The 72,089-nt window shown below is 36.7% G+C and overlaps 2 protein-coding genes and 2 long non-coding RNA genes across 4 annotated transcripts; 3 read left to right on the forward strand and 1 right to left on the reverse strand.

Annotated features, from left to right (window-relative positions):
• Nucleotides 1-11,353: 11,353 nt before the first annotated feature.
• LOC145797797 (uncharacterized) lies at nucleotides 11,354-18,574 on the reverse strand. Its single transcript, XM_082885217.1, has 4 exons — nucleotides 18,289-18,574; nucleotides 17,634-17,896; nucleotides 12,095-12,216; nucleotides 11,354-12,002 (listed from the first exon to the last, which is right to left on the reverse strand). Exons 1-4 carry the CDS (start codon nucleotides 18,572-18,574, stop codon nucleotides 11,354-11,356), a joined length of 1,320 nt encoding a protein of 439 aa, XP_082741343.1.
• A 9,231-nt stretch (nucleotides 18,575-27,805) lies between these two features.
• LOC114306709 (uncharacterized) lies at nucleotides 27,806-29,069 on the forward strand. Its single transcript, XR_014337036.1, has 4 exons — nucleotides 27,806-28,098; nucleotides 28,479-28,558; nucleotides 28,747-28,806; nucleotides 28,991-29,069. It is a non-coding gene; the product is annotated as an uncharacterized LOC114306709 (long non-coding RNA).
• A 1,263-nt stretch (nucleotides 29,070-30,332) lies between these two features.
• On the forward strand, nucleotides 30,333-34,051 carry LOC145796559 (uncharacterized). Its single transcript, XR_014337037.1, has 7 exons — nucleotides 30,333-30,449; nucleotides 30,529-30,576; nucleotides 30,662-31,190; nucleotides 31,562-31,604; nucleotides 31,711-31,794; nucleotides 32,338-32,416; nucleotides 33,849-34,051. It is a non-coding gene; the product is annotated as an uncharacterized LOC145796559 (long non-coding RNA).
• A 2,376-nt stretch (nucleotides 34,052-36,427) lies between these two features.
• Nucleotides 36,428-38,658, forward strand: LOC114299099 (CASP-like protein 4C2). The gene is made up of 3 exons (XM_028243778.2): nucleotides 36,428-37,167; nucleotides 37,426-37,561; nucleotides 38,036-38,658. The coding sequence occupies exons 1-3, from the start codon at nucleotides 36,752-36,754 to the stop codon at nucleotides 38,255-38,257; spliced, it is 774 nt and encodes a 257-aa protein (XP_028099579.2). The 5' UTR covers nucleotides 36,428-36,751; the 3' UTR covers nucleotides 38,258-38,658.
• The last annotated feature ends 33,431 nt before the right edge of the window (nucleotides 38,659-72,089 follow it).

Genomic DNA, 72,089 nt, shown 5'->3' on the forward strand with positions numbered 1-72,089 from the left:
TGTCAAATTCAAATTATAATTTATTTCTTAATTTGTCCAAATTTAGATTTAATCCATTTTCTTCATATCAAACCCAATCTCAAATTCATAAATTCTAAAACATGAATTAAACATTCAAAATATAATTCCAAAACTTGGGTTCATATATGGCTTGTCTAAAAACACACAAACTCTTAAATAATCAAGAAAGCATGATCAATCTTAAACCATTTACATCAAAGCTCCTTTAATTTCAAGATTAAGCTCAAAATGTTCATAAATTCATAATTTTTCAAAACTTTGCTCTTTTCATTTCAAAACATAAAATCAATCTTTCAAATCTTTTAGAAATCCATGATGCATGTGCAATTGAAACTCAAAATTTGTAGGATTTATTCATGCATTTAAAAATGAAACTCAACTTCCTGTAAGACTTACAAAAATCAAATCCAAAATAATTAATTTCCAAATTTAATTTATAAACTTAACTCAATTTTCTTCGTCTTCTTACTAATTTCTTTTTAATTATATAAAATTGAACCTAATTACTTCTTGATTTTAGTTGTTAGGTGATTAATCTATAAGAATTAAACTTGAATTCCTTACCTAGAGTTGTTGAATAGTTCAATTCTTGAGCCTTCAAACTTTCAAGCAAGTTCTTCTGCAACAAAGAAATTGAGCTCTCTCTCTATTTCGGTCCTTATTTTTCTGAGGGCTTATAATTTCCTCCAAGACATTACATAATTGAGTTCATTTCATCTCCCCAAGTTCTAGAACTCTCTCCAACTTTCATCTCATCATTTTTTTTTAATTAATTGATTAGGATTAGTTTGGCACACTATTACACATTAGCTTAATTAATCATTACTTAGTCCTAATTAATTATGATTACCACACAACTTTGTTAATTCAATTAATCTCAATTAAGGCTTAATTTAATCATTCCAAATTTTATTAATCTGAATCAACTTTTTAATTGAACTCGCATATGATTCTACACATTAAACTGAATCAATTAAGTTCGTCACTTATAATTTCTTAAATCATTTAGGTTTTTAATTTCTAATTCAAATTAAAACCCCCTATTAAACGAATCACTACATAAATTCTAATCAATTAATCATGTCTAGCTCTATTCATTTAGAATTAATTCTTGATTTCCATTATTAAATTAATCTCAATTAAACTACTTTAATCTTATTTAATTTTGATAATCTTAATCAGTTTTTCAACAAAATATTTAAAATGTTCTTCATGTCAAATCCATGCTATTAGGCTTCTCAATTAATATTTTTAAAGCGTATAAATGTTTCAATTTCAAGTCCAAAGTTATTCCTTAGCTTAATTGATCCATCCAAATTTATACAAAGGCTTTAAAATTGATCTAATTTTCCCGAGTCATAATTTTTGACATATGTATTTCCTTCTCATTCATAACCAATTGTATTCATTTCCAATTAATTTCTATTCATTAATTTACATTTCTATTCCTTGATAATTTAAGGGACTTAAATTCAATTAAATAAATTTTATATATGTTAATGATTAGTTTGACAAAGGAATTCATGTGTACACAACTTATTCACCATATTCTTTTCAAGTATTAGTTTAATTATTCTATATAATTAAATGGCTTGATTTTGATTTAAGGCACTTAAAGGTGATTAATTATTAATTATCGTAAATCACATTATTCGGGGTGTTACAAAGGTCATGAATTGAGTATCCTCGCTCACCCGATCAAAGATCGACCTCTACTAGCTCTTGATATAAGAATTATTAACACAATAAGATCATATAACCCAATTATTAAGGTGATCTTTACTATGTGGAGCAAACAAATATAGACCAAATTACTTATCGAAAAAAATATAAACCAAATCACCTACTTTTAAATACTCTAATCTCTCACAATTTGAAAAGAGGTTGAAAGTAGAAATCTCATAGAAAAATGAGATAATTAATGTGTGAAGAGATAAGAATCATTCTAAATTAGGCAATCAGGCCTTCACGCAATGAGCAATCATAGAGGTATAACACATAAGCACATAGTCTTATGATAGCATTCTAAACATGATGAAAAGCAAACACACACAAGATGCAAGAGAAAGGAGAAATGCTCACCAAGTACTCCTCAGCACCATGCCATGAGTGTAAAGGATCATAAATCTATGTATGATCTTAGATGTAAGACTAAATGATATGCAAAGAAAATAAAAAGAAACCTCACCAGGTACTCCAACCAAGTACAACAAGAGAGAGCTAATTAGAAATATGCATAATCCTAGATGCAATAATCTACAAAATGCAAACACACATAAAATGAATCCTAAGAGGCTAATTGCTTCTAAGGATGGCATATGGATTATCAAATAATGATATCTAGGAAGACATAATAATTTGGGCTCAAATGCATGACCCTAATCTAATCATATGAATGTCTTTATGACAACTCAATAATTCAAGCAAGGTAAATAAGCTTAAAATGAGAGAGAGTAAAGGTAATGAGAAAAGAAACTCACTCTGATGCACACAACAAGCATAACAACAATTATAACCAAAACAAGTACTCTTACGAGAATAAGGAGGCCCTATCCTTCATACGCATGGAAAAAAATATAGACTACCCAAATCCATGGAAGAGTATTTTAAGAAGGTAGGTCCAACTTATCCTCGTGGAGGAAACCATGCCTCCGTTTCTACATCATCAATAATCATCAAAGCAACAAAATAAAGAAGGCTCCAACGAGGACAGAGAGATTCACACCCTTAAACACATGAAAGGGATATAAGCTACCCAAATTCATAAAATAGTGACGAAAGGGGAGATTCAGTTTATTCTTGTGGAGGAAACCCTGCCTGAGCTTTTTTATCAACAAAAATCAACAAAATAACGAAATAAGAAGGCTCCAATGATAATAGAGTGATTCTCACCCTGAAACACATAAAGAGGGGTATAAGTTACCCAAATTCATGAAATAATGACAAGAGAGGAGATTTGGTCTATTCTTGTGGAGGAAACCCTGCATGGGCTTCTATATCAACAAAAATCAACAAAACAACTAAATAGGGAAACTCTAATGATAATGATGAGATTTTCACCCTCTAGTACATGAATAAAGATATAAACTATCCAAATTCATGAAAATAGAGTAGGGAGAGGAAAGAATCTAACCATTCCCATAGAGGAGGAATCCATGTCTAGACTTTAAACCCATAATAAAGCAAGAAAAAGCAAGTCAGACTTGGCCAAAGTCACTATATAGGCCTCCAATTACTACAGAAAGAGATTAGAGAAAAGTGAATCAAACTAAGCTATCAACAATAACCCAATAATGATCTCAAGATCTCAAGAAGATTGCAAGAAGAAACAAAAAGAGATAGAAGATGCAAGAAACTTAAAATGGAAGTAGGGATTGTTGGGCATACCTCCTTAGTGCAGTTTGGAACCCAATTGGTTTGTTAAAAGAATTCTAATTTGGTTTAGTTTGGGTATAATATATTTTAATATATTATATCTAATTTTTAGAGACCCAATTCAATTTGGATACAACTAGGGTTTGATAAATAACCCAAGACTCAACCATATATATATATATATATATGGCTTTGTTTTCCCAATGCAGAAGGGTAGCAGCTAATTGATTTCGGTGAAATAGGACTTGGAAGATTTGTGTGACTGCTACAAATTTAATTTATAGTTCTCCAAAAAGTGTTGCGGCTGCTACATGGGATTAGTGTTCAATCTCGATGGGTGTCGTTTGGCTACAGAAGCTTGGAAGGTTGGTTTAGGTGCATATTTGATTGCTTGAGTGGAGATTGATTTGGGTCTATTATTTTTGGGTTTCCTGCTACTCTGGTTTTGAAGATTTTTGTTCATCTATTTGGTGAGGTTTTTCCTCTTGTTTATTTGTGATTATTTGGAATTCACCTAAAGGTGATTTTGTGAGATCAATCGTGTCTCATTTGTAATCGTTTGGAAACTCTTTGGTTGATAGTGGAATCGGATTTCGATCCCGTGGACGTACCTCACATTAAGGGAACCACGTAAAAATTCTTGTGTTGCTTTTGATTTAATTTTTCCGCATTAGTTTTTATTCTCATTTATTGATTTACTTGTGGAGAATCATATATTTTCCCTACTAACTGGTATCAGAGCTTACGGTTTATTTGGGTTTATTTATTTGTGTAAATCAATGGAGAGGAATGTGGGTCGTACGTCTAGCTTCAATGGAAGCAATTCGGTAACCTGGAAAACTAAAATGGAGGACCTATTATTTTGTAAAGATTTGTATGGATCAATTGAGGGTGATAGTGGCAAACCTGATGATATGAAAGATAATGAATGGAATAGGTTTAATCGAAAAGCCGTTGGTGTTATCCGTCAATGGATTGATGACATTGTGTTTCATCATGTTGCTACTGAAACTTCAGCACATGATTTATGAAAAAAAAAAATTAGAAGGCCTTTATGATAGGAAATCAGCCACAAATAAAGCTTTTTTGTTTCGTAAGTTGGTTAATTTAAAATATAAAGAGGGCAGCCCTATTCCAGAACATCTGAATGAAATAAAGAGTATTGTTAACCAACTTGCTTGTATGAAAATTATTTTTGATGATGAATTGCAGGCTTTGATGCTACTTAGTTCTTTACCTGAAAGTTGGGAGACTTTGGTTATGACAGTTAGTAATTCGGCACCCGATGGAGTTGTCACAATGGGCCAAGTCATTAGTAGCTTGTTGAATGAAGAAACTAGAAGAAAATCAGTGGGTTCCTCTCATTCAGAAGCATTTGTTGTGAGAGGATGAAGCGAAACAAGAGGGAGGAGTAAGACTCCTCATGGTCGTGATAAAAGCCGTGACAAATCAAAAGATGTTCTTTTTCAAAGAAAGACATTGAGTGCTATTATTGCCATGAGAAATGGCACATGAAGCGAGAATGCCGAAAGCTCAAGAACAAGGAGAAAAGACGTGACAAAAGTGTGGATAGGAAGCAAGAAGACACAACAGCAGTTACTACCAATGGTGATCTCATGGTCGTTTGTGAAAATAATTGTATCAATTTTGTGGGCCAAGAGAGCAATTAGGTGATTGATTTTGGTGCTTCTTTTCATGTGACTTCTCGAGTTGATTTCTTCACTATCTACACCAAAGAAGATTATGGTTCTGTTCGAATGGGTAATGAAGGTTTGTACAAGATTATTGGCATGGGTGATGTTTGCTTGGAAACAAATTTAGGCCGCAAGTTGTTGCTTAAAGATATGAGACATGTTCTCAGCATTCACCTCAATTTGATCTCTACTAGGAAGCTAGATAATGACGGCTTCAACAACAAATTTGGTGATGAAATATGGAAGCTCACAAAGGGTTCTTTGGTGGTGGCTAAGTGCAAGAAGACTCGTACACTTTATTCGATGCAAGAAAAAATTTGTAAAGATATTGTCAATGCACTTGAAGATGATACTTCTACCGAATTGTGGCACAAGCGACTTGGCCATATGAGTGAAAAGGGACTACAAGTTTTGTTCAAGAAAGAGCTTCCACTCGGTTTGAAAGGTACACATCTCAAAACTTGTGTTCATTGTTTGGCGGGTAAACAACATAGAGTTTCTTTTCTAAAAAAGAAAGTGTTTTGGAGTTAATTCATTCAGATGTTTGTGGTCCTTTAAAAGTTAGAACACATAGTGGTGCACTTTATTTTGTTACTTTCATTGATGATTATTCAAGGAAAGTTTGGGTTTTTCTACTAAAAACTAAAGATCAAGTTCTAGAAGTATTTAAGCATTTTTAGGCCATGGTTGAAAGAGAAACATGGCAGAAATTGAAATGCATCCGATCAGACAATGGTGGTGAATACATTGGGCAATTTGATGAATATTGTCACAGCTAAGGTATTCGGCACCAAAAGATAGTTAAGAAGACTCCTCAACAAAATGGCGTTGCTAAGAGGATGAACCGCACCAATGTGGAAAGAACAAGGTGTTTGTTTTCACAAGCTAAATTGCCAAGATCCTTTTGGGGTGAGGCAATGAGGACAGCGGTTGACGTGATCAATTTGTCTCCTTCCTATATCCTTTGAATGGTGATGTTCCAGAAAGAGTTTCAACCGGTAAAGATATATCTTATGAGTACTTGAGAGTGTTTAATTGCCAAGCTTTTGTTCACATTCCAAAGGATGAGAGATCCAAACTTGATAGTAAGTCAAGACAATGTATTTTTCTTGGCTATGGGCGTGATGAATTTGGGTATAGATTGTGGGATTCAGTCGACAAGAAAGTCATTCGAAGCTGTAATGTTGTGTTTCTTGAAGACCAAACAATTGAAGACTTTGGCAAAGGTGATCAACCGAAGCCAAAAACTAGTGATCTCATTAACATGGATCCATCTCCTTCATCTTTAGTTGATGATGAAAATGGGGGAGATGTGCAGCCACCTATTGAAGATGTGGAGGATGATGCTAATCCTAATGAAGTTGAGCTTGAAATTGAGGAAGAGCATCCAACTCAAGAACCACTACCACAACTTGAGTTGAGGAAATCTACAACGGACCAACAACCCTCAAGAAAGTATCCTCCCAATGAATTTGTGTTGATTTCCGATCAAGGGGAGCCTGAGAGCTACCAAGAAGCAATTGAGCATACAAAGAAAGATGATTGGAAGAAGGCAATGGAAGAGGAGATGAATTCCTTACTTGAAAATCACATTTATGATTTAGTGAAGTTGCCTAAAAGGAGGAAAATTCTAAAAAATAAGTGGGTTTTCAAATTGAAGAATGATAGCAAGAATCTGAGATACAAAGCACGTCTTGTCGTGAAAGGCTTTGGGCAAAAGAAAGGTATTGACTTTGATGAGATTTTCTCACCGATTGTGAAGATGTCTTCTATTCGGGTTGTACTTGGCATGGCTGCAAGTATGAACCTTGAAGTTGAGCAACTTAAAATGAATACCGCATTTCTTCATGGTGATCTTGAAGAAGAAATTTACATGGAGCAACCGGAAGGTTTTGTGGAAAAAGGGAAAGAGAAATTTGTTTGCAAATTGAAGAAAAGTTTATATGGTCTCAAGCAAGCTCCACGGCGATGGTACAAAAAATTTGACTCTTTCATGATGAATAATAGTTTTTCTAAAACCACTTCGGACCATTGTGTACTTGTGAAAAATTTTCCGCATGGAAAATTTATTATTCTTTTGCTTTATGTTGATGACATATTAATTGTAGGTCAAGATTCTACCATGATTAACAGGTCGAAATTGGTGTTGAGCAAGCCTTTTGCTATGAAAGATTTGAGACCGGCAAAGCAAATACTTGGTATGAAAATTGTTCGTGATTGCAAAGAGGGGCTGATTTAGTTGTCTCAAGAAAGCTACATTGAGAAACTTCTTGAGAGGTTCAACATGAATAAAGCAAAGCCGATTGGTTGTCCACTTGCGGGTCACTTCAAACTTAATTCGAATCAATGTCCTACAAACGAGAAAGACAAAGAAAAGATGTTGAAAATTCCTTGTGCTTCAACAGTTGGTTCTTTGATGTACACCATGGTTTGTACAAGGCCAGATATTGCTCACGCCGTTGGTGTGGTGAGTCGTTTTCTCTCTAATCCGGGTAAAGAACATTAGACAGCGGTAAAATGGATTCTAAGATATCTTCGAGGGACTTCGAAGGTGTGTTTGTGTTTTGGGGATGGTAAATTGATGCTTGATGGATTCACGGATTCTGACATGGCCGGTGATGTTGATTCTAGAAAATTTACTTCGGGGTATTTGATGACTTTTGCAGGGGGAGTTGTGGCATGGCAATTTAAATTACAAAAATGTGTTGCTCTCTCAACTACCGAAACTGAATTTATTGCCATTACGGAAGCTTGTAAAGAAGAGTTATGGTTAAAGAAATTTTTGCAAAAGTTGGGTTTGAAGCAAGAAAATTATGTGCTTTATTGTGAAGGTCAAAGTGCTATTCACTTGAGTGAAAATTCTACTTTTCATTCGAGATCGAAACACATTGATGTGAGATACTATTGGATTCGTGATGTGTTAGATTCGAAATTGTTGCAACTCGAAAAGGTTCACACGGATGATAATATTTCGGATATGTTGACAAAGACTTTGTCGCGGGACAAACATTTGAAGTGTCAAACTTTTGCGGGTATGGTTGATATCTCCACCTAAGTTGGTAGGGAGAGAATTGTTAGGTATACCTCCTTAGTAGAGTTTAGAACCCAATTGGTTTGTTAAAAGAATTCTAATTTGGTTTGGTTTGGATATAATATATTTTAATATATTATATCTAATTTTTAGAGACCCAATACAATTTGGATACAACTAGGGTTTGATAAATAACCCAAGACTCAACCATATATATATATATATGGCTTTGTTTTCCCGATGCACAAGGGTAGCAGCTAATTGATTTCGGTGAAATAGGACTTGGAAGATTTGTGTGGCTGCTACAAATTTAATTTATAGTTCTCCAAAAAGTGTTGCAACTACTACATGGGATTAGTGTTCAATCTCGATGGGTGCCGTTTGGCTACAGAAGCTTGGAAGGTTGGTTTGGGTGCATATTTGATTGCTTGAGTGGAGATTGATTTGGGTCTATTATTTTTGGGCCTCCTTCAACTCTGGTTTTGAAGATTTTTGTTCATCTATTTGGTGAGATTTTTTCTCTTGTTTATTTGTGATTATTTGGAATTCACCTAAAGGTGTGACGCCCCGAATCTACACTATAGGTTGCAGTCAAGGGAGAGTCACTAATGAGTCCTATGGTCAATAACCAAGTAAGATCCTAGATCGCCAGAGGAGTCAAGTTAGCCTCCCTTCTAAGTCCGGCTTTCTTAGACAGCGCACTACCCTTTTGACAAATCTTACCAGGTATTGACACAAGGTCTCATAAGCAACGATAAGGTGTATGCATATATATAAAGAGAGAGAGCATAAGTACATAACAACCACAAATATCCTTAATTTCAAAAGCTTGTTCCATTACATTACATCCCAAAAAGAAATTTTAAATCTTCATATGAGTCTTACAAAATATCAAAAGGAAATTTCTAACTTTCCTAAGATAGCCAAAAGTCTTCAAAGGTTTCAGGTTCGTCGTCTCCAGCTATAAGTTCCTCTTCGGTACCTAGCATGATACGCCTTGAGCTTTGAATGCCCAGTAAATACACACACACACCCCCGCCCCTTTTTCCCAGTCCAATACGCAATCACAATTATAACATCAACTAGTAAAGCATGATACTAAATAAATAAAGGGTTACAAGTTAGATGTTAGTAAATTAGAAATCCCCCAAAGAGATTTCGTCCTCCCAACCACAAGAATCGGACGCGGATTATTCGGTATGCCCCCTCTTTTGCTGCTTTGTTACAGAACTAACCTCGGATGCCTACCAACGGTTATATACCACGTAGCGCCAACCGCAGGGCCTCAAAAGAAACGGTAAAATAGGGCCTTGCCCGAATCCCTGCTCACACCAAACCACCTAGGGTCCGAATACAACCGCTCCGTTCAAGGGTTCCGAAAACCACTTGCGCAAGACTTTAGCTTCCAAATAGGGAACACATCCCAACAATCCATACATCACATATTTTCATCTTTTCATTACTCAAGTGATCGAAAACCCAATACCATCCCAATTAAGTTTTCCGTTGAGTTAAATGTTTTAAATCAAGGTTAGACAACTTAACACGATAATAGTATCCACACAAGCATGCATCAATAAGATGAAGAAGAAAAAGAACATAACCATAACACATACAATATCATGCCAAGATATGATCATAAGCTAATAAACATTTTCATGAACACAAGGGCATAAGACATCCATGCATAACGAAATTTCCAGATTTAATATCGCATAAAGATTAAAATGAAAGGACTATTCTAGATCTTTCACCGGACTCGGCCTTCCTATGGTTCGTAGAGAATTTGATCTAGTTTCTAGAACATATTTCGGAAATGGGATTGCTTTTCTAGATTTCAAGTTATTTAGAAAACATTCCAGCGTTGTCCAGATTCTGTCCAGGTCTGTCGACCGTTACGAAAATTTAATTTTCTTGCAAACCGCTTAATGTTTTCTATGAAACCAATTTTAGTTGAAAGATAACTCCTTAAGGAAGATTTTGACATAAAATAGGGGTCCAGAATAATTTTATACATTTTTCTAGAATTTTCGAAAGTGGGCTGCGAAAACAGATTCTAGGGTTCAATGCCCAAAACAAGAAGATTTATGAGAAAAGGGTTCCACCAAGGGAAAGTTTTCGTTTCTTTTGTAAAGAAAACATGCTAACTAACATATATTTAACTTAGAAAATTTTCTTGAAAGAGTGTCCTTGGAAAGTTAAGAGATTGGTATAAAAAAAGATGGTATTGTGCCAAAATGGGGAAAATACAAGAGAGATGGAATCAATACTCAACCCTTAGCATTTTTAACATAAGAACTCATTACTAACAGATCTGAAAACATTATTTAGGACCCTTAGAAACATGTATTGAAAAAAAGGAAAATGAAAGAGAAGGTTGTGTTTGTGGCTTACCTACTAAGCTTTGCACAAGAAGGCTCTCTTCTTCCTCCCTCTTCTTCTCTAGACTTCTCTCTCTTGCTCACCTCCCTCTCTCTAGCCGAAAGTGTGTGTGAATGTGTTATTTGTTCTTGCTAAGCTAGGGGGGTGCTGGTATATATAGACAATGTTTGATGTAAAAAGTCCTAAAAACCCATTAGTTGGAAATGGATGGAAAGGTTAGGATTTGTTTGAAGTTTTAAAGGAATAAAGATGATTTGGGAGGCTTACTCATAGGTTTAAGCAACATTTAGTTGTAATAAAACTGGTTTTGGAATTAGCATCCTAGGTCTAGGGTACTAGGTTGGTGAGTTTCTAGATTTTCATGATGATAGACTTCGAAAATTGTATCCTCACTTCCTCCTAGAATGGCCGGCCCTAGGGAAGGGTGAAGGGCTATTTTTTTTTTTATCAATTTTAGGCTCTAGGACACACTCCTCAAGGTGTATACATATATATATATATATATATATATATATATATCTTGATTGATGGTACTCATGGTACAAAGGTACAAGTACTAGTCTTTGGGGTAAATTTTGAATTTAAATAAAGAGTGAGGGCTTGGAGTTAAATACATGTGTTGGAACCTTACTCATGTAGAATTAAATTAAATTAGGTTAGGGAACCTAATCTGGCTAGAAAAATTCCTGTTTTGCTATAAAAAAAAATGCTAACCGACAAGATCTGAAATAATTCAAGTAACCGAGGGGCTTTAAGAAAATAATTCAAACATTAGGGTCTTTAAAGTGAATACATTTTTCAGGGGCTTCACAACCTATCCCCTTTAAACAAATTTCGTCCCGAAATTCAGCTACATATTGCCTTCGAAAAGCTCAGGGCAGTTTGCGTTCACCCAATCCTGGCATTCCGAAGTAGATTCCTCAATTCCCCGATGACGCCATAGCACTTTTACCAAATGAACCGTTTTGCCTCTAAGGTTCTTCTCTCGACTATCCTGTATTGCTACCGATCCTTCTTTAAATGTAACATCTTTGTCAAGACTGATCTCTTTCCATTTGAGGACGTGTGACGAGTCAACGATGTATTTTCTCAACATAAATACATGGAAGACGCTGTGTATCACTGCTAACTGCGGGGTTAGAGCTAGTCTGTATGCTACTTCGCCCACTCTTTCCAATATTTCAAGAGGCCCAATATATCGTGGTGACAGCTTCCCCTTTCTGCCAAAACGCACGACTCCACGCCTAGGTTGCACCTTTAGGAACAGGTGGCTACCTACTTCAAACATTAATGGCCTTCTCCTCCTATCTGAATAATTCTTTTGACGGTCTTGAGCAGCCTTCAACCGTTGTTGGATCAATTTGACCTTCTCAGTAGTTTCTAGAACAAGTTCATGTCCGATCAGATTTGCATCACCCACTTCAGTCCAACAAATCGGCGATCTACAAGGTCGTCCATATAATGCTTCAAAATGCGCCATACCAATGCTAGCTTGAAAACTGTTGTTATAGGCGAATTCAATTAAAGGTAGGTGTCATTCCCAACCTCCTTGAAAATCCATTGCGCAAGCTCTCAACATATCCTCGAGTGCCTGGATGGTGCGTTCAGATTATCCATCTGTTTGCAGGTGAAAGGCGGTGCTAAAACATAACTCAGTACCAAGAGCTTCCTGCAGGCTTCCCCAAAATCGAGAGGTGAACCGTGGATCACGATCTGACACAATAGATACCAGAATTCTATGTAGTCGAATGATTTCCCTAATCTTTAGGGTAAGAAATGTGTTGACTTGGTGAGGCGATCCACTACTACCCATATAGCATCGCGCCCTCTAGGTGTCTTAGGCAACCCTGCAACAAAGTCCATGGTCACGTACTCCCACTTCCATTTGGCTATTGGTAGGGGTTGCAACATTCCTCCTGGTTTTTGATGTTCTGCCTTCACTTATTGGCATGTTAGACATTTTGCTACAAATTTAGCCACCTCTTTCTTCATTCCATTCCACCAATACTGCCTCTTCAAATCTTGGTACATTTTAGTCCCTCCTGGATGTACTGCAAATGCAGAATGATGGCATTCCTTAAGTACCTTTTCTCTAAGCAACTCGTCACTTGGTACAAATAATCTACCTTGATATCTTAAACTCCCATCGGGGTGAATTTACCAATCGAGCATTGGTTCTCCTGATTCCAGACGTCCCATGACATAGGCTACTTCTTGATCGTGCTTCTGGGCCTCCACGATCTCACTCATCAACTTAGTGTAGACACCCCATTTTTGACCGACCTTAAGACTCAGACGTCACCGATTGAGCGCTCGGTGATAGTGCATGTCGTGCTCGTTTCGAGATTTCAGAGTTTTTGGCTGCGAGCCTCGCCTCCGGGCCTCTGAACTCTTCGTGCTTTGACTCGGTCCGCAGACTAAGTTTTGTTTTCTCTTCCTGCAGGGAGGGAGAGGTCTTGTAGACCATCTCTCAGTGGTCGTAGGCTAGTTTTCATGGTCGTAGGCCACTGTTCCCGTTCGGAGACTAGTTTCTGATTTTTGAAGCCGTCGACCGTACGCCTCGGTTCGGGACCACTTAACATTCTCCGTTTGGCACGATTTTTGGAACACACCTTGTTTCCTCTGTCTAGAGGGGCACTGTGGTCCGGGAGACCACTTGTGTGGCCGCATGCCACTTTCAATGCTCAACAGCCAGTTTTCGAGGCACCCGGCCGTGCACTTTGCCCCCTGAACTCTCGTTTTGCATCCGTCTTGGTTCATTTTTGGCATGGACCTTGTTTTCCTTGTTTGGGAAGTGGTACAAGGGTGGGAGACCACTTTTTCTCCTTGGAGACTACTTTTCCCCCGCCAGCCGATTTTCTTGTCAGGAAACTAGTCTCCCTAATCTTTGGGCCACAATTACTAGTCTCCCACCACACCACTAGCTTACTTTCAAAGTGGAGACCACCGAATGGAGCCACCGACCAGTTTTTATGTGGGAGACCACTTGCCCTGGTCGGCCGACCACCTTAACTGGTCGGCCAGCTTTCTCATGTTTTGTCTGACTGAGTGGATGTCAGCTATGCCAGCTAGAAGGCACAGATTGTATCCTCCATACACGTGTATGGAGGATTTGCACATTTGCTTTAGCTTCTTGAGAAAGCTTGAACCTTTGCTCAATCTTCTTGAGGAAGCTTGAACCCTTGTTCTAGTTTCTTGAGGAAGCTTGAACCCTTGCTCTAGCTTCTTGAGGAAGCTTAAACCTTGGCTCCTCTATAAGAGAGGGCCTCCCTCTCCTTATACCAGGTTCCAAAAATTTTGCTAAGCCAAGATATATATATCTCTCTCCATATCTCTTCATTTTGGGTTCAAAAAGGGCATTGTTCTTGACCTATTGCACACAACCTAATAGCCTAACACCTCCACCATTGTTACTGAGTTCTTGGAGGGTCTTGAGAGGTCTCAAAGGTTGAGTTTTTGGTCCAGAAGTTGGCTGGTTTTGCTGAGCTTCAAGGGTAATCACTTTTCCCTCTTTTAAGCATTGTTTTGATCCTTCTCTTAGCCTCATTTGCATGCTTATTTAAGCTTTGTTGTCAACTGAAAAAAGCTTCATATTTAAGTGTTTTTCATGTTTGTTTAAGGCTCTTTTGTTGTTGAGGGTCATCTACCCTCTTACATGCTCTATTTATCATTGTTTTGTGCCATGCCATAAGGCATTCGAACTAGTCTTTGCTTGGCCTTCCTACCACTGAAATCTAGGGGATTTTTAGTGGTGAGAATGTGGTTTTGAGGGCCAAAATCAGAGAGGGGTGACCCTCTCTCTTGTTGTCTTATTTACTAGCATTTTTGGCCTTTCAAAGGAGCCCATATTTCCATACTTCCTAGCCTTGGTTCAAGCCCTTTTTGGTGACTTCTAGGACCTGTCTAGGATCTGACCATGGCTAGTTTGATCCCTTTTTGCTTGCTCCTTGCATGTGTAGAGTAATCCCTTTCATGGCTTATCAAAGGAGCATGTCATTCTTGCATGTATTGGTCTTGTTTCAGTGGATTTTTGGCCATCATTTGGCATGCCATGATTCTATTTTTGGCTGGTTTGGTAGCCTCTCATATGCTTCATATGCTTGTAGTGTAAATCATGATTTACTAGCTTGAAATGCATGATGTTTTGGCCCTCTACTCTAGCATATTTTGGCCATGATCCAAACTAATTTTGTTCATATTTTGGGCTGCCTTGGCTTTGTTTTGAGGCCTCTTGGTCGAATGATACTTGCCATGCATGCTTGTAGTGTAATAGCCTTGCCTAGCTTTGAGTTTTAAGGTCCCTTGCATGTTTAACTTGAGCTATTTACAAGGTTTGGCATCATTGAGCATGATATTTCAGAGCTTATAGGGGTGCTACACTTCCATATTTTCCATGCTTTAAGTGCTCTTTAGAGTTGTGCATTTATGCTCTATTTAAGAGCCATTGCGTAAGCTTCACTTTTGTGCCTTTCAAGCCATCACCCCAATCCATTTTGCTACTGTTTTGGGCCTGCATAGGGTCTGTTTGGGGTTGGTTTCATCATTTGAGCATCGCTTTGCATGCCTATAGTGTAATGCACTTCACTAGTTTCAATACTTGAGCCATTCAACATGCGTTGTGTGAGTTGTTTGCATGATTCAGAATCATTTTGGAGTCATGTTATATGCCATTTTAGAGCTGGAATATATGCCATTGTACTCCATGTTTATTCCTTTCATTGCATGTGCAAAGTCGTGTTTTTGTGCCTTAGGCTTGGGCCATTGTATTTTGTATGTTTGCATGTGTTTTGGTGCCTTGATTTCATCATCATTGGCCACTGATTTGAGTGTGGCTGAGGCCCACTCATTTTGGTTTAAGTCCATTTTGCATTTAGTATGCCATTGTAGTTCACAACATTGCGCATGCCATGTAGTTCGTCGCATTGAGTATGCTATTTGATATTCACATCGTGTATGCTAGTCGCATCTTGCCATATTGTTGCATAGGTTGTCTTGCATTGAGTATGTGAGCATTAGCATTGTGCATTGTGCATGCCATTAGCCTTGTTAGGTTGTCCATGTTGCATTTCATATTGGCATTGTGCATGCTGTCATGTCATCCTTTGCATGCTTGCATCACTTAGTTGCATAGCATTTAGGTTGCATGCTTAGAGTCGCATTGTGCATACCATTGTTTGTTGCATTGTGTTCGGAATAGGAGTTAGTCCGAACACGGGAAACGAGGGACATTTCGTACTCAAAGTGACGAAACGTGCCTCGATTCCCGGTCGCCGACACTCTTGATTACCCATGACGGAGTTGTTGGCTTTAGGTGCTTGTATGTGCATTCATTTCACATTGAGTCATGCAATTCGACTCCTCGGCCATCATGCATCGGGATGGGTGATTGGTGGCCCGAGGATCGAGGACTACACTCCCTAGAGCTTATGCAATGATGGGGACAGTGGTCGTGCACACATATGTTGAAAATACTTTGTTGTGCCCTTCCCTTTCCCTTTGTTGCAGAAAACAGAAACCAGGAGAAGGAACTGGTCGGCCGACCAGGTTTTCTGCCTGACCGACCACCCTGTGAGCAAAAACTGGTCAGTGGCCCTCCTAGTTGGTCTCCCATGCCTATAAGCTGGTCGGCAGCCTTCCAACAGTTTCCCGGGGTGGAGTTCCATCTCTCTGGAGCTTTGTACAAGTTTCTGAGATCAATTGCAAACAAAGGTAAGTTGGGGCATCGCGATGGATTTCCCGACAAGGCGACTCGAGCATGCATGCATCCTTTATCATTCAAGGCAAAGTTGAGGCAGTCCACATTCATGTAGTTTGCATGCTAGTTTAATTGTTTACTTAGTTAGTTTGTTAATTAATTAGAGTTGTGTAATAATTAGCTGTAATTTGTTATTCATTGTGGTTATGTAATAACTAGTTTAATTAGATTACCTTAGATTAGCTAGTTGATTTTTGTATTATTTGTTCGGACCCTCCGTCGAGAGGGCCAACTACTGTAATAAACGTGCGTGTGTGTGATGCATGTCTTCCAAGCCCACGTTTTTCTCCCTTTTATTTACTAGCTTATGATGGTTAGTTTTAGGGCATGTTTCAATTAGCATCCTTATGCTTTGCATGTTTGCATCCATTCATCTGTCTTGCATGCACCGGGCTCGGCGCATCATACTAACTACATTGTATTTCAATTTCAAGTTGAATACATGTTATCTATAGCATCTCATATGTCATCTTAGAATAGCCGAGCCTATCTTAGTTGCATTATTGCATGTGTTGCATTAGCCATCTTAACATAAACTAGGATCATGCATTGATTAGTAACTAGTTTCTGTTTTGGCTCAGAGTACTCGGTTTCTGTTTATGCTTTAGCAATCCTTGCATGTGTGTGAGTGACTGCCATGATAGCATGCTTGCCATGAGACTAACTGCTTATGTGATATACCTGCCTGAATGCCTGTGGGTGAAGGTTGGATTATTTAAATTGGAACAATTCATCGATTGCGAGTTTTAAGCCCACTTGAGAGTGGCAAATCACCCTGTGTTTCTAAGCCCACTTGAGGGTGGCAAAATCTGCGTTTTAGCCTATTGGCGAGTAGCAAACCGCTATCAAAAACAAACATGAGATGTTTTGTTCCAACTTAGACGATCCAGTCTATACTTGTATGTTGTGCGCATCACGTAGCAATTCTAGGCTAATAAACAGGAATAAGAACACATATGTTTTCAAAAACAAGATATCATATTTAGTAGTGGCGGATCTTCGATCGGGAGAGCGGGAGTGCTCATTGCATGACCTTCCCCAATCGTACCCAAGTTCCCGAGCCGAGGCAACTTTGGTGATGACAGACATGTGGCCTTAGGCACGAGTCAGGGTTTCCTAAATTCCCCCAAAAAAAAATATTTATGTGGCAACTCTGTATCTGGCAAAGCAGTCCATGTTTGACACTTCTTTCTAAAAATTAGTTTTTCAAAAACGATTTGCCAGATTTGGACTCTTTGGTGATTTATCAATCTCGTATTGCACTTTGCGAGATCAAATTAAGAACCATGACATTTGAGTCCGAGCTGTAGTGAGCCCAATGAATAAAACGGGATTTTCCTGGGACGTTCGGGGCGCGTCTACACTTAGGCATCACCTTCTGTACACTAAGATATGCTTTTGTATCTTGAGATTCTACTTGGATCCTAAATTCATTGAGTGTCTTAACCATATCCCATTCTTTGACGGAGATCTTAGCCATCATCCCTCTGCTCTTGCGACTTAGAGCATCCGCTACTACATTGGCTTTACCGGGATGATATGAGAGAGTGAACTGGAAATCCTCAAGATACTCCATCCATCGCCTCTGTCTCAAGTTAAGGTCCTTCTGTGTAAATAGGTACTTCAAACTCTTGTGATCTGTGAAAATCTCAAATTGTTCCCCATATAGGTAATGTCGCCATTGCTTTAGGGCAAAAACTATGGCTGCTAACTCCAAGTCATGTGTGGGGTAGTTGCGCTCATGAGGTTTCCATTGCCTGGATCCATACGCGACTACCTTTCCATTTTACATGAGCACGCAACCTAACCCTTCTTTAGACACATTGCAATACACAGTGTACCCCTTTTCTCGTTCTGGGATGGTCAAAATTGGCGCACTAGTTAACCTCTTCTTTAGCTCTTGGAAGGATTTTTCGCAAGCTTCATCCCACTCATACTTTACTCCTTTTGCGTCAAACGAGGCATTGGTTTAGCTAGTTTGGAGAAATCTTGGATGAACCTCCGGTAATAACCGGCCAATCCTAAGAAACTGTGGATTTCTGACACGATTTTTGGTTGTCTCCAATCTAATACTGCCTCCACCTTGGTTGGATCCACCGCAATTCCATTCTCTGATACTACATGCCCTAAGAATTTTACTTCATTCAACCAGAACTCACATTTACTCGCCTTGGCATATAACCGATTATCCCTAAGAACTTGAAGGACAGTCCTTAAATGTTGCTCATGCTCTTCTTCATACCTTGAATAAACCAAGATGTCATCAATGAACACTACTACAAATTGGTCAAGGCATGGTCTAAAGATCTTATTCATTAGGCTCATGAATACTGCCGATGCATTGGTTAGTCCGAAGGGCATTACTACAAACTCATAGTGGCCATATCTAGTACGAAAGGCAGTTTTTGGTATATCCTCCTCCTTGACTCGTAGTTGATGGTAACCTGACCTGAGATCGATCTTTGAATAGCACCTTGAGCCTCTAAGTTGGTCAAAAGGTCATCAATCCTTAGGAGTGGGTATCGGGTTTTTTTTTTTTTTTTGTGACTCGATTGAGTTGACAATAATCGATGCATAGCCTCAACGACCCATCCTTCTTTTTGGCAAAAAACATGGGTGCTCCCCATAGCGAAGTACTTGTCCTAATGAATCCTCTCTCGAGCAACTCCTGTAGTTGTGTCTTTAATTCTCGTAGTTCTGCGGGTGCCATGCGATATTGGGGTAGTTTTAGGTTGTCGCTCAATACTAAAGTCTACCTCCCTGGTTGGTGGCAATCCCTGTAATTTCGTAGGAAATACATCTGTATATTCGCATACTACGCGTGGAAGCTCTAATTTTTCTTGGCTTTCCTCATTTAAAATCAGACTTGTTATCCTACCCGCAAGTTGATCGCGCCACTGCGTCATACATTTTGTTAAAGTCATGGAGTCTTGTCTATCCCCCTTAAATAGTAAAATCATTCCGTTGGATGGGTAAGTCATCTCCTTCTATGGATAACTATTGATAATAGCTAAGGTATGAGTAACAATTCTATTTCTAAGATGAGATCAGAGTAGGGTATCTTCATGACTCAGGATTTTAAAATTAGTCGTACGAACATTTCCTAATAACATCTTCCCTAAGTTAGTCATTAATCATATCCATCCATTATTGTTTATGCCTGACATAGGGTGCTAATGTGGTCTGGTTTCTAGTGTCCTTTGGTCCTTTTCCTCTTAAATAGTCATCATTGACTTCTTTCCATATAATTCCTTCCCTTTTCTATCTTGGAATGTGGTGTTGTATCCTTCCGGTTGCTCCTTTTGGTCCCTCATAAAGTTGGTTTACTTCCCGCAAGCTCCAAATCCTCTTGGATTCTACCTCTTCTCATTCTTAAGTCAATGTTGTGCCAATTATTTCCACAAAGATGGCAAGACTCCCCTAGAATTTGATTCTTAATAAGGTTCGGGATTTTGGGTCACAGTTACTAGTCCATTCTTAAGGTTTCAATTACCTGGTACCGCATTCCTATCGTTGCTAGCAAGCTCGAGTTATTACTTGTCTCGGAGTGTGGTCCACCATTTGTCGTTCTTTGAATAGGGTAAAGCGTAAGTCGAGTTCTAACTACATAGACAATTCCTTATGGGTAATCAACTAATCTTAAGTTAGAGTTTAATTATCCCAGGGGATTCACACAACACAACTTCATGTATACATAATAATAATTACAAGATTCTTAAAATTGGTTTGAAGTGGAGACGAAGAATAAGAAGTAGTTATGGTGATGACATCAGGATTAACTGAAATATGGATGAATGGTATGATGTTATGGTTTCGAACTTCAATGTGATCAAGGCTATAGATATAGTGACTAAACTAGATATTTAACTTGAAATTGCGTTGGCCAACCGCGTTTCAAACTGAATATCCAAGATTCATCACCGAGTAAAGAAATGAAATTATTTACAAGAAGCCTTGGGCTAAATAAAATAATCAAGGGTCAAAGGAGGTCAAATTTACAAATAGTAGTATATAAAATAGGACTAGGTGGACAGGACTTAATCTTGGAAAAGGATGACATCGAATAAAGGTTACGAATACAAGATGACGGTACGACGATTGATAAAAGACGCGTTGAACTAATAGTACCCCTACTGCGCGATGTGAGGCTGCACTCAAAGTTAAAACCATTTCACGATCCTGAAATAAGTCCTCATGAGTTGATGTTGGTGTGCCCGAAATTCGAAGAAATTCCCTAAGATAGGTCAAGAAAGATTCTATTGTTGATGTCTTTTCATTGATAGAATAGGTAGTGTAATAATATAACATAGTCGGGGCAAGGTAGCCTCTAACCGCAGGTCGAAACGAGTGGGTAAGGGTTGAACCTAGGCTCTGATACCAAATTGTGATGCCCCGAATCTACACTATAGCTTGCAGTCAAGGGACAGTCACTAATGAGTCCTATGGTCAATAACCAAGTAAGATCCCAAATCGCTGGAGGAGTCAAGTTAGCCTCCCTTCTAAGTCCGGCTTTCTTAGGCAGCGCACTACCCTTTTAACAGATCTTACCAAGTATTGACACAAGGACTCATAACCAACGATAAGGTGTATACATATATATACATATATATAGAGAGAGAGAGCATAAGTACATAACAACCACAAATATCCTTAATTTCAAAAGCTTGTTCCATTACATTACATCCCAAAAAGAAATTTTAAATCTTCATATGAGTCTTACAAAATATCAAAAGGAAATTTCTAACTTTCCTAAGATAGCCAAAAGTCTTCGAAGGTTTCTGGCTCGTCGTCTCCAGCTATAAGTTCCTCTTCGGCACCTGGCATGATATGCCGTGAGCTTTGAATGCCCAGTAAATACACACACACACCCCGCCCCTTTTTCCCAGTCCAATACGCAATCACAATTATAACATCAAGTAGTAAAGCATGATACTAAATAAATAAAGGGTTACAAGTTAGATGTTAGTAAACTAGAAATCCCTCAAAGAGATTTCGTCCTTCCAATCACAAGAATCGGACGCGGATTATTCGGTATGCCCCCTCTTTCGTTGCTTTGTTGCAGAACTAACCTCGGAAGCCTACCAATGGTTATATGCCGCGTAGCGCCAACCGTAGGGCCTCAAAAGAAACGGTAAAATAGGGCCTTGCCCGAATCCCTCCTCATACCAAACCACCTAGGGTCCGAATACAACCGCTCCGTTCAAGGGTTCCGAAAACCACTTGCGCAAGACTTTAACTTCCAAATAGAGAACACATCCCAACAATCCATACATCACATATTTTCATCTTTTCATTACTCAAGTGATCGAAAACCCAATACCATCCCAATTAAGTTTTCCATTGAGTTAAGTGTTTTAAATCAAGATTAGACAACTTAACACGATAATAGTATCCACACAAGCATGCATCAATAAGATGAAGAAGAAAAAGAACATAACCATAACACATACAATATCATGCCAAGATATGATCATAAGCTAATAAACATTTTCATGAACACAAGGGCATAAGACATCCATGCATAACGAAATTTCCAGATTTAATATCGCATAAAGATTAAAATGAAAGGACTATTCTAGATCTTTCACCGGACTCGGCCTTCCTATGGTTCGTAGAGAATTTGATCTAGTTTCTAGAACATATTTCGGAAATGGGATTGCTTTTCTAGATTTCAAGTTATTTAGAAAACATTCCAGCGCTGTCCAGATTCTGTCCAGGTCCGTCAACCGTTACGAAAATTTGATTTCCTTGCAAACCGCTTAATGTTTTTATATGAAACCAATTTTAGTTGAAAGATAAGTCCTTAAGGAAGATTTTGACATAAAATAGAGGTCCAGAATAATTTTATACATTTTTCTGGAATTTTTGAAAGTGGGCTGCGAAAACAGATTCTAGGGTTCAATGCCCAAAACAAGAAGATTTATGAGAAAAGGGTTCCACCAAGGGAAAGTTTTCTTTTCTTTTGCAAAGAAAACATGCTAACTAACATATATTTAACTCAGAAAATTTTCTTCAAAGAGTGTCCTTGGAAAGTTGAGAGATTGGTATAAAAAAAGATGGTTTTGTGCCAAAATGGGGAAAATACAAGAGAGATGGAATCAATACTCAACCCTTAGCATTTTTAACATAAGAACTCATTACTAACAGATCTGAAAACATTATTTAGGACCCTTAGAAACATGTATTGAAAAAAAGGAAAATGAAAGAGAAGGTTGTGTTTGTGGCTTACCTACTAAGCTTTGCACGAGAAGGCTCTCTTCTTCCTCCCTCTTCTTCTCTAGATTCTCTCTCTTGCTCTCCTCCCTCTCTCTAGCCGAAAGTGTGTGTGAGTGTGTTATTTGTGCTTTCCAAGCTAGGGGGGTGTTGGTATATATAGACAATGTTTGATGTAAAAAATCCTGAAAGCCCATTAGTTGGAAATGGATGGAAATGTTAGGATTTGTTTGAAGTTTTAAAGGAATAGAGATTATTTGGGAGGCTTACTCATAGGTTTAAGCAACATTTAGTTGTAATGAAACTAGTTTTGGAATTAGCATCCTAGGTCTAGGGTACTAGGTTGGTGAGTTTCTAGATTTTCATTATGATAGACTTCGAAAATTGTATCCTCACTTCCTCCTAGAATGGCCGGCCCTCGGGAAGAGTGAAGGGCTATTTTTTTTTTTTTATCAATTTTAGGCTCTAGGACACACTCCTCAAGGTGTATACATATATATATATATATATATCTTGATTGATGGTACTCATGGTACAAAGGTACAAGTACTAGTTTTTGGGGTAAATTTTGAATTTAAATAAAGAGTGAGGGCTTGGAGTTAAATACATGTGTTGGAACCTCACTCATGTAGAATTAAATTAAATTAGGTTAGGGAACTTAATCTGGCTAGAAAAATTCGTATTTTGCTAAAAAAAAAAATGCTAACCGACAAGATCTGAAATAATTCAAGTAACCGAGGGGCTTTAAGAAAATAATTCAAACATTAAGGTCTTTAAAGTGAATACATTTTTCAGGGGCTTCACAAAAGGTGATTTTGTGAGATCATTCGTGTCTCGTTTGTAATCGTTTAGAAACTCTTTGGTTGATAGTGGAATCGGATTGCAATCATGTGGACGTACCTCTCATTGAGAGAACCACGTAAAAATTCTTGTGTTGCTTTTGATTTAATTTTTTCGCATTAGTTTTTATTCTCATTGATTGATTTACTTGTGGGGAATCATATATTTTCCCTAACAGGGATTACCTCTAAAGCTAACAGACCTAAGCTAGTCATGAGCTCCAATCCAAGCTTCCTTAAGTTGGTGAAGATCTCTAGCTCCAAGTCTCCAAGCAAAAGGATGAAAAAGATAGTCCAAGTATATAGGTATAGAGAATATGTATGAATCTCAATGTTTAAAATTCACTAACTCTCACTAGAATGATTAATCCACTCAACAATCAACCAGCCAAATTCACAAACCCTTGTCTCTCCAAGAATAGGGTTTTATATAGGCTTGGGATGCTTGGAATATGTCATTTGGTCCTCAAGGATCTGGATGGCATATTCCGAGATGCTAGAGGACACCTTAAGAGAAATTTGTTTGCCTAGAGTCAAATGCCAAATCCATACATAAGTTATACGGCTAACCAAGAGTGGTCCGTCATCGCTTTTTCTCAAAAAGTATCCTTCAAAGCAAAAAGGGTCCAGATGTGCTTATTTGAACAGAACTTGTCTGAATGCACTTATCTAGACCAAAATTGTCCGTTGTGTTTCTCAAAAAGTATCTGGTCAACCAAGAGATATATGGCCATACTTTTCTCAAAAAGTTTTCCCATCTTCTCGCTCATTTTGGCTTTCTAAGCTCACTTTTTTGGAAAATAGCTCAATACTTTTGAAAATACAATGCTATGAATGGCTGAAACGAACGAGAAGGTACCACTTGCCTTTGAAAAATAGATTTGAAAGTTTGGAAAACTCTTTGGCTGAAACAAGTTTAGGAATGTTTTTCTCTCTCCAACCATGAATTGTGTTTGAAATGATTTTTACTTTCATCATCGAGAGCTTTTCACGGAACGCACAAGTCTCAAGGCTAGTCAAAAATGAGGTGCCTAAAGTAACACATATGTTTTCTAGTTTTAGTTTTTAAATTTTTTTAAACATTTTGTTCAAACCAAACATATTTTTTATTTTTATTTTTTCGAAACTAAACTAAAATCAATTTGCAAATTTTTTTTTTAAACATAAACAAAAAGACATAAATGCTACCAACATTAAACATGTTTTTCTTGACTCATTTTTTTTTTTAAATTTCTTATTGATTGAAATTCTAGTAAAATGTGAATTTTGACAACATTTTTCATTGATAAAAATATGGTTATCAAACACGTTTTCTCTACACTACGACTATTATCAAACTTTTACACCAAATTTAACTTCAAATAAGAAAATAAATTAAAAGATTAGTTACTAAACTCATTATCAAAAAAAATATGTTTAGTATACATGTCTCATTAAATACAAAAAGAACTTATTTTTGGGCAAGAGGGGTGATGGTAGTTGTAGATCAAAATATGTAAAGGCAAAATACCCTCGATCTCAACTGTAAAATATAATATAACAAAAACAAAAACCAAAAAAAAACAACACTTCACTATTCCTCATTCTCTTCTCCACCACTGTACACCCATTATTCCCTTACTCTTTATCTCCCAATTTGCACCATGTTTCGTTCTTCCCACTATACAACCACCATGTCTCCACCATTGTCTACTCCCAGTACCCCTGCCTTCAATACATAGCTACCTTACCACTACCTTTATCTCGCATCTACTATCATATCACCTCATCACCCCATCACCAATCAACAATCCACAAAACAAAACAAGAAAAAAAAATTTAAAAAAAAATCAATAAATAAAAGAAAAAATAATAAAATAATAAATCCCATACAAAATTAAGAAATCAAACCCTAACCCTAAACCATAATGTGAAAAAGAGAGAGGATATGGATATGGGGGAGGTGGTTGTTGGAGGCGATAGTATTTGGAGTCACACAGGTGATCAAATGGAGGCTAGCTAAGGGTGATGTAGCAGTAATACTCGACGACGTTAGTCGCGGATCTGGATTTGGGCAAGAAGGGTGATGATAGTTGTAGATCTAAACAAGAAGCAACGGTGGGAGGAGAGATGTGGGGTTGGAGAAGAATAAGAAGGTAAATAAGAATATGGTGGCAAAAGGCAGAAGTGGAGATAGTGTAGTGGGGACAAAGGCATAAACAATGATTTTGAATGGCGACAAGGCATATCTAACAGATGATGGTTGCTTGATGGCAGTGATGAGGGGGTTGTTAGGTGCCGTTTAGGAAAAGAGGGAAAAGAACATGGTGGTGCGATGGGGACTAATTGTGTTGACAGAGACAGAGTTAGAAAGGGATTGAGTGAAAAAGAGAGATATGGAGAGGGTAATAGATGTGAAGGAAATAACGGATATTTTTGTTTTCTCTCAATTAATGTTGTATACACAAATTTCTTGTTTGCAAAATAAAGACATAAAAATAGAATGATGAATATAAATTTATTAAGCTTAAATGATGTGATTTCAATCTCTGGATATTCTTGTCCAGAAGAATGATCATCTGATTCTTCTCTTCAAATAGTTGACTCAAGAGCTTGATAGCTTATTCCCGAATCGAACAGTGAAATCTCTTCTAAGTAGCACAAAGAATACAACGAATTTGAAAAATTGACCCAAGGACTTGAGAACTTGCTCTCGAGTCAAATAGCGAAATCTCTTTCAAGTAGCACAAAGAAGACGACAAATATGATAAATTGACTCACGGTCTCGACAGCTTATTCTCGAATCAAATGACGAAATGTTTTCCAAATAGCTTGAAGAAGATGACGAATTTGATTAGTTGACTCGAGGGCTTGACAACTTATTTTTAAATTAGATTTGGAGAATTTTTATCAATTTAGTAGAAGACACTAAATTTATAGAGTTTCATGACAAATTTTGATTTGAATCTCTAAACTTAAAGTGTGGTAGTTTTGTATGAAGTTTTGTCATAAGTAATTGCCTTAAAATCGAAGGCTTTGGCGAGAAAACTTCTTTGGTGCTTTGGAATTTTAAACCTTATGAGTTTTTTTCTCTACATGATTTGTTTATGTAGAATTGTTTGTATAGTTATATTCAAAACTTCGTTGAAGATCACCCTTATTTATAGGTGTGGGCGGAGGGCAGTCGTAATAGACTTCAAGTTCTTTAATAATTATTTTTTATTTATTTATAGATAAATGTCAAAATATTATTTTTATGATGTGCCATAATTTTATTGGTACAATTGGCTTAATGTGATTGGCTTAAGGCTTGTCATGTTGAACACTACATGATTTAACATGTGATAACTTGTGATTTGACCATTTTGTGTAATCTTGATTTGAAATTAATAAATCATGTGACAAAATTTGATTTGTTAATGATTATGTTATGTTTTGCAGGCTTTTATACACTACAAGAAATGTGGGTTTAGACGACGTTTATTTAACGGCGTTTTATTAAACGTCGCGTTTTATCATATTTAACGACGTTTTCTAAACGTCGCTTTTGTTTAATATCAAAACGGCACCGTTTTAGAAACCAAAGGCGTTTGAAAACGTCTTCGAAAGTCCTATCTCTCTCTCTCTCTTAAATGAGTGAGCGGGTGAATATCAAATATAATACATTCTAGCCCTAATCTCTCACTCACTCACTCTGTCTCTCGTTAGCTCTCTCTCTCTCTAACCGTCTCAACGGATCAAGTCATCTCTCGCTATAGCCCTAATCGAAGTTCTCTCTCTCAATTTCGATTTTGATTTCGATTTCTGTTTCGAAGCTCCACCGCCACCACTATCTGCACCAGCTCGATTTCTCTGATTTTGATTTCATCTGAATGTCTAATTTCGATTTCGATTTCGATTTCGAAGCTCCACCGCCACCGCCACCGCCACCGCCACCGCCATCGCCATCGCCATCTGCACCAGCGAGGTATCGATTTCTCTCTCTCTCAAGCTCTTCCTTCCCGTCTCTCCGTCTCTCTCGATTTGGTTATTGAAATTGAAATTGTAAGCAAGAAACTACAAGTTGATTTGTGTCTAAACACATCCTTTTCTTCTTTTCTTCACTCTCTACTTCGTTGAACTAGACTTAAGTCTTTGCTTCAAGTCCGGATGTGTGTGTGTGAGAGAGAGAAAGAGAGGAGGAGGAGGAGGAGATCTCCAATCTCTTCACTTTCCCTACCTTCATCTTGTCTGTATGTATATTTGGATTTATTTGTGTATATTACATGTTTGTTTATATGCCAAGCTCAAGTCGATTGAAACTCACATTGGAATGAAAATTTTAGCCGTGCCCTAATTTCTTTTTGTCGAAGCCATGATGAAGATCCCATCTTTTTTTTTTTATTATGACTTTTTATATACATATAGTATATGTGACTGTGCTCCTGTGTTGAAGAAAAAAATAAAATGGTCTTCCTTGAACTTATAGTTTTTTGTCCTCTTGATGCTCAAAAATAATTAGATGTGTATTTGATTGTTTTCATGATTCATTGAAACAGTGATATATTTCTTGCTAGGTTTTGAGAAAGCTTGTGGATGATGCTTCCAAATTTTTGAATGATAAAGTTACTAAAGCAGTAATTACGGTGCCAGCATATTTCAATGATTCCCAGAGAACAGCAACAAAAGATGCTGGCCGTATTGCTGGTTTAGAAGTTCTGTGTATCATCAATAAACCTACTGCTGCTTCATTAGCTTATGGATTTGAGAAGAAGAATAATGAAACCATTCTAGTATTTGACCTTGGAGGTGGTACATTTGATGTCTCAGGTATAAAGACTATGGCTTGTTTAAAATTCATATAGATGGATGGTTAGGTTTTTTTTATTTGTTATAATTGTTATAATTTCCCTGAAGTTAATGATAGTGTGTTTAGCAGAGAAATTGCACAGATTGGTAATCTATTCTTGAAATTCAGTCAGCACTGTTGTTCATGTCGTGTAACTGCGCTGTTAGTCCTGATTTGAAACCAAAAAAAAAAAAAAGAGAGAAAAAAAAAAGAAAGAAAGAAATTTGAACTCTTTTGTTGGCTCTATCAATGGAAGTATCCGATCGCAAAATGTTCTCAATTTCTCTTTTTGATATTAGTTGATTTGTGCACGAGTTCTGTGGTACTTGATGTTTTTGTTGGCTTATCTTTTGTTGTGCAGTCCTTGAGGTTGGAGATGGGGTGTTTGAGGTTCTTTCTACCTCTGGTGATACGCATTTAGGAGGAGATGACTTTGACAAGGTCTAAACGAGGATTATAGTTAATTTATAGCATTTGTTCCTACTTTATATTGTTTGATTAGTTCTGGTTTAACAATTATTGATCAGTCGTTTGTAATAAGCCTGATGCACTCAAAAGTGTTGCCTTATGAGAATAGTTTCTAACTCTGTGTTTTCTTTTGTTAATGCTGCTTATTCTTATTGGCTCAGGTGCCATTCCTAGCCACTGCTGGGTCAAGAACCCGTGGCGATCTATAATCATGGGTACCGGTAATACTTCTATAATTTTTCCTCTCTGCTTATCTTTTTCTGTTAATCCATTCATATTTTTTTTTAGTAGTTAACAATATTCTTGATAATTTTTTTTTTTTTTTTAACAGCAATGTTATGTATCCAGAGAAGTGATTTGGTGTTTGTGATTTGGTGTTTGTTTTCCATTTAAATCTATGGACAGATTCATCTTGACAAAAGGGTTCCCACTGATGCTGGTCTTGGCGGTGGAAGCAGCAATGCTGCAACTGCTCTATGGGCAACGAATCAGTTCAGTGGTTGTCTTGCTACAGAAAAGGAACTCCAAGAATGGTCAAGTGAGATTGGCTCAGATGTTCTGTTCTTTTTCTCTCAGGGAGCAGCCTATTGTACCGGTAGAGGTGAGGTATGTCTTCAAGTAAACTGATGCAGCTCAAGATTGTCAGGTCTTGGCTTTTCAGTTTCCATGTTCATTGTTCACTATCCAATTAAAGTAAGAACCAGTATATCCACCTAGATGTCTTTAAGATCTTTCTTAAGTACTTTCTTTTCCTGTCCTTCAAAACCCAGTATTTCGGAGTTGAATTGCTTTGATTTGATTTATAGCATTGCTGTTGACAATATTGTGAAGTTACAACCAAGATGATGCATTCAGGTCGAGTAAAGCTAGTGTGAGCGGGTTATAATGGGTGGTTAGCAAAACAAGTATGGAGAAATATTGGGAGACTGTCTGCACCATATCTACCTCAGTGATGAGAACTAAAGAGAGATTTTCTGTGGGAAGGGCAGTGGTAAGAGAGATTTGGTGAACCAAAAAAGCCTTTGATCACTTATGTTAGCAGGGTGTTTGGATAGTAGGAGGCTTGATATGCTTATCCAGGCCACTTTTATGTCATGTGCTTCCACATGCATAGATACATATGTTTGAGTTTTATATACATGCAACTTTTAGTTGCAAGAACATTCATATAATTAACCCTTTAAGGTTGACTTCACTGTTTATCGTAGCTATTTTCCTCTGATATTCTTGGAAGTGTATTTGTCATATAGCTATTTTCCTCTGATATTCTTGGAAGTGTATTTGTCATATAGTTACATCTATGAAAATATTCATGCTTCTGTTTTCATGAAATCGGATGTAGTTAGTTAATTATTGGAATTCAAATCAGGTTAGAAGGGAAACTCACCAATATAGAATCAGAGAATAAGGTCCTTCGTCAAAATCAATTAAATATAAGTATGCTTGTTTTTGGCTTCCACTTTTGATTAGTCACATAATTTAATAGACCCACTTTGTGTTATTCTTTTCGACCTAGTTAGTGTGTGTGTGTTTTTTTCTAATTGAATCCTTTACACATATTGAAACATCTTGTTTGTGTGATTGCCATTTAAGTTGGTGAAAATAAAATATCTAACATGCAAGTAATGAATAAACCTCAATGCGAAGGATGATTATGTCTACATGATTCTTTATTTCATATTGAGTGGCTTTGTTCATACAACTCTCTTCTTTAATTTCATAACTGCTATGCAACTCTCAACTTACTTTTGCAGGTATATCCACTTTGTTAAATGAAATTTCAAACCAATCCTCACCAAGGAGGCTGAAAAGGTCATTTCGAGCTATTATCAATTACAAAGAAGATCTGCGACGCAAAATGCAGGTTTTAGTGAGACAACAATCTTTTTTATGATTCCTAAACATTATCATTTTGGTTGCTGAAGTCGTGCCTTGTACTGCAGCAAGGACAACTGTGCGTATGCTGGAAAGTTTAATACGACTAGCTCAAGGTACATTTTCTTCCATTTTTAGTATCCATCTAGGATTCACTTCCTGCTTTCACTCCCCGAATGATTATATGACTTGCTGTTGCAGCACATGCAAGATTAATGTTCAGAAATGAGGTCACAAGATCAGATGCCATCACTGCCATTTTATGCATCGAATCATCAATGACTGCGTCAGCAATAATGGACAACGTTGGGAATGCCCTGCACTCAAATTTCACTGAACCCTGACCAAGAATGTATCCTTGCCACAATTTTGCACGTACAAACACACATATCAACACACATGCATTTGAAAAAGAGATGGCATGTAAACATACATTACATGCATAGATGAGAAATTATGTAATGGATTGAGAGTGATCAATAATTATATTCATAATGTTAATGGATTTACCTGGCTAAGTATTTGCTCTAATTAAATGCACCAGATGCTGGGCATTTAAATCATAGTGTGGGACTTTTGGGTGGTCTGCTGCTTGTTAAAGACATAATTTGTAATTAGTATATATTCATATATAGTTATTTTGAGTATTTTACTAATACCTGAAGGAATTTTAGGTCACTATTGTGGTTGTTGCAGTGCCTGAAGGGCTTCCCTTAGCCGCTACCTTAACGTAAGTTTGACCTTCTTCTAGTCATTTTGTTGTCATTCTAATTTTATTAACTCATTTCAATTGATCAAAAATATTGTCAAGTATCTGGAGTTGGTTGAGCAAAATTGGTGTTAGGTAGAGCTTATCTTTTCTTGCCACTCTCTTTTTGAAGTTTATTGGAGGACATGTCGTTGAATCCTAGTTTTTCCATGTTTTCTTCTAAGTTACTTTAGTCCTTGTAGCATCTTCAAGTTTGACAGCATCATTGCTTACTGGGGCCATCATTAGTTTTGCTGCATATTTCCTGCTCATTCCAGTCTCTTTTTTACTATCTAGTTCAAAGATTATGCTTCTTTAATTTCTTAAAGTGCATTCCCCTACCTGTATTACAGCCTTGCCTACTCAATGAGGAAAATGATGTCAGACAAGGCCTTGGTATGTGCAATTTATCTTTTCTTTGAGTCGCTTCATATGATATTGATATTCATACATACACACATAAAAGTACATGTTTAAATGTTTCACAAATATTGAACTTCAGGTCAGGAGGCTTTCTGCCTGTGAAACCATGGGCTCTACTACTACCATTTGCAGTGACAAAACTGGGACCTTAACGTTAAATCAGGTGGGTTAAATGCTGTTACTTTGGAAACATCTAGTGCTCAATATTCCAATTCCATTGACCCATTCATAGTTTGATTTTCTGGTCATTGAGTTCTTTAATTTTTTAATGCACTTGAAGAAAGATCTTTGCCTCTTTAATCTTCTACTTCATCAGTGTATTACTTTGATTCTTTAACATGACAAAAGTAGGAAAGGTCCTAGGAGGATTATAATCAAATCAGATATTCCTATGCCTCACTGGTTTAAGTGGAAGCCAAAGTTAGTGGAAAAGATCACGTGCTCAACCATTTGAGCATTCCAGCAGCTTATTTCACTCACCCAGAAATTAGTATGGTTGGACTCACAGAGCTGATATCAAATTTTCCAATTCCCATACCAAACCCACAAATAGAATAAAATAAATAAAAAGATTCTCTTAACCTTCTTGTTCTCTATAATGCCAGCCCTGTAATCCGGGGAAACTAACAGATTCTCTTCTCCATATGTTATTGATTACATTTTTGAACACAAGAAGTATCACATGTTTTCTTTTTCATCTTAACAGGTGGTTTTTCAATATAGTTGGAGATTCAAGATGCCCCATATCTGACACTTGGTGGCAAACAGAGACAGGTGGCTTTATGGTAGGTTTTTCCCTCCCTTCTTCTCGGTATATCTGCTGGCTCTTGAAACAATTTCTTTTCTACATATTACTATGTTCTAGAGTCGATAAAATATATATGGGAAACTACTGAACTCAATCACTTGCTGCAAGGAAATTATAATCTGGGAATTGACTCAATGATCAGATCATAGATTTTAAGTTAAAAACCCTTGCTCAGTCCCAATTTGACCGGAATAGATCTACTAATTCTTTGGTTCCAAGTAGTAGGACGTATCTTGAACTAAAAATACACCCTAAAAGCTAAAAAAAAAAAGGTTTTTATTTCTCATCTGGGGTAACAACTATTGTAATTGCAACACAATTCCCCCTGTTACTTCCAGATTACTCTTTTACCTGGATATGTAAATATGGTTTTCTTTTTCACATTTATTATTCATGGCTTGACTTTTCATGTTGTAAATTGCTAGTTTAGATGAATTCAAGTTTCTTTTTTTCTTGGAATAGTAGCCATCAAGCTAAGGTATTTGATTCAAAAGCAGGGGCAGAACTTCTTGACATAATTCTCAAGAAGGTATTAGTTCATATTATGTTTTAGGGCCTTGTTAATATGTGTCTTCAGTGCACATATGTTTGTATGATTTTGATTGTACAAACATAGTATGTATCCTCAGCAGTTGATTCATCTCAGTTGTGAACTACCACACTTTATGAGTTCAAGGAGAGCATACAGCCCGTAAAAATAGTTACTTATAATTAGAATTCTTATTTTGTTGTGAAATGTTCATTCTAATCAAAAAAATATTTTTTCTTTTTCTTTTCCTTTTACGTTATTTTGTATAATTTTTACTTGTAGCCTCTTGCTTGGATTCGAGTTCATGAATACTCTCTATTGTGTGAAATTGATCATACGTTGAAGAAATTGTTGGCAATTTTTGTAATTTTTTTAGAAAGAATGGTGTTTGCCGAATTGGAGAGCATCAGATGGTGCCATCAATTATTTTTTTTATTGTCAATTAAAGGTCTAAATTTGTTCATCATAGACCTGTTCAACATTGGCCCAGATTTTTGGTTGGATTCAAATTTGAATTTGTATGTGATGGCAAATCTCAATTTGATAAGGTTATACACATTTTAAAAGAAAAAAATATGTTAAAGACCCCTCAGAAGTCTTGTCTAATTTGATGAGTGGGAGTTAGATCTAATGGCCTCTAAATTTGTTTATGCTATGAGAGCATTATTTATTTAATTTTACATGATTCTCATATGTGTCTATATTGTCTTTGGGTTTGCCATTTTCTTTATATGTATTTATTTAGTGCTTCTTGGTATGTGATAAAATCTTCTTGTTAGTGCTTCTTCAAGTTTTAAGTACTGTTTATAAGTATTGGGTACAAATTCTTCAATTTGTGTTTATTTTGATAAATCTGATTGCAGTTTATGTTCTGATGCAGGCATGTAGACCAGTGAAGATTACAACTTTAATGCTAAGACATGATTTTTTGATATATGTTAGTTTGTGGTTAATGTTAAGGCATGGTTTTTAGATATATGTTAGTTTGTGGTTAATGTTAAAACATGATTTCTGGATTTTGGATATGTTAATTTTGTGAGTAATGGTGATTGGATATTAATTGAATGAGAAAGTGCATTAATGCTTCATTACAACTATTTGAATGGGAGCTATTATTTTATATTAGTGCTATTACAGGTATTTTTTTAGTTCAATCAAATAAAATTAGCACAATTTCAAAAAAAAAAAAAAAAAAGAGATATGATGGCGTTTCTACAAATGCCTCTTAAACCATCCTTACTAACGGTTCTATGTTTAAAAAAAGATATGAAGGCGTTTTTCTAAAACGTCGCTAAATATGGTCAATGACGTCAGCATGCGTTTGGTAGGACATTTGGAGGCGTTTTTAAAAACGCCGCCTATACTAATATCACGACGTTTTTAAAACGCCATAAAGCTATAGCGACGGCCGCGTCCTCGGCGTTTGATGCTTAGCGTCGCAAAAGGAATTGGCGGCGTTTTTGCCACTTATAGCGGCGTTTTTTAAACGCCACTAAAAGTCTATTTTCCAGCAGTGATAGTACCCAATAATTTATGATTGATTAAAATTTTGTACGTTTGCAAGTGTTCTTTTTTAGAAAATTTACTTATAAATATCATTTTGAAAAATAGTGATCCATTTTAGTCTCATTGATTTCGAAAATGTAGATTTAATATATTATTTAAAAAATAGATTTACGATTATACCATTATTTATATTATGTTTCCTTCTTCTTTTTTTTTCTTTTTTTTTTCTTTTATGCTAGAAAGATAAGATACACAATATATGCTAATCAAATTTGGGATGAATTTTTGTATAAGAATCTTTTTCATTTGGAAAACATTTTAAAAGGAGTTCAAAAATGATTTGAAATATGGAATTTTTCAAACATTCCAAAAGGATGTGAGATTTTTTAAATATTTCAAAAGGAGTACAAAAACTCCTTAACAAGTTTTGGACAAATGTATAATTTTAAACTGTAGCACTTCAATGTAACATTCAAACGTAACACTCCAAAAATAAATTTAGTGTATTTTTTTTTTTCAAACATGACACTCTAACATAACTCCTAAAAATAAAATAAAATAAAATGTACTACTCTAACGTAACACATAAAAAAGACTATTCAGCTTTCATTTAGTGTGTCAAACTTTTTGACTATTTAAACCATATAAAGGCCTGTTTGGTAGGGCTTATTTTAGCTTTTAGCTTAATTTAAGCCATTTTGATGTGTTTGGTTCAGCTTAACAACACAGCTTATAACTTTTTGTAAGTCAAAAATCAACTTATTCTTTGAGTGGGAGAGGAGAAACTTAATTTATAAGTCAAAAATCAGTTTATGTTCATAGTTATAAGCTATAAGCTGTTAGGTTATAAGTTATAATCACTTTGCCACAGCTCTACCAAACGAGGCCAAAGACAAAAAAAAAGTTTTTTAACATAATAAAATAAAACATCACATTACATTAAAATCATAATCATAATCATTTTATTTTTTCTCACAAAAAATTAAAAAATCAAAAATTTATTCCAAACAAAACTTTTTAACTCTAAACTAAAATAGTTAAAAAATTAAAAATTAAAAAATCAATTCACATCTCAAACCAACCCTTTTATATTTATTTTATTTAAAAATAATTTAACAATTCCTACACTAATAACTATCATTTAAACAAACACAATTTCACTTAATTCTCTAACTATCAATTCCCTCACTACCAATCTCTTCATTATTAATCTCTTTACTATCAATCATTTCTATCTTACCTATGAAAACAAAGGGCCTTAGTGAAATAATAGGCAGCCACCTCTGGGCTCGGTAGCGCGCGTGAGGGAGAGAGTAAGCACATGGCCAGTATTTCGAAATGAAAAAGTTGTTGAAAAGAAAGAAAGAGAGAGAATAATATATAAATTTATTATTTTAAATTCACTTTTTAAATTTAATAATTTATCAAAAAAAAAATTAATTGATTCTTTAATTATTAATTAATTATATTTCTAACACATTACTAAATTTTAAAAATTAATCAGTGTGATTGATTTGAGTTTTTTGAATTAAATTTTTTAAAAATTGACTTTTTTAATTTTCGTATTTTTTTATTTTTAGTGAATATTTTTCAAATTTTAAACATTTTTTTTACTTTTTGAGATGCACCTTATTTAGATGTATCTAAAACATAAAAAATTTATGAAAAAATATTTTAAAAAATTAATAAATATATAAAAATATAAAAAATGTATTAAATTCTTGTATTTTTTGTATTTTTTATATTTAATAAATTTTTAAAAGATCTTTTTTATAATTTTTTTACTTTTTAGGTATATTTATGTTAGGTATGTCTAAAAAATAAAAAAAATGTTTAAAATATTAAAAAAATTTAGTAAAAATAAAAAATACAAAAAATAAGAAAATATAATTCTCTAAAAATATTTTTTAAAAAGTAAAAACAAGTACGGTGAATATAATTTTTAGATCTAAATAATAATAATAATAATAATAATAATAAAAACAAAAAAAAAGTAAGCCCAAGCCTTACCACAACCCAACAACAGCACTGCTATGTACCGTTACTTGTTTCTCTCCCCAAATCTCTCTCTCTCTCTCTCTCTCATTCAAATGCCTTTGCTTTCTGCTTTTACCCACCATCCATCTCATTTCTCTCCTCTCTTTATAAATATACATACATATATATATATATATAAACATACTTATCCTGTGTGTCTCTCTCTCTGTCTCTCTATACATATCTGTTGTCTCATGGAAGTCATGCCATGTCCCGTGACTCCAGAGTCTCAACCCAAACATGAATCATCGAATTTTTCAGAATAAAGATCCGCAACTTTCATCTCGTCGGACTGCCTTCTCCTATGAGCTGCTCTCCTCCTCCTCACTTTCTCTCTCCTCCTCCTCCTCCTCCTCCTCCTCCTCCTCCTCCCTCCAATCAATTTCTCTCACTGTAACGTTGTTGATGCGGTCCCCTCAAGACCGGGAGGCGCTCAGGAACAGCGAGACTCCCTCCCCTCGCCCTGGAATCCAATCCCACCACCACCATCACTTCCACTCCACCGTCTCTGTTCAGAAGCTCCGCCGACTCAACACCCTCATTTTCGTATTCCGACTCGCCGCTTTTTGCTTCTCCGTTGCTGCTTCAGTTTTCATGCTCGTTAACCCCACAAGTGCCTCCAATTCCCCTCGCTGGTACAACTTCGACGCCTTCAGGTATTATAATAATATAGACATACATGCTCTTCACCACTCCAATTTGTCAAACACTGATCATGTCAAATTTTAAAATTTGCTACATGTGTGTGCTTTTTTGGGGTTCTATATTTTGAATCAGCAGGACAGAATTCCAAAAGAGAATTTTTATTCTCTTTTTCCTGAGTTTTCTTGGTAATAAAACGGAAGGTTAGGAATTTGCTATTCAAAATAATGGGAAAAGAGAGATTAATAAATTGATGTCTTTCTACTTAGCAGATTCGTTCTTGCTGCCAACACCATAGTCGCTGTGTATTCATTGTTCGAAATGGGAGCTTCTGTTTGGGAGATTTCCAGTGGCGTCACATTGCTCCCTGAGATCCTTCAAGTCTGGTTCGATTTCGGCCATGATCAGGTGCACTCTCTCTCTCTCTCTGTATATATATATATATATATATACATATGCGTCATAGGCATAATAACAGAGGCACAATATGCATAGAGGCATTCAATCTGGCTTGGTTTGGGAGTGGGTTAGGGTTTTAACATTTTGGCATTTTAATTATTTTAATTTCGGTTAAAAAATATCATTTGAATTAAGTTTTTATTTTTATAAAAAAATATAAAATGGAATTGTTTAGAATATTCTAAATAAGTGTAGTTTTTAAATTTTTATGAAATATGAGTTGGGTTTAAATTGAGGTGGTAGAGACGTAATTTGACTTAAATAGGATAGTGACTTTTTAATTTTTTAATTTTTTTTAAAAATATCAAACTTAGCCATAATTTAAATATAATATTTTGTCAATTTTTTTTCTATTTTAATCTTTTTAATCAAAAATCAACCTGCCAAAACGAAGGATCTGTGTCTGTTGTGTGGATGTGGTAGGTGTTTGCATACCTGTTGCTGTCGGCGGACTCGGCGGGAACGGCGTTGGCTCGGACGATGAAGGGGACGGAAACGTGTACGGACAACAACGCCTTCTGCGTTCAGGCAGACATCTCCATCGCCTTGGGATTTGCTGGCTTTCTGTTTTTGGGGCTATCCTCGCTCCTCTCTGGATTTCGGGTCGTCTCTTTCATTATCAACGGCTCTCGCCTTCATCTGTAGAGCCCCCAATTTGAGTGAGGGATTAGAATACTGATGTTATTGCCCTTTTCACTGTGCAACCCTACTCTACTCTACTCTACTCTACTGTGTGTGTAATCTGCTGTACTGATCTGATTCGGCTTTGGATGTGTTATTGGCTTGTTTTGAAAAATAGTTTAAAAATTAATTTTTTAAAAAAAATATGTAAAACAGTTAGGTGATTATTTAGAATGTTCTAAATAAATGTATTTTTAATTTTTTATGTAATATGAATTAAATTGAAGTGATGTAATTTAAATAAAATAATATAATTTAAATAAAATAATTATTTTTTAATTTTTTAATTTTTTTAAGAAATGACAAACTTAGTGGTACTATGATTTAAAAGTCAAAAAGTGATTTCATTCGATTATTGGTTTTCCGCTGGATGTTGGTGTTTCGTCTTCTTTTGGTTAATTATATTAATATCTTTTTAATTATTAAAAAATATTACTTTATTTTTTTTTTATAAATTCCTACATAACTATAAAAATCATATAAACATATTATAGTTGAGCGTATCAAAATTTATATATAAAAGAAATAAAATAATATTCACTCATAATTAAAAATGTCTTAGTGACAACATATATATATATATATATATATATATAAATGTTCAGAGTTGTTAGGTAACTCGAATTATTTTTGTCCCAAATGGTTTGAAGTGTCAAAACGATGTTGTTTTGGCACTTCTTTTTTTTTTTTTCTTCCCTCTCTTTTTCCTTCCTCTTCTCCTTTCCTTCTTTATTGTTCTTTCTGAAACCAAATCAAAACCAAGTTTCTTAACATTCCAAGCATATTATCACAAACCCAGAAAAAAAAAATAAAGCAAAATAAAAATCTGAAACTTTTTTAATGGCTTTGTGAGTATGGTACATTCATTAAAGCAAAGGAAAGTGGAGGAACAAGGGAAAGAGCAAAGAGAAAGATGAAGGTTGGAAATGGTGGGAGTCCAAACATGCCCCATATATTTGAAAACATTGCTTTTTTTCATGCTTGTAGTTTCAATTTCAACACTTTAAATATCCAAACTTTCATAAACCCAGATCTAGGGAATTTCATAAACCCAAATCTGTACACATTCTTTGAAGAATTTTTGCCAAGTATACTGGAAGAAGAGAGGAAGAATCTCACTGTTGCCCACCCAAATCATGAACTAGATCTAGAGAAGACATCGGGGAGAAAGAGTCAATCATTGGTGGTGGTGGTGTGGTAATCGTTGTTTGAGAGTGAGAGAGAGAGAGAGAGAGAGAGAAGCGAGGAGAGTTAGATCTGAGGAAATCAAAATCAAAACAAGCTTCCCCCTCTCTTTTTTTGCTTCTCCTTTCTTCCTCATCTCTTTCTCTTGCCTCTTTGTTTCTCTTTCATTCCCTGAAATCAGTTTGGAGGAAGAAGGAAAAAGGAGATAGATATAAATAAATAAAAAAGGCAAAACGACGTTATTTTGCAATTCGGGACAATCGAGCCGCGGTAATCTCGAACTACCAAGCTTTATTCATAAATGTTATAGATTTCAAAATTTTGATCAATTAAATGACCAAATATCTTACTTGGAGGTTGACCTCACACTTTTGTAGATTCTATACCAATATAAGATATTTGGTTATTTATTTTGTAAAAAATTTGGCATCTCTAACATTATTTTATATATATGAAAATATTATAGATCATAAATTTTTCAATAAATAAATGATTAAATGTCACACACGGATGTGGACTCACACTTTTGTGAATCCTTCATTATATGAAACATTTAATCATTTATTTAGTAAAAAATTTAATATTTTTAACATTATTCATATATATATATATATATGTATTTTTCTTTTTTTTTATTTTAAAAAAAAAAACTATTGTGATATGTGAGAGAGCTTTTTGTATCCTTTTCGCTTATCATTATTGTACGATTACTAATGCTGATTTATTATTATTGATACATGTTCAGTTCTTTGATCAATAATTGTGGGAAAATGTCTCGTACCTCAAATTTTGTGGCTCAAAAGTGGCTCAAATGGCCAAAACGACGTCGTTTTGGCCATTTTTATGTTGTTCTGTACTCAAAACGACGTCGTTTTGGCCATTTGAGCCACTTTTGAGCCACAAAATTTAAGCTACGTAGCATTATCGATAATTGTGCACTACATTTTTCTTGGAAAATGCTCCGAAACTCAAGCAAGTGAGGCTCGAATGCCCGAAAAATACAAACACTTTCTCTTTTATCTCTCTCTCAAACTTGGCCCAAGAAAAGTTTTGATGATTGTTCTCTCTCCTCTCTTCAAAACCCACTCTCAAGAAAAGCTTTTCTTGAGTGTTGGTTCTTTTCTCTCTTATCTCTATCTCTCTCAAACTTGACCCAAGAAAGCTTTGATGATTGTTCTCTCTTTGATGATTGTTCTCTCTCCTCTCTTGAAAACCCACTCTCAAGAAAAGCTTTTCTTCAGTGTTGGTTCCCTGCAAAGAAGAAGCTGTGATGATTGCTCACTCACCAACATTGAACATGACCCAGGTTTATACGGAGGATATGAATCATCTCTCACCTAATTTCCATCAAAAAAATTACAATTCATCAAAGACTCCACCAAATTCTCACTCCTCTATTTTGCAGACAAACTCACATTAGTCCCATTACTCTGTTTCTTACCCTTCTCTCTTACTCTCACATCTTTATTCCCTGTATAATTTTTTCTAACAGGGGAAGATATTAGCACTGAATTTATAGTCTGATTTTGGCTTCAATTTTATCATGTAAATCTTTACTTTGAGTCTGATTTTGATTTTGGGTAGTGGATGATTGAACTGTGGTGTTTTGGGATCTGGAAGTGTTGTTAGGTGGTGGAAGAGGAGCAAAATCGAGGACTTGTTGGGATGAGTTTGGAAAAAGTAAGAGAAAATTGAAGAGAAGTGAGATCTATAAGATTCATCCGTTCCTTTTTTCATCATATCGTTCTCGACTTTCATTCGAAGAATAGAGGCAACGATTCAACTCTCCTTTGAAGACGACAGTGCTTGTCCACGACGAAGCTCGATCTTACTCTGGCCTCTGTTACCAGTTTCAAAGGATAGCAGAAGATAGCTCGAGTTGAAACTCGATCCAACCTTCTCTTTCTCTCGCCTTTGTTACCAGTTTCAGAAGATAGCGGACAAAAAAAAAAAAAATGTCAAAACGATGTCGTTTTAATACCTCGAGCCACTCGAGCCGTATATATTTCGAACTACCAAAAATGACTTAGGCCCTGTTTGGTAGAACTGTGGGAAAATGCTTATAACTTATACTGCAACAGCTTATAGCTTATAACTATGAACATAAGCTGATTTCTGACTTATAAATTAAGCATCTCCTGCCCCACTCAAAGAATAAACTGATTTCTGACTTACAAAAAGTTATAAGTTGCATTGTTAAGCTAAACCAAACACATCAAAATAACTTAAATTAAGCTGAAAGCTGAAATAAGCAGCTTTTAAGCTGCACCAAACAGGCACTTAGACCCGCAACTGGGTGTGCTGGGGATCATCCGTGATTGGGCCAAAAAAAATTGTTTTTCTTTTTTTTTTTTGTTTCCAGCCAACTCCAGGCTGACACGTGGCACTGGGGGGGTCGTTGGGAGTCGTCCATACTGGGAGTTGGAAGCATTGTTGTTCGAGCTACTTAACGGGATCGATTTTTTTTTGTTTTTTATTTTTTTTATTATACATACTCTATATCATATGCATTTTTAGTTACGTTATTTTTTTAATTATGATCAATTTTATTTTTTAATTATGACATTATTTTGAAATATTTAATTTTGATTTTTTTGTATTTAGTTATATATTATTTTTTTTTATAATTTTCTTTCTTTTTTTTTTCTTTTTTTGTTTTTTATTCTAATGGAACGTATGGCATACATTTCAACGAGTAATTTTAAAAATTTACACATTTGACTTATAAATTTACCTACAATGATATAATATGGAAATTGAACCTTCAAATTACGGGAATTGAACCTTCAATGATTTGAATTTTGTATAACAAATTACAAATTGACACTTATCTTAATAATTATTGTAAATAAAATTATGAAAAATTTTTGAGGGTCCAAATATTTTCTTATTCGATGATAATAGTTTCCACCATTAAAATTTGCTTGTCATGGTGTGCAGCCGAGCCGCAACAATTTACCACCAAAGTGTAGTGTTGTTTTTGGTTTTATAATATCTCAATTCATTCCTAACCTGATGGTAACATTGCGCCACAACTAACCATATTTAAAGCGTTATTCTACTTTTAACTTGGCAAAATGCCAGCCATAATTAGGATTGCAAATCATGGCGCCTTTTTTTTTTTTTTTTTTTATTTTTTTTTAAATGTGCATTGAGCATATTTGAGTGACAGTATTAAAATATGATACTAGAATTATTAATCTGTGAGTCCAATAATTTTGTGTTTATTTTGAAATTTTATTTCAGAATTATTAATTCAATCAATAATTAATCTAACAAATTTATCGGATTATTAGTAATGGGGGTAGGGATGAAATTATATATCCTGAGTTAGAAAATAAAATAAAATGACTATTTTACCTTCATATGTTTTTTTTATCTAATGCAAATTAAATAATGAATAAGGGAATAATTTATCCTATTAATCCAATTAAATAGTGAATACTACACTAATTTAATAAGATTATTAACACTTTCAATATTAATCTTGTGAATCAAATATGACCATCAAGTATTATTAGGTTGCTTTTTGAATTATTTATTACTCTATGAAGCTCAACGTCGTTGGCGAAAGTAGTTGACTTTCTATCTTTTTAGCTCTTTAGTTATTTTATAGCTCATTTGGAAATTTTTAATTTTAGTTAAAAAGACATTATAAGTTATCATATTACACTCTCTATTTTTCTGCACATCTTTTAGTAAAAAGTCAAAAAATTATTAAAATAATATGCTCTCAAATGAGGCCTTAGTCTAAGGCGTCCGGATCCTCTAGGGTGATCCTCTGAAGTGATCTTCTAGAGTGATTCTTTATGGTGCGACACGTGTCCCATTAATAGATTCAATGGCTGAGATGATTCCTCTCCAAAATGACGTCGTTTTGGTGAACCAGACCAAAAAAAAAGAAAAAAAAAAAGAAAAGGAAAATCAGCAAAGTTTGCAGATCGAGAGAGAGGAGGAGAGAGAGAGAGCTGAGGAAAAAAAATTTCTGGAAATTTTTTGTAAAGTTTGATCCACAATACTTGTCCATGAGTTTCTCGAATGTGTGTTCTCTGAATCTGGAGGCTACATACTGGGATGAGGTGGTTTTGGATCGGAGAGTGGTGGACATCGAAGGAACATTGGAGATGGGTTTGAATTTGAATTTATGAAAGATGTGGGTTGCCATTGATGCACAGTGAGGTTTGGGCTCTGTGAATAGAAGAGACAGGCTTGTTGTGCACACTGCTCACTGATGCACTACAAATTTTTGCCGAAGTCCATTAACCCAACAAAGCAAAAAAACGAAGAACAATGAAGAAAAAGAAATTGAAAAACTTATTCACCCAAAAAAAATAAAATAAAAAACAAATTGAAAAATGAAATAGGATTAAACTTTGAAATCCATGTACAATTAATGCAAATCAACACTCATCTGCAACTCTCTCCTACTGCAAATCAACACTCTGTTTCACTAGTAAAACTTCCTTCTTCTTCCTCAACTCTCTCCTCCTCCTCCCGTCTGCAAACTCTGCACAAAAAAAAAAAAAAAAAAAAAAATTGGCTCACCAAAACGACGTCGTTTTGGAAAGGGATCATCTCAGCCATTGATTTCATTAATTAGACACGTGTCGCACCATAAAGGATCACTCTAGAGGATCACTTCAGAGGATCAGTCTAGAGGATCCAGACGCTAGTCTAAGGTTAAAAAGTCTCGTTTGAATTAGACTTTTTGATTTTTTTAAGTTTTATGAAAGAAAAAAAAATGAAATGATTATAATTTAAATGTGATATTTTATCTTATTAACTTTTTATCCCATTTTATTTTTTTATGACTATTTTAACATGTAGCCCCATGCCAAATGAGGGCTTACTTCACCATGAACATTTCATGCAGAGTTTATCCAATTTACTTGTTTGTTAGTGATTTTCATATTTTTTGATATTCGGCACAATAAAAAATAAAAATAAACATATTTAGATAGAAAATATTTTTCACTTTCAAAAAGAAAAAATATATTTTTCAGATTAAAATTTTACTAATGTCACCACCACTCTCACCACTATCCAGGGCCAGCTCTATATTTTTCGGAACCCAAAGTATGTTTCTATTATGAGAACTCTTATATATATATATATATATTCAAAGAAAAATTTTAATATGAACTGTTTTTTGAATTTTTTTGACAAAATCCAACTAGTTAGTAATTCAAATTCTATTTAATTTTTATAAACCTTCACATTTTTAACTGTAAATTTATTAATCAAGTTTGTTTTGACCAACTTATCAACCAAACTCATTCCATTACTTATGATTTAATCAATTTCAAATTTGAAACGCTTCTTTTTCTCATAAACTGCCATCAATTAATTTTAAATAACCATCAATTCGTTTTAAGTAATTCACCATATCAATAAGTTTTTATTTTTTAGGGGCCCTCAAGAGCAAGTATAATAACAAAAAAATAAGATTTATTTGATATTTTTTCAAATTTTTTGATGGTATTTTTTTAAGGGCAAATTACAGCGATAATCCCTATAGTTTACCCTTTTTTTTTAAGTCCATATTGTTTTAATTTGCTCAATTTTATCCCTTAATTTTACGAATTGTGTCATATTACCACTATATAACGACAGTTAAGTTTGATGGACGGAAAATCAAATGATGTGTCAATTTAATCCTTGTAATTTACAAGATGTGTCAATTTGGCCCATGTTGTTTTGGCTTCCTATAAACTACAGAGACTAAATTGACACAAACTACAAACTACAAGGACCAAATTGACACAATATTTGGTTTTCTGTCCACCAACCTTAACCACCGTATTTATTGGACTAATATGACACAATTCGTAAAATTAAGGACAAAATTGATCAGATTGAAATAATGACCAAAATGAAAAAACGGGTAAACTACAGGGACCATTTATATAATTTACTCTTTTTTTAAACTAATTTTTGGGGCCTCAAAACAACTGCTTGTGCAACTTATGCCCAAAACTGACATTGCCACCATTACCATGACCACTGCCACTATCACCGCCGTCGTCGCTCTATGATCATGCCACCACCTCCATCTCCATTCCATCACCACCACCACTATCAAATATAAAAAATGTTTCTTATCTGTTAGCTATATATTTTGTAAAAGCCAGTTACAGTCTGACACGTGGCAGAATAAGGGTATTATTGGAAAATAATTTAAGTCTCCAATCCTGATCGTACACGTGGTGATGATAATTAGTTCTCACATGGTCTGAGCAACATTGGATCAGTAAAGAAATGCAAGGTGACGTGGCTTCAACGGTTACTCATATTCAAATTCAAATACAGGAGGGAAGCCTAACTGCAAATGGTGGCATAATGGAGCTACTTCTAAGGCAACATGATCAGCGATCATGGAGGGGCAGTTCGACGGTTCGAAGAGCAGTTCGAAGGTCATCTTTGACAAGTATAAATAGCAGAGAGACCCCCAGAGGAATGGGGATCATACAAATCAGTCATTTACTTCATATATTTTCTTCTCTAGTCTTTTACATTTCCAGTCTTTAAATACCTGTTCTTTAAATACCTGCACTTTAAATACCCGCACTGCACTTCGATTCATAGGAGTAGTTTCAAGTAGATTCAAGTGGATTGCTGTTGTAAACCTCTCCGAGGCTGAGTTTGGACCATTGTAAGTGTTCATTTTAATGAAATACTTCAATTGTTCTTCATATTACTGTTATTCCTTTTAATTTCTCCTGAGTCAAGCCACCAGTAAAAGTCCTCTTCATTGAGGCTGAAAGAACTAAAACACAATCGTCTGGTAATTGGTTGGCAATCACAATTTCTGTAAGGACTGATTGATCCTTGCTGGCACGCTCACATTTACAAAAATAACCTTCGAAAAGCCAAAAAGCCAACATATATTTTTGGCACGCCCGGTGGGACATAATTAAAAATGGCTAGAAGAAGACGACAAGGAGAAAATGAACGCTTGGAAGAAGGCGTGGAAGGAGAGGTAGAAATACCAAATCCAGAGGATAATGTGGTAACACATCCTGTGGAAACTCCTATATTGTCAGAACCTATGGTCGAACAGACCAGTACTTCTGGACAAGAACCATATGTTCATATTATTGGACGAAACCAAGGAATTGGACCATCCACTGTGCCATTTACTCAACCAACAAATCCATGGGGTGGTTTAGTAGATGCCATGGGACAACAATTAATGAACACAATGGAAAGGTGGGCAACATCCTTTTTGGATCGAATGAATAACCACCAACCAACAAACACAACACACAGAGGAAGTTGTAAATGTCCCCCAACAAAGATTGGCTAGAGAAAAACAGCCTATGCAAGTTAATAGACATTCTAATGGTCAAACTAGTACCCAAAACTTTGAAAGACCATCACCTCAATCTTGGTATGAACCCATTCCAAGGCCTATAGCAGGCCAAAATGCCTCAGTACTTAATAATGAAGCCACACAAGTTGGTGGATCTGGCCAAGTACAAGAAACTGGCATAAGAATGGTTACAAATCCCATGTTCGAAGCCATACCTGGCACAAGGGGGTACACTAATCCCTTATTCGAATTTACACTCGGGGGGTTGGAGGGTTTTCCTACAAATGGCAGAGACACAACACCTGTTCCAGCACCTTTTGCAGGTCCTTTCGCAGGTCATGCTCAAAGAGGTTACCCATACCCTCAACAGCAACCTGCACCGCAAGGACAACTAGCTCCAAATTTACCACCTTATGGACCAAGAGGACCACAAGCACAAGTTTGTCCACCAAATCCTGTGTTTGTCCCTCTAGTAGTGGTTCAGCAGGCACAAAATTTGGTTCCTAGAGACCAGATTGCTGATATTGTTAGGGAGATATGTGGACCAATGGCTCGGGGGGTCCAGACTCCTATATACAGAAAACCATACCCAGAATGGGTAGATAGGGTACATGAATACCCAAGAGGATTCAGAATACCAGATTTTACTCTATTTTATGGAACTGGAAATCAGTCAACTGTAGAGCATATTGCTAGATTTGCTGCTCAATGCGGTGAATTCACTAATCATGATTATATGAAATTGAGATTATTTTCAAATTCTCTGACTGGAGGAGCATTCGTATGGTACATCAACCTTACATCTGGGTCCATTCAAAATTGGCAACAGATGGAAGAGGCATTCCATGCCCAATTCTTCCAATCAGAGCCAGAAGTTTCCATGGCAGACTTGGCTAGATTGAGTCAAAGGCCTGAGGAAAAGGCTACTCAGTTTATTGCCAGATTTAAAAGGGCTCGGAATAAATGTAGAGTCATTCTCCCAGAGCCAGAGTTTTTAAGATTGGCTCAAAACGGTTTAGAGTTCAGGCTTCGAAAGAAGTTTGATTCAACTGAGTTCAGGGATTTGGTCGAATTAACCTATAAGGTGTCTAGATATGAAGCATTATTAGAAGAAGAACAAGATCGAAATAATGCCTCGTATAAGACATATTATAGAGATCCCAATTATGAAATCGATGCAGCAGAGATTGTGGGCAAAGAACCTGTAATTTGTGAAGCATTGATTCATAAAGACACCACCATCGACCAGCAGTTTAAAAAGAAAGATTTCCACAGAAAGTATTCTTTCGATCTAGTAAAAGCAGATGACATTTTTGACCATCTGCTTGCAGCCAATTTCCTTAAGTTACCAAAGGGAGTAAAATTGCCATCTCCAGATGAACTTAAAGGGAAAATATATTGTAAATGGCATAACTCTTGGTCTCACTCGACTAAAAACTGCATTGTTTTTCAAGACAGGATCCAGGAGCAGATTCGGAAAGGAAGTCTGAAATTCCCAACCAAAACAGAAAAGATCATGGGGATTGATAGTAACCCGTTTCCAGAAGTTGGAGAAGGCACAGTTAATGTGGTTGTACCAAACTTCCAGAATCTATCTCTGCAGTAGTTGGAAGAGGTCAACGTGCAAATGCATACTGCCAACCAGACAACTGCTAAGAAGGAGACTAGAAACCCACCAGCTATTGGACAAGGTTTCTCACATCAGAAGGAGCAATCTGACGAAGAAGCACTAGATGACAATTCCTTGGAAGCAGCTGTAATGCAGAGGATGTGTCCCAGGTGCAGACTGAGTCATAAATGGTTGAAGGGACTTCCAATTGATGGAAAGCAATACTACAGAGATGTTCAAAGACATTCTAAGCCAACCAATGCTTACAACAAAAGGCCGTATCCGGGTAGTGATAGGCAGCGACCATCAATGGTTGAACCTGCAGTGGACAGAATGCATGCTAAAGGCAAGAGGTTCTTGTATGAGTCTAGACCACCTAACTACTACAGAGTAGAAAGCAACCATTCTGAAAGAAGATTGGGGAAGAATTCAGGTTACGGGATTAAAGCCAGGGATTGGCCTCCTAGACTAACCTCACGCAGAACTGAAAGTGGCCCCTTTCATCAAAGGCCAGAAACAGACTCGAGACATGAAGTCAGGAACAAGCATCTACCTTCACAGCCAGTTTCGAAGGCGGTTTCGAAGGTAGAAAGAAACAGTTCCACATCTGGATCAGTAGGTTCGTGGGTGCCTGGAGTCCCAAACTGGTTTGTAATGCAAAACAAACCTAGGGAAGTGCTTGCTTATGGAGATGTTGTAAACCAAGGCAGGATGATCAAGCCTCCTATGGTGGCTCCGAATAACTGGGTGCTGCTTAAACACCCAAAGACGAGGGAACCAGACATGGTCCCAGTCACCTCAAGATCACAGAGGAGAAAAATTCAGCGCAGGTACACCCAGTACCAGAAAGATCTGAAGGAAAGTGGAGAAAATTCTTCACCAGTCAAAACGGAAGGAAGGAAGAACCCAAAGTCAGACCATGCTCCAAAGCCGATTCCACAGAGCAAAGTGGTTTGCAGCCGAGAACAATTGGCTAAGGTTCATGCCGAACTAACAGCCAGAGAAAAGGCTAATTTAGCTGGATTGGAGAAGGCTCTGATGGAGAGTGATAGTAAGACAGAAGAAGAGATTGGCACAAGCCAAAAGAAAGAAATGATGGAAGAAGAGATGTTCGAAGCCTTCATGGCTGAACAAACGTTTCTGACTAAAGAGCTAGTTGAGAAAGATCCTTCGAAGGGATCAGTTAGCAATGAAATACCAGAATGCATCATGCAGGATGTTTCTGAGGAAGTCGATCAAAGTGACCAAGAGGGGAAACAGATACAGCCAACCATCTAGTTTGGCTCGTTTCCCCCAGTATCAGTGAACATGGTACACATACTACCACAGGAATTCCAAGCTAGAGATGAGAATCAAGAGGGGCAGGAAGCTGATCCAGTTCAGATCTCTAGTGAAGACTCACAAGCAAGTATGGTGCAAGATAATTTCGAAATGGTTACCCCGATGGAAGATGAATATGAGAGCGAGGAAGTGGTAAGCATCAACCTATCGTATCCATTCGAGTATCCCTCGAATTCCATGACACAACATGTTAAGCCTTTGTACATCAAGGCTTTCTTCGATGGGATACAACTGAATCGAGTCCTAATAGACAATGGGGCAGCAGTAAACTTGTTGCCAAAATCTTCTTTGAAGAAACTAGGGAAAAGGAATCCCAGGTTGATCCCAACCAGCACAACCATCGCTGGTTTTGCTGGAGATAAGCAAATGGCTCAGGGGATTCTACCCATTAATTTAAGTGTGGGGACCAGGGATTGCATGACAGCATTCTTCGTAATCGACAGTAATGCTAAATATAATGCTTTACTTGGAAGGGATTGGATCCACACTAACAAATGTGTGCCTTCTTCTCTGCATCAGAAAATCATGATGGCTTTAGGCAATGGAGAGACAGAGGAAATCGATGCAGATCCTCAACCCTTCATAGCCTGTGCAGACTTTGCGGAGGCTAAATTGTATATTGAGGGAGTGACACCGCTCAGTATACTGATGAAAGATGACGGTTTAGCCGAAGTGACGGCTGATGAGGAAGTGACACACTTGAAGCACTTAGTCCAAGAAAGTGCTGGTGAAGAGGTCGTTCTAAAGGATGACAATGATGCCTGGTTATAGGCAAAGAAGTGAAAAACAAGAAGCCACATCCTTGGCTCTGATTAAATTCTCAACATTGGATGTAGAAGCTATAGTCCAGAGAGTACAGGAGCAAGAAAGGGAGGCCATGATACTCGGCTGCAAGCAGAAACAACAACAGGTCAGAATTTTGACCCTTGAGAAATATTGTGCATTGGACATTGAGACAAAAGTCCAGGAGATACAGGAGGAGGATGCCTTATGGACAGATTTTGTCTATGAGGAGGAGGGCAAGGATGTTGAACTAAAGAACCTAGGAGCAGAACAAAGCAAGAAGGCTACTTCGAAGGTTGAAGAAATCAAGGAAGAAGATTTGGTAAGTCCTCAAGCACAAGACCCTTTAGAAGAAGTAAATCTAGGGGAAGGTTCTGTACAACAGCCCACTTATATAAGTGCTTGTTTGAATGCTCTGGACAGAAACCAGCTATTGGTTGTTCTGAAGAAATACAAAGATTGCTTTGCATGGTCTTATAATGAACTACTAGGATTGGATAGGTCATTAGTGGAACATAGGCTCCCCATGAAGCCTAATTTCAAGCCTTACAAGCAGAAACCAAGAAGGATGAGTCCAGAAGTAATTCAGAAGGTCAAGGAAGAGATCCTTAGACTCCTCAAGGCAGGTTTTATTAGAACAGCCAGGTATGTCGAGTGGCTATCTAATATTGTGCCTGTAGTCAAGAAGAATGGCAAAATGAGGGTATGTATCGATTTCAGAAACTTAAATCTGGCAACTCCCAAAGATGAGTACCCTATGCCCATAGTGGACTTGCTGGTAGACAGTTCAGCAAGTCACCAAGTCTTGTCAATGATGGATGGGCATTCCGGCTATAACCAAATCTGCATTGCAGAGGAAGATATCCACAAGACAGCATTCAGATGTCCTGGGAATATTGGCACCTTTGAATGGGTTAAAATGCCATTTGGTCTAAAGAATGCTAGAGCTACATATCAAAGAGCCATGAACACTATCTTTCATGACCTCATTGGAGGGTATTTAGAATGTTATATTGATGACATTGTGGTTAAATCCCAATCCATGGAAGAGCACCTGTTTCACTTAGAAGCAGCCTTTGAAAGAATGAGAAGGTTCAAATTAAAGCTCAACCCTCTTAAATGTGCCTTTGGCGTATCATCTGGAAACTTCTTGGGTTATGTGGTACACAAGAAAGGAATACAGATTGACCAGAACAAAGCCAAAGCCATCATTGCAGCCAGGCCTCCATCAAGTAAGAAAGAATTGCAGAAGTTCCTTGGACAGGTTAACTTTCTTCGAAGGTTTATTTCTAACACTGCAGGGAAAACTAAAGTATTTTCTTTCTTGTTAAGGCTGAAAGCTGAAGAAGAATTCGTGTGGTCAGCAGAGCATCAAATTGCTTTCGAAGGTATCAAAGCTTACTTGGCTAACCCTCCAGTGCTGATGCCACCAAAGGGGAACAAGCCCTTGAAGTTGTACATAGCTGCAGCAGAGGATTCATTGGGAGCTTTTTTGGCCCAAGACAACGAAGAAGGCAAGGAGCAAGCTATTTATTACCTTAGTAGGTTTTTAAATTCTTGTGAATGTAAATATTCAGCTGTTGAAAAGCTATGTCTTGCTTTGTGTTTTGCTGCAATAAAATTAAGATATTATCTTTTGCCTACAACTGTCTTGGTAATTGCAACCACAGATTTGGTTAAATATATGTTATCTAGACCAATGTTGAGGGGAAGAATTGGCAAGTGGATACTTGCCTTGTCAGAATTTCATCTAGAATATGTCCCTCAAAGGGCAGTAAAAGGGCAGGTTTTAGCCAATTTTTTGGCAGATCATCCATCTCACACAGAGAGCCAGGAGATAATGGAGCTTGGTATGGCTAATGTTGAGCCATGGCAGATGTGGTTTGACGGGTCGAAAGTCAATGGTTTAATTGGAATTGGTGTTGTAATAAGATCTCCACAAGGGGTAGAAACCACACATGGTTTCAGAGTAGATGAAGCTACATGTTCCAATAACCAGGCTGAATATGAAGCCTTAATTGCGGGACTAGAGATTCTTATTGGATTACAAGTACATGCAGTTGACATATTCGGAGATTCTCAATTGGTGGTTAACCAAGTGAAAAGAATTTTCAAGTGTCAAAGCATAAGTATCTTGCCATATTATGTTGTTGCATTACATTTGCTTTCTCAGTTTCAAATAGCAAATGTAACCCATGTTCCAAGATTCTTGAACAATAGAGCCAATAATGTGGCTCAGAAAGCTTCAAACTTCAAGAGAAGGGATAATACCCAAAGGGACATAAGCCAAACAACATATCAGAGATTAATACAACCTTTGAATAAAAGGAATGTGATCTTGGAAGTCAATCATAATGACTTACAAGAACAAGATTGGAGGCATCCAATAATGCAGTACTTGGCTGGTCCATCTTCGAAGGCCAGTAGAAAAGTCAAATTGCAGTCTATGCAATATATGATATATGGTAATGCTCTCTACAAAAGGGGGGGAGATGGCTTATTGTTAGAATGTCTAGGCCCGAAAGAAGCATTAACAGCCATGGCTGAGGTTCATGAAGGCATCTGTGGTGCTCATCAACCTGGTGTAAAAATGAGGTGGTTGCTTCGAAGGCATTCCTATTATTGGCCAACCATCCTTAAAGACTGCATAGAATATGCAAAGGGGTGTCAGGCATGTCAAAAGCATGGCACAATAAGGCACGTGCCCATAACTGACCTACATGCAGTAGTGAAGCCTTGGCCATTCAGAGGGTGGGCCATGGATATGATGGGAAAAATACACCCACCTTCTTCGAAACATCATTGTTTCATTTTAGTGGCCACTGACTACTTCACTAAATGGGTCGAAGCTAAGCCATACAAGGCTGTAGACCAAACAGAAGTTATTGGTTTTATTAAAGATTTGATCCATAGATTTGGCATCCCGCAAACCATAACAGTTGATAATGGAACTGTGTTTGATGGGAAGATGGTGAAGTCTTTTGTGGCAGAATTTGGAATTAGTCTTGTTAATTCCACACCCTATTATGCACAAGCTAATGGTCAAGCTGAGTCATCCAATAAGTGTTTGAAAAAAGGAATACAAAAGGTTGTGGATGACAATCCCAGGGATTGGCATAACCTATTATTGGATATTCTGTGGGCATATAGAACCTCACCGAGGTCAAGCACAGGAGTCACTCCCTATGCCTTGGTGTATGGACATGATGCAGTCTTACCAGTAGAGATTAATGTTAAATCTTTGAGAGTAAGATGTCAAGATCAATTGAAACCTGAACAATACCATCAAAGTATGTGCTTAGAATTAGAAGGCATAGATGAAGCCAGAATTTTGGCATTAAATAGCATTCTTTTCCAAAAGAAGAAAGCAGCCAAGAATTATAATAAGAAAGTCAAACACATTGGCTTTGATGAAGGTGATTTGGTATGGAAGACAATACTCCCAATTGGGATTAAAAGCCATAAGTTTGGCAAATGGTCACCTAACTGGGAATGACCATATCAAATTCATAGGGTTCTGCCTTTTGGAGCATACCATTTAAGAAATTTGAATGGTTATGTACATCCCAAAAAGATTAATGGCAGATATTTAAAACCTTATTTTCCAACCATTTGGGAAACACAAGGGATAGAGTGAACACCATATGCAAAAACACAAGCTTGCTCAAATGATATACAAAATATTGTGTTTTCATAAAGAATCAAGTACATTCTGCCACAAATTGGCCCAAAAATCATTACAATGCTTTAATTGTTTTTGTACAATAGCTTTCCTATTGCTAAGGGAAGGAAATAATTGAATAGCTACAGCCATGTCTTCTTTTCGATCAGTCAGCCCTTGATTGGTGATGTGCAGTTTCTTATCAGTTCGAACCAAGGCTTGGTTTACTGCGGCTAACTCCTCTTCAAGCTGAGCTTTCTTCTCCAGAAGTTGGACTCGAAAGTGGGAGGCAAAAGAGTGTTGTTCTTTCAGAGTTGATACTTCAGTATGCACTTGAGAAACAAAACTCTGGTCCTTAGCCAGCTTCTCATCCGCAGTCTTAGCAGTATGGCAAATGTTGAGATAAAAATCAATAGTAGCTGCAGCCTGAGATAGATGACTTGAGACACTCATGGCAGACTGCTCAGCAATGTTACAGCATTGAAGGAACCCATTCCTGATGATAGGCCTTTGTAAAGCCTCGAAGGGGATCCTTGAAAAAGAAGTCAACAGTTGCAAGCATGTGTTTAAATCTACTGAAGGTGCAAAAGGCTTGTTGCTGAAGGAAGGAGAACTCTTGAAGATTTCCAATAGGGAGTCAGCCAAGGCTAATGGCTCAGCTTCAGCAGTAGAGGTGGGAGAGGTAGAAGGTATGTCAAAGAGACTAGCTAGTCTTCCTTCAAAGATGTCTACCTCGTCCCTTGACATGAAGGGCATAGAGAGTGTTGTGGTGGAAGACACAAAGGGCTGCATAGGGATGGGAGAAACGGATGGAGCATCTTTGGCAACCTCTATGGTCTTGGCCACCAGCAAATCAAGTGAAGAGGGGCTGGAAGTGGGCATTGGTGATGAGCCATGAATTGAAGAGCTACCAGTGTCCTCTGTGGAAGAATCAACTGCCCCTGGGAATGGAGCAGCAGTTGGAGTTTCTGTAAAGGACGGAAAAAGAGCAAGGCTCGAAGGAAAAGTAGACTGAGGTAGGTCACGAGCCAAAAAATGGAGGTATGGCTTTAATCCAAGAAGAAGAGATGCAGGAATACTGGGACTTAAGGAAGGTACGTCAAATATAGGCTTTGGAAGTGGAAGTACGATTCGAACAACCCTAACATTCTGCATTTGATCAACCTCAACCGAAATTGAGGAAGGCCTCATTGGAAAGGTGAGTGCAGTAGTTGTCGCTGTAAAAGGAAGAAATGCAGAACAATGTTAAACTTCAATACCACAAGCTGACAAAGTAAAAAAAAATAGTAGAGGTATGAAAGAAATTACTTGTTCCAGAGGCACTGGTACTGATGGGAGAACTGCGGAGAGAATAGTGTCCCGCAGTCCGTTGTTTTCTGGCTAGTTCCCTTTGCAATGCATCAGCAGCAGCAGCTCTCTCTCTTAAAATTTGTTGTTGCCGTCTTTTCTCAGCCCTTTCAAAGACGACTATGGCTTTGGAATGTTCTTGTTCCACGGCCTTGGCGGCTGCCTCATGAAGGGGATCTTCAATCAAGGCAGTAGTTGAAGCAGTCATTTTCCTTCTCTTTCCTATTGCTTGGGCAATTGTCTCAGAATCAGAATCCTCATCAAAGTTGGAAGGGGAGATATCAAACTCAGAAGGAGAGACAGTAATCTTTCTTCTCTTTTTTCTTTGAATTGGCATTGTCTGCTCCTCAATTGTTTTCTCAGCTCCTTCAGCCTGAGGTTCGGATTCCTTAAAAATAACCTCCTCCTCTACTTCCCTAATGGTTGTCTCTTCTTGGGACAAATCAATCACCCTTTTCCTCCTCATCAAGGGTGACTCATGCTCTTGATCTTTTGCATCTTCTTTTCCTTCTTCTTGCACCTCAATTGTTTTCTTCTCAGGCTCAAGCAGTCTCTGCTTCTTTTGTTTCTGATCACCTTCAACTAAATAAACTTCCATATTACTCACCCACCAACTCTGATATCTCTTCAAAAAGGTGCCTTGAGGAATGAAAGGGATGTACTCAAAAGTGGCCAGATCATCCATAAACTTGAAAGTTGCCTCTTCTAGCCTTGACTTTCGAACCTTCAAATCTCTCTTGGTCAGAGTTAGGTTGGTGTTGCTGCAGAGAGGTATTGGAACTCCTTGTGTGAGGCCAAATTGTCTAGCAAATTGAGCAGGACAATAAGGCTCAGCTATGCATTTATAGGCTCTAGGGTTGGTGGTCCCAATAAACAGTTCTCTAGGGATCAGTAGGGAAGCCCACATATCTTTGTGAATAGGCAAGGCACAGAGCCTGTCACTGAGGAAGTGACTCAACCAGGCTGGACCTATGCTAGCTTCGAAGGGACGGAAACGGTGATCAGGAAGAGCAGCTGGTAGTTGATGAAAGAAGGAGAAATAAAAGGCAAAAGTAGCTGGATAAAGTGAAGCATTGGCTAGTTTTATGCCATGAGTAAGAGAGTGTAGCCCAGAAAATTTAAGGCATTTGGATTGTAGTTCAGTAAAATAGGCAAAGAGCCAAAGCTGAAGGATCCAAAATGGTCCCCCTTGATTAGCATCTAAGGGTTTCTCACAAAAGAGGGAACAAACTCTATATACATGACCCAGAATGTATGGGGCTAAGGCTACTCTTTTCTGCAAAACCAAGGCTTTGGCAAGAGGAGCAAATTCAGGCATGATTCTTTGGGAGGAGGTGCAGAAAAGAAATTTGCAAAGCCAATATAATAAAAAGGAAAAGAATTCCCTATCAGTTACTGGACCCACTCTTTTGTTCTCGGCTCTAACAAAATCACTGTAAGATGAATTAAGAGAGGGGAGGGAGAAAGGGACTGCTAAGTCAGGAAAATCTGGTGTGATGGGGGTACCAATGGGGGATACTCCTAATAGATGGCAAATATCAAGAACAGTGGGGGCCACCATCCCACATCTAAATTGAAAGAAATTGAAGACGGGGTTCCAAAAGCACAAAGCAGTAGGAACTAGGAAAGGGTCCTCCGAGATAGTTACCCTAGATAGTCGAAGAGCATCGAGGAGGCAGAGCTCTTGGAGGTCCAGTGTCTTAGCAGGAATGATCCGATCATACCATTCTTGCCATTCCGGTCTTATCGTGGGCCAGCATCGATGAGGACGATTGCTTCTCCAGTTCTTCCAGTCAAGGCCACCTTCATAAAGGAGACGTTGGTCCACCAGATGCGGATAAAAGGTTGGGAGCTCAGTAAGGACTTCCTTGAAAATTGGTCCGAGCACGTAGTTCTGCTGCTCATGATGACGAGGGACGAAGATACGCCCATCGATAGCGCTTTTCTCTCCAGCCTTGTACTTCTCACATTCTGCGTCAATAAGCCTCTTCAAAGCTAAAGATGAGCCTACGCGCTCTGGGGCTGGCACTTTTGGTGAAGAAGAAGCCATTGATGATACACTCTTCAGAAGATGAAGACCGAAGCAAAGACGAACCAGTAGAGAGAAGGGTTTGTAAAAAGCAAGAGATTTCGGAACACGAAACGAGAGGGTTTTAAAACCTTGGTGTCCGAAATTGTACCCCGTAAGTCGTTAAGTACTAAAAGTACGAATGCGAGGAATCTCTTCCAATATTGATAGTTTTGGAGGGAAGAGCTTATTTCGGAATTGGGGCCAGCTTCAAAATGAAATATTTGGCTTCGAAGACAAGATGTTGGCGCCAAAAAATCAAATAACAACGGCTTCGAAATACATGAGCCGGCTTCGAAGCCTATTATATGCTTAAAGGTGCTAAATTGCTTGATTATTGGTCTATTTCGAAGGGTTTAAAGACCTGTTTAGGGATTATGAATCAAAGTAACGACCTTCGGAGCAAACCCTAGTATTCTCTGAGTATGAGAAACACTGTTCGAAGCATCAAAACCAATTGTTGGTTTTTTGTACATATTACTCTTCGAAAGAAAAAATGGTCAATTTGAAATTGATTGATTATATCAACCATGACCATATATTGGTTACAGTTAGTGTTGAAGAGTAAAGTTGTTGAAATCAAAGCACTAAGATAATATCTGCCAGAATTGTCAATTTTACTCCATGAATTGGAAAAAGACATGATTGGTATATAATTTGAAGGATGAGGTTGTCCAATTCGAAGCTCTAAATTAGTTTCAAAATATAAAAGGAAGCAGAGTCGAGCAATGGCGAGTGCAAAAGAACTTTGTTTGTATTAAAGATAAAGAGATTACATTGAATAACCCCATTTGGGTACAAACTCAAGTTCATAAAAATAAGGAATAGAATAGATAACAAGATCATGAAATTTAGTCCAACAATGGTCAATGAATTTCTGTTCTTTCTTTATTAAATCTTCTATTTCTTCAAGAGTTGGCTGCATGAGCTGATGTGCTCTCACTTCATAATAGAGCTCTTCAGCCTTTATTTCAAAAGCCTCCTCCCTTAATCTTTGTTCCCATTCATCTACGACCAAATCATCCCAATATGCAGAATCTTTATTCTTGAAGTCGTCGAATTCTTCGATGAAGTTTTCTGCTTCATACTGGGCCTGAATTCGCAGAGACGAAAGTTGGTCTAAAGATTGCATGGTGACCATGGAATTCCGATGCCAATAAAGGAGCACTAGAATTTGGTCCAAAAACAAATGAAGCTCTGCTTGGGCAAGAGGGTTGAGGACATAACCCCTAGTCAGGACATCACAAGCCCATTGAAAGTTCTTAAGAAGAATGTCATCCTCAAGAACATTGAAAGGCAGGTGGGAGAAAGCCGCGAGCAAAAGTTGAGCTTGCTTTCGCTCGGCTGGAGAAGGGGGTGACGGAGGTTGATAAGGTGGAAAAACTTTGTCCATTGGAAGGGCAAGCCTTAGTTTCTCCGTCCAGGACAAAGTAGGAGGAGGAGACGGAGTGGATGGTTCTGCTTCAAACAGTGAAGAAGAAGATGTAGATGCTTCAGTTTCAAAGGATGGAGAAGAAAGTGTGGATGCTTCCATTATAGGAGATGGCGCAGGAGCAGAAGGAACAAAGGCATTAATATAAGCAAGCCAGTCAGAAGAGCAGATCTTCGCCTTCTTGGCTAAGAATGATGGGTTGTACCCTTGTGCTTCTTCTGAGCGCCGGATAGCAGGAACTATCTTCGTAGGTATAGAAGATGTATACCAAGCCACAAGCAAGTTCTCCTCCAAGCTACGTCGTTGGTCAATGGGCACATAAGGATAGACCACTGAACTTCGAGCGTAGGAAGGAAATTCCAAAGGGTCAGTGAATTCAACGAAATGGTGATTGATTCGCTCCCTCAAATCATAAGTCTCAGGTGTTGACCAATTGGTCCAGCCAGAGGCCCCAGGAGATGAAGAAGTTGTAGCCTCATTCCATGCAGAATTTTTTCCTAAATCCATGGCTGCAAATTGCTGAATCGAGGGATCGAAAGCAGTTCGTTCGAAATACAAGGAAGAATCAGAGGAAGAACTTCTTGTATCTACGGTCGTAGAAGTCTTAAGGGCAATATATTCGTGGTCCAAAGGATGATAATTCGCAAAGGCATCCATAACCTGAATATAGGGAGGTGGATAAAGGTGGCTAATGAATGCGTGGAGGTTCTTTCGAGGGGGATCAGCATTACCCAATGACTCTTCGTATGCTTGATCAGTAAAAAAGGGAGTTGGTTTAGCCATGGTCTGTTCGAATACTAAGGTGTTGGGATATTCAACAGAATCAAAAGGGAATTAATGCAAATAATCATCAAATAGGTGACGGTTATGTTTCCTGGAGATGAATTCCATACACGATCCAAAAGCGCGGGAAAAACTTCTTGGTCCACTAATATTACCAAGTATTGGGTATATTAGTGCGGGGGGTAATGTTAGCTATATATTTTGTAAAAGCCAGTTACAGTCTGACACGTGGCAGAATAAGGGTATTATTGGAAAATAATTTAAGTCTCCAATCCTGATCGTACATGTGGTGATGATAATTGGTTCTCACATGGTCTGAGCAACATTGGATCAGTAAAGAAATGCAAGGTGACGTGGCTTCAACGGTTACTCATATTCAAATTCAAATACAGGAGGGAAGCCTAACTGCAAATGGTGGCATAATGGAGCTACTTCTAAGGCAACATGATCAGCGATCATGGAGGGGCAGTTCGACGGTTCGAAGAGCAGTTCGAAGGTCATCTTTGACAAGTATAAATAGCAGAGAGACCCCCAGAGGAATGGGGATCATACAAATCAGTCATTTACTTCATATATTTTCTTCTCTAGTCTTTTACATTTCCAGTCTTTAAATACCTGTTCTTTAAATACCTGCACTTTAAATACCCGCACTGCACTTCGATTCATAGGAGTAGTTTCAAGTAGATTCAAGTGGATTGCTGTTGTAAACCTCTCCGAGGCTGAGTTTGGACCATTGTAAGTGTTCATTTTAATGAAATACTTCAATTGTTCTTCATATTACTATTATTCCTTTTAATTTCTCCTGAGTCAAGCCACCAGTAAAAGTCCTCTTCATTGAGGCTGAAAGAACTAAAACACAATCGTCTGGTAATTGGTTGGCAATCACAATTTCTGTAAGGACTGATTGATCCTTGCTGGCACGCTCACATTTACAAAAATAACCTTCGAAAAGCCAAAAAGCCAACATTATCCAAACAAATGGATCATTAATTATATAGCATATGCATTATATTGTAGAAATTCATGTTTAAAAAATGCAAGGACTATAAAATAACTTTCTAAGGTTTTGCGAAGCCAGAGAGAGATACTCATTCCATGGATTCGGTTGGCACCACCACGAATGCCATTCCAAGAGAGTCATAGCAGTGTTGATAATGGAAATGAAAAAGGTGAGGAAAAGCTATTTTGAAGATATTGACAAGTGAAAAAAAAAGTAAGATTTATAGCTAAATAAGTCTAATATATAGGACTGGCTTATAAATGCTCCTTATATTATTGTTAAAAAAAATATTCATAATAAATTTTCAATTTTAATTGACTGAAAACTCAAGCATAAAGACACTTTAGAGAGAAAATAGTCCTGATTATATTATTTCAAATGATTCATCAGGTAAAACACATGGCAAGGTTAATTTTTATTTATTTATTTATTTATTTATTTTTATACATCAAAAAAGTAAAAAAAAAATGTTTGAGATCTCAAAAAGAAATTTCTTAATTTGACTTGCAATAATGTGACATAATAAATATCAATTTTTTATTTATCACATATTCAATTATGTAAATCCAACTCCCTCACTATATTATTGAGAGTATATTTATAGGTCTGAAATTTAGGACCTCCAGTATTAGTAAGGAGGAGTCTTGCGACAAAACTTATCCTTTACCACCTACTAAGGTACAACAATTTTGGCCAACCGGGTTACTTCTGATTGGCTAGAAGAATTTTTTATTTTTTATTTTTTTTTTTTGTTATTTTTGTCAATTAATAAGTGACTATTTACAAAAACAACAACGCTACAAACTCATAAAATTTAGGATTATTTATATAGAGGTCTCTTGAACTATTAAAACGTATCATTTTGACCCCCTAAAATATAAAAACATACAAATGGACCTTCTAAACTATTTAGAAGTATCGCTTTGGCCCTAAACTATAAAAGCATCCAATTAGTACGCTTTTATAGTTTAGGGGGTCCATTTGTGCGATTTTTTTGGTTTATGGGACAAAGTGATATAATTTAAGGGTTTCATTTTGTCCTTTTTTTTTTCTTTTTCATTTTTTTTGTGAAAGTTGCATGCCATACTCTGTAACACTCCGTACTTTTTGATATAATGGAATTATATTTGACTCCTTAATTATCATAATTGAAAATTTTCTTAGTCAATATTTGAGCCTTGGTTGAGATGTTATTATAATAGTTGGGCAAGATTGGATCAAAAACTCCAAATTCGAATAATTGTTCTTGAGTAGTCTTCATTCTTTTATCAGTTTATCTCTCCACACTTTGAATCTTGATGTGATTCTAGACCATTGGAAAATCTTATTTTCGGGGCTTCAATTTAGACACAAGAACGACCCTAAATGGCGTCGGGACGAGAGAGTTATGCCTATTTGAAGTTTGTGAATCTATGTTGTGTACATAGTTCGCTCGAGCTCAAGTTTCATCGCTCAAGTGGTCCACAACTATTTTTCAAAATTGTCTAAGACACTGCAAGCCTTGATTCACCGCTCGAGCAATCTGTTCGGGATCTGAACTTTATAAAGTCACTTCTAGGTCAAATCTATCTCATTTTTCACTCTCTCTTCTCTCTCTTTCCTCTATTTCCAAAAATCCTAAGCTTTAAAGCTTGGATTTCATCAACGTCCACTAAAAATCTTACTCTAGTTCCTTATAACAAAACGTAGAGCATGGAAAGAGCTTTTTTTTTTAATCTAGCGGATCATGTTTTCATCGAAATTGGAATTTCAGGTTTTCTTCTCTTATTGCTTGAGGTTGGGATTTCTTTACTTCTTTTCAATATCTCTCTATAGATAGATATGTGGTAATTTCCATTACATGAAACATGGGTGTAAAGTGAAATTTTTTAAAAGCATATATATGAGGTTAGGGTTTTGGGTTAAAGGGGTTCAAGTAAGGATATATGTTAATAATGGAGATTTTGGATAGATGAATCAGATTAATGAAGTTGAATATAAAAGGCCCTAATTTTCTTGTCAAATGAGAAAGAAATTAATTGTTATTTTAAATATTTGTTGGGTTATGTTGATTAAGTGAATAGAAAAGGTAATAATGGGTGGAGAATGAAATCAAAAGATTATGATAAATTGATTTACATTGTCATATGGAAAAAGGCAAGAGTTAACCTATCACGACCCAAACCCGCCCCTATAGGTTTAGCGTCGTAACCGGCAATAATTCGTGATTGCCGAAGGCCTGCCTAACAATAAACGAGGATGGCGGAAGGCAATCATTCACTGAATATATCATCCAATGAGCTGTGAGGACTTACATGAACAAAACAACATTTATATATACATATATCCACACATTAACCTAAGCCCATAACATAACTTGTACAAAAGAAAACATGTTCATAGCTTAGGGATTAGACCCCAATAACAAAATAATCAAAAACAAAAGTCTTGAGTAAAGGTTTCATAACATAAGATCATAGCCACAAATAGGTAAGGAAAAACATACAAAAGCCATGACACGTGTTGGTTCGGAACCTCGCAGTGAGGCACAATAGTTGGCTTAACAAAACAAGGTTCGAGTTGACGCCACTAAGTCCGATCCGGTGGTAGCTCACCTACATACATATAATAAACAGTAAGCTAAAACCCCAGTGAATAACAAATGTGTAAAGAGATTTATGAATGATGTCCTTATAACAATTCAAAACAGTCAGATTTAGTAGTGAATAAATTCACAAAGCAGTATTTCAGACATTTCATAGTCATATGAAATCATAGCAGTCATACGTGGTACATCCAATAGCAGAATAGTATAGTAGGTCTTAAAGACCGAACAGTCAGTTGATGCCCATCAATACAGTAACAGTAGTTCCAAAGATTGGAACTGACAGAGATCTCTGTAACAGTAGCAGTAACAGTAACAGTGGCCGTAACAATTGCTATGGATGCCACGAGTACAGTTTACAAAATAGGATAATCATTCATTTAATAAACAGTATGATTTCAGAAAATAGTACATTTAATTTATCAGAAAATAATTACAATTGAACATAGTTTTACAACATTATTACTCACTGTAACACCCCAAAAATGCAAATTATAATTATTTGAATTATCCTGTGTTAATTGCAGATTATATGATTTAATTTGTGTGTATTTGCCCAAATTGGGAAATTATTTGTTGAGAATGCAACTTTGGAATTGAAATTGGTGACATAAATGGGTTCAGAAATCAAAATTGAGTACAAAAATATGTTAATTGGAATTTTTAGAGTTATCCAGGAAGTTTAATTAAAAATTAATTCCGTCTGATTCGCTAATTAATAGGTTGAAATTAAATAATTGAATAGGAATTAGAGCTTAATACACATTAGTATAATTTAATTTAGTGTAATTAAGATTATAAGATGATGAGATGAATTTAATTTGAGTGAATTTAATCCCAATTAGGTAATATAATATTAAAGCCTAAAACATGTATAATCAAAAGAACTAGTGTGTTGCCATAATTAAATATAGACTAAGAGAGAGAGTGCTTGGTTGCCTTAGTCATCTTTTTTTCACATACTCACAGACCCACGTAGAGAGAGAGAGAATGAGAGGAAGAGTGAGTTGAGCTCATAGAAGAGAAATTGGAAAGGTAGAAGAAGAAGAGGAACCATAAGAAAGCTGAATTTTTGGTCTTGAAGCATCAATTAAGGTAAGAAATTATTTCAAATTCTTGATATTGAAGCTCTATTACACATCATCTTCCAAGATATAAGTTTAAATTAATTGAATTTGTCCTTAAATAGGAGATTTGCTCATGTAATTGAAAGCTTAGAGCATGCATGTGAAAACATTGAAGAATTGTTCAAATTAACTCCTAATCTTTACATGCATGGTATATTTTTAATTCTATACTTGTTCTCTTTTAAGGAGAAATTAAGCATGAATTATAGCTTGGGTTCAAGAAAATGGATGTTTCATGAAATTGAGTTTCAAAAATGGAAAAAATGGGTTTAATTTGATATTTAGAGTCTTATAAGAATTCAATTAAGCATCTAATTTAGGTTCATAAAATTAGATGTAGTCAAATTAAGCCTTAATTGAGAATTAATTAAATTCAATTGAAATTGAGTTAGGCTTAAGATTATGGAAATAAATGTGAAGATTAATTATTTGGGCCTTGATTTGCTTGAAAATGGAGTTGAAATTGCAAAATGTGCATATTCATGAGTTTCTGATTCAGTAATTTAAACATGACTGAATAATTATAACTTAATGTGTATGAGCCTAATTTAGGCTTGATTGTGTAATTAGTGAACTTAATAAGGATTGGTTTATAATTAGATTATTTATATTTAATTAGTTTGGTTAATGCATGGATAAACATGTTTTAATTAGAAATTAAAGAAAATTAATAATCTAATTAATTCATAATTCTAGTCATCTATATTTAAAAGTTTAAGTGAACTAAATATATTTAAGATAATTGTGTATCGTGCTATGCATATTTGTGATTGTAGGTCACGAGTCAAGGATTGCTTGACCAACTGTTTTGGAAGCCCACTATGAGTAACGTTATTGTAAAGATATGTTCATATGAATTATGCTCCAAATATGATTTGATAAGTTATGATTTCTGAAATGATATTTGTTTACGTGAACGAATGTCCTATGTTTAAAATCTATTATGGCATGACATATATGTGATTACGAGATCTCGTTAGCCACGTCATTGTGGTGTTATGTGTTTAATCGGTATCCGGAACCGATTACTCTAGTCGAAAGACAATACGTGATATGTTCCTTTGGATGTACCATTATTATATTCTGTTATGAGACTGATATGATAGATATGTATGATCGGTTTTCTATATATGATATGATTTGGAATTCATTCACTAACCCCTTTACTTTAATGTTATTCACTGAGCTTTAACTCACTGTTTTTATATATATGTATAGGTGAGCGTTCTGCAGGGCAAGCCTAGAAGGGGTCTTTAGCTGAGCTACCGTTTTGAAACCTACCGAGTTGTCTTCTATGCCTCTGAGTTGGGGCTAGGCCTAGAAGGCCGTTGTCAGGCTTTTGATCGTGAAGTACACTTTTGTTATGTGCATATGTTATGTATAAGATGTTAAGTTATAAGTTATGTACTGAATGTGGGTAAATTAACATTTTTGCATGTAAATATTTGTTCATATAGCACAGCTCATTGGACTATTGGTGTTTTTGTATATTGTTTCCGCTAGCCCCGATTATTTTTTATTATATTGATTATACAGGAAGGCCTTTGGTAATCTCGGATTACTGGCCGGTTATGATGCCAAACTTATAGGGGCCGGTTTAGGTCGTGACACTCACACTGGGCTCGTTGAGACATGTGGTAAAAATGCACTAAAGGTGCGGCGTCCAATCGAAACAAACAAATTCAAGCACAACATCTCAATACGCAATTCATTCATTCAATCAGTTCTATTCAGTTCGTTGTTTACTTGATCAGTTTTTAACTTTTCGGTCTCTAATTCATTGGTGTTCATGAGATGCAAATGCACATGAAAAACACTTTTAACCACGCAAACGGAAGCCCGGAAGGTGGAAAAGTAGAGCGAAAAACAAAACTGGGATTGCTCTAAGAGCTGCACGTGCAGGCGCTCTAGCCGCATGTGCAAAACCATCACCGCACGTGCGCCTCGCACGTGCAATTATTTCAATATGCAACTCCAAACTACCCTGTTTTCTGCACGTGTGGGGTCCCAGCCGCACATGCGGTGCTACTACAAAAGCAGTCCAAAAATCAGCTCAAATTTGTACCAATTCAATTTCATTTCCAAGCATTTCACAGCCCATAACTCGTCAAGAGCATCTCATATTCAACATATCTAACTTTAAACAAAATTATAACTTTAAATTGAAGCTCAAATTTCATTCAAAAAGTTCAATTCTTCAATTGATTTGTCAATTCATAAATCTTGTATTTCTTGAGCTTCAAATCTTTAATACGCATAAATGTTCTTCTCAATTTTGAAATCCCATGCAAGAAGACAAATGAATGATCATGAAATTCAAGAATTATGCCATGCATGGTGGAATTAAGAGTTAATTCATTCTTTTCTTCTATATATAGACTTGCATGTCTCAAACTCCTAGTAATATGAGCAAAACCTCTAAGTAATCATCAATTCATCCTAATTTAATCTTGAATCTTTGAAGATGATGAATGTGCAAGTCTCTATTTCAAGAAATTGGAAAGAAATGCCTACCTTGCTTTGTTAATTTGTGAGAATTCAAGACAATCTTTTATCTTATTCCTAAGTTCTTCTCCTTTTATTTTCTTTCTTGTTGAATTCTTCTCTAGCACACTCTCTCTTTCTCTCTCTACGTGGATATATCTAGGTTTAACAAGCCCACTACACTTCTTCCTTACTCCTATACAATTGATGAGTAGTACACTAATTATACATACATTAGGCTTAAGTTACTTAAGCTAATGAATTAATTAAAATCAACTTCACTCAAATTAAATTAATCCTTATCATTTTATGATCTCAATTAAACTAAATTTAAATAAACTAATGTGAATTAAGCTTTAATTCCCTATCCAATTATTTGATTATCACCTGTTAAAATTACTGAATCAGACAGGTTTATATCACATTCTATCCTATCTGTTCACAATAACACACTTCAAATAATCACATGGCAATCAATAACACTTAATAACACATAATCAGGATAATTAATTTACTTAATTAAGGAGGTGGTTGTCACATTCTCTCCCCTTTAGAACGTTTGGTCCTCCAAACTCAATTACCTTCCTCCAGGAAGAACATAGGATTAAGTAGGAAGAGGTCCGGATATCTTCTCTTCATATCATCTTCCATTTCCCAAGTTGTATACATGTCACCATGATTTTGCCAATCCACTTTCACTAATGGAATTTCTTTATTTCTCAACTTCTTGATTCGTTGGTTAACAATTGAATGGGCCGTTCTTCATAAGTATAGTCATTACTCAACAACACATGGATAGGCTCAATAACATAGAAGGGATCCCGGAGATAATCCCGCAACATAGAAATATGAAATACATTATGCATATGCTCCATTTCGGGAGGGAGAGCTACCGGATATGCCACTGGATTGATCTTTTCAATGATTTCATACGGCCCAACATACTTTGGCGCTAACTTGCCCTTGGTTCCAAAGCGAGTCTGTCCTTTCATTAGTGTTACTTTAATAAAAACATGGTCGCCCACTTCATATTCCCTGTCTGGCCTTCGGACATCCACGTAGCTTTTCTTTCGGCCTTGTGCGGTTTTCAGTCTTTGTTGAATTAATTTCACATTTTCCGTTGTCTCATGTACAATTTCAGGTCCAAGTAAAGGCCCATCTCCAACTTCAGTCCAACAAATATGAGACCGACATTTTCTTCCATATAAAGTCTCGAAAAACACCATACCAATGCTTGAATCAAAACTATTGTTATAAGCAAATTCCGCTAAAGGCAAATAGGTTTCCCAATTTCCTTGAAAATCAAGTACCCACATACACAACATATCCTCCAGAGTTTGGATTGTTCTTTCTGACTAGCCATTGGTATGTGGATGATATGCACTGCTCAATCTCAACTCGGTTCCCAATGCCTTTTGCAAACTTTGCCAAAATCTTGATGTGAATTTCGAGTCCCTATCTGAAACAATTGACAAAGACACTCCATACAATCTAACAATCTCACTAATGTAAATTGTAGCCAACTTATCCGCATTATAAATTGTTTTGATAGGTAAGAAGTGAGCAGATTTAGTCAAACGGTCAACAATAACCCAAATGGAATCCATACCTCTATTGGAGCGAGGTAGTCCAACAATGAAATCTATAGTGATATGTTCCCATTTCCACACCGGTATTGGTAGTGGTTGGAGCAATCTTGTGGGTCGTTGATGCTCGGCTTTGACTTATTGGCATTGTAAACATTTAGACACAAATTCAGCAATTTCTTTTTTCATTCCCGGCCACCAAAAATTAAGCTTCAAGTCTTGGTACATTTTTGTATTCCTTGGGTGGATAGAAAATTTTGAATTGTGGCCTTCTTGTAAAACTTGCTTCTTTAACTCCACATCATTCGGTACACACAATCTCCCTTGGAATTTCAACACACCATTTTCAAAACTAAATCTCGGCCTCGGTTTGGATTCACGTTCTTCAATAATCTTCTTCATTAATCCATCTTCTTGTTGTTTTTCTTTAATTTCTTCAAGAATCGCCGGTTGGGCAGAAATAACAGCCAATGTCCCGCCTTATTCTCACAAAACAATGTCCACTTCAATCTCTCAAGGTCATGTAACAATTCTCTTTGCCCAATGAGTAAACAAGCTAAATTCCCAATTGATTTCCGACTAAGTGCATCGGCAACAGTGTTAGCTTTCCCCGAATGGTACAAGATTTGCAAGTCATAATCCTTTATCAGTTCCAACCATCTCTGTTGTCTCATATTCAACTTTCTAGGTAAAGAAGTACTTTAAGCTCTTGTGATCTGTATAAACTTCACATGTTGCCCCATATAGATAATGGCGCCAAATTTACAAAGCAAACACTACCGCGAGAAGCTCCAAATCATGAGTTGGATAATTCTTTTCATGTGGCCTCAGTTGTCAAGAAGCATATGCTATTAATTTACCATTCTGCATCAATACACACCCCAAACCCTTATAAGAAGCATCACTAAAAATAGTAAATCCATCCATACTTGAGAGTAAGGTGAGAATCGGTGCAGTCATAAGTCGAGTCTTTAATTATTGAAAGGCTGATTCTCTTTAATCGGTCCAGTCAAACAGTATCTCTTTTTGAGTTAACTGAGTCAAAGGCAAAGCAATTTTGGAGAAGTCTTTCACGAATCGTTGGTAGTATCCGACCAAACCCAAGAAACTTCAAACTACAGTAACATTGGTAGGTCTAGGCCATTCATAACTACCTCAATCTTCTGTGGGTCAACTTAAATGCCATCTTTATTTATTACATGCCCCGAAAACATAACGTTATCAAGCTAGAAATCACACTTTGTCAGTTTTGCATATAATTTCTTTTCTCTCAAGGTTTGCAAAGCAATTCTCAAGTGATATTCATGTTTCTCTTTACTTTTGGAATAAATCAAGATGTCATCTATAAAAACAACCACAAAATCATTGAGGAATGGCTTGAAAATTCTGTTCATGAGATCCATAAATGCAATAGGCGCATTAGTAACTTCGAAAGGCATAACAAGAAATTCATAATGTCCATACCTTGTTTAGAAGGCAGTCTTTTCTACATCTTCAACTTTGACTTTCAATTGATGGTAGCCTAATCTAAGATCAATCTTGGAAAATACTTGGGCACCTTGCAACTGATCAAATAAGTCATCAATGCAAAGGCAATAGATACTTGTTCTTCACTGTTACCTTGTTCAATTCATGATAATCAGTGCAAATCCGTAATGAACCGTCCTTCTTTTTCACAAATAAGACTGGAGCGCCCCACGGTGATGTACTAGGCTTGATAAATTTTCTGTCCAACAACTCTTGCAACTGAATTTTCAACTCTTTTAATTCAGTAGGTGCCATTCGATATGGAGCTTTGGAAATTGGCTGTGTACCCGGTATCACGTCAATAGTGAACTCAATCTCCATGTCAATCAAATCCCTTGGAAAATCATCTAGAAAGACATCTGGGAATTCTCTGACTATAAGAATACTATCCACATTAGCTTTATTATTAGCAAGCACAGTCAATATACAACACAAATACCCTTTACACCGTTTTCTAATCAATTTGCATGCTTTCATAGAGGAAACCAAATATGGGAGAGATACGACACCAACTCCATTAAATATAAATTCAGATAGTCCAGGTGGATGGAAAACAACTTATTTGGTCACACAATCAATGATGGCATGATATTTTGTTAACCAGTCCATCCCCAAAATTACATCCAAGTGATCAAGATTCAGAGGCAACAAATCAATATACAAAATCACATCCCCAATAACAATCTCACATGCAGGATACATATAAGCACAAGTCATGGACCCCCAATAGGTGAAGATACAGCCAATAAATAATCCATGGGTTCCAATGGTCTAGATAATTTTCTCGAAAAAGCATGCGATACAAATGAATGTGTAGACCCCGAGTCAATTAAAATATAAGCATTTGAGCACAAATAGGGAGTATACCTGACACCACTATCTCAGTATTCTACACATCCCCTGGTACAAGTGCAAACACCCGCCCTTGCCTCAATGTTTCTCTCCCTGTAGCTTTAGGATTGGGTTATGGTGTAGTAGTTGATGCTGCAGCACTTGTTACGGGTCTACTAGTGCCTTGAGATGTGAGAGGACAATCTTTGACTATATGGCCCACCTTGCCACACCGATAACATGCCCCAGAAATTTTGTAACATTATGTTTTCTCTACATTCTAGACAAGGTGGTATAGAATTGTTCCCTTGACTGGAACTACTTGTTGACCCTGTATTCTGTTCTTGTTCTGCGAGTTGTTCCGGCCTTTCTTGAAATTAAACCCATGTCTTTTACCCTGCCATTCAGTCACCGACGTCTTAGCCTGCTTCAAAGCTACAATATTTGCCTCAGCCATGATAGCCCGGTCAAGAACATCCACATACTTAATTAATATGAGAACATTGATCCGGTTAAGTATCTCCACATTGAGTCCTCCCTTAAATTTTCTGGCTTTCTTATAGTCTTTATCTACCATGTGTGGTGCATATCGGGCAAGCTTAGTGAACTTAGCTTCATATTCGGCTACTGACATGGTACCCTACTTCAGTTGCTCAAATTTAGATACTTTACAATCCTGGACACATTGAGGAAAATATTTATCATAAAAAGCCTCTTTGAACTAAGCCCAAGTCATAGTACTCTTAGCATCACGAATGAGCATCCACCATCGCCTTGCCTCTTCTTGTAAGGTGAAGGTAGCCAATAGTACTTTCTGTGCCTCTAAAGATGGAAACACTTCAAATAATTTTTCGGTTTCTAAGATCTACGCTTTAGCTTTCAAAGGCTCAAGGCCACCCTGGAATGTTGGTGGCTTCATTTCATTAAACTTTTGTGTTAGGGCTATAACATCATCATTGGTATTTGGTTTAACTAGCACTGGTGGTGGAGGAGAAGGCAGGAGCTGTTGATTCTGTTGTTGTCTTAAAGTTTTAGTCAATAGTTCAACCATCCTTCCAATCTTGCAATTCTTGTTTCTGATGATTCAGTTTCACCTATATTTCTTGCATTCTCCATTGCACTATAAAAAAACATGG

This window comes from Camellia sinensis, chromosome 8 (assembly GCF_055761805.1).
Source record: "Camellia sinensis isolate YWXY chromosome 8, ASM5576180v1, whole genome shotgun sequence".
Taxonomy (NCBI): domain Eukaryota; kingdom Viridiplantae; phylum Streptophyta; class Magnoliopsida; order Ericales; family Theaceae; genus Camellia; species Camellia sinensis.

What these genes read in the sequence shown, in the direction of transcription:
- LOC145797797 (XM_082885217.1), bottom strand. Translation starts at nt 18,574, where the DNA reads ATGAATAAGATCTTTAGACCATGCCTTGACCAATTTGTAGTAGTGTTC. An exon ending in CATATCTTAGTGTACAGAAG is followed by an intron (nt 12,217 to 17,633) that starts GTGATGCCTAAG and finishes CTATTGTGTCAG; the next exon opens with ATCGTGATCCACGGTTCACC. An exon ending in AATCTGAACGCACCATCCAG is followed by an intron (nt 12,003 to 12,094) that starts GCACTCGAGGAT and finishes CTATAACAACAG; the next exon opens with TTTTCAAGCTAGCATTGGTA.
- LOC114299099 (XM_028243778.2), top strand. Translation starts at nt 36,752, where the DNA reads ATGAATCATCGAATTTTTCAGAATAAAGATCCGCAACTTTCATCTCGT. An exon ending in TACAACTTCGACGCCTTCAG is followed by an intron (nt 37,168 to 37,425) that starts GTATTATAATAA and finishes TCTACTTAGCAG; the next exon opens with ATTCGTTCTTGCTGCCAACA. An exon ending in TCGATTTCGGCCATGATCAG is followed by an intron (nt 37,562 to 38,035) that starts GTGCACTCTCTC and finishes TGGATGTGGTAG; the next exon opens with GTGTTTGCATACCTGTTGCT.